The sequence below is a fragment of the Diospyros lotus genome, chromosome 5 (assembly GCF_014633365.1).
Source record: "Diospyros lotus cultivar Yz01 chromosome 5, ASM1463336v1, whole genome shotgun sequence".
NCBI classification, from domain to species: Eukaryota; Viridiplantae; Streptophyta; class Magnoliopsida; order Ericales; family Ebenaceae; genus Diospyros; species Diospyros lotus.
In genome coordinates this window covers 17,063,225-17,135,313 of record NC_068342.1, presented here as the reverse complement: position 1 = coordinate 17,135,313, position 72,089 = coordinate 17,063,225, and the positions used below count along the sequence as shown (strand labels likewise).

The 72,089-nt window shown below is 34.7% G+C and overlaps 5 protein-coding genes across 8 annotated transcripts; 3 read left to right on the top strand and 2 right to left on the bottom strand.

Annotated features, from left to right (window-relative positions):
* Positions 1-611: 611 nt before the first annotated feature.
* Positions 612-7,834, top strand: LOC127801224 (mitogen-activated protein kinase homolog MMK2). Of its 2 annotated transcripts, XM_052336151.1 has the most exons (7): positions 612-1,010; positions 1,752-1,881; positions 3,505-3,558; positions 4,412-4,549; positions 5,851-6,183; positions 6,651-6,834; positions 7,306-7,834. In XM_052336151.1, exons 1-7 carry the CDS (start codon positions 835-837, stop codon positions 7,479-7,481), a joined length of 1,191 nt encoding a protein of 396 aa, XP_052192111.1. In that variant the 5' UTR covers positions 612-834; the 3' UTR covers positions 7,482-7,834. The 2 variants fall into 2 exon arrangements, with proteins under 2 accessions (XP_052192111.1, XP_052192112.1); XM_052336152.1 differs by lacking the exon at positions 3,505-3,558 and having other exon boundaries at positions 616-1,010.
* A 2,008-nt stretch (positions 7,835-9,842) lies between these two features.
* On the bottom strand, positions 9,843-12,598 carry LOC127801223 (probable polygalacturonase). Of its 2 annotated transcripts, none has more exons than XM_052336148.1 (6): positions 12,404-12,598; positions 11,985-12,326; positions 11,740-11,860; positions 10,978-11,152; positions 10,813-10,883; positions 9,843-10,693 (listed from the first exon to the last, which is right to left on the bottom strand). In XM_052336148.1, exons 1-6 carry the CDS (start codon positions 12,455-12,457, stop codon positions 9,975-9,977), a joined length of 1,482 nt encoding a protein of 493 aa, XP_052192108.1. In that variant the 5' UTR covers positions 12,458-12,598; the 3' UTR covers positions 9,843-9,974. The 2 variants fall into 2 exon arrangements, with proteins under 2 accessions (XP_052192108.1, XP_052192109.1); XM_052336149.1 differs by having other exon boundaries at positions 12,413-12,591.
* An 8,451-nt stretch (positions 12,599-21,049) lies between these two features.
* On the top strand, positions 21,050-22,912 carry LOC127802145 (putative UDP-rhamnose:rhamnosyltransferase 1). The gene is made up of 2 exons (XM_052337842.1): positions 21,050-22,146; positions 22,236-22,912. Exons 1-2 carry the CDS (start codon positions 21,138-21,140, stop codon positions 22,646-22,648), a joined length of 1,422 nt encoding a protein of 473 aa, XP_052193802.1. The 5' UTR covers positions 21,050-21,137; the 3' UTR covers positions 22,649-22,912.
* Positions 22,913-36,229: 13,317 nt separating this feature from the next.
* Positions 36,230-41,166, top strand: LOC127802802 (syntaxin-71-like). 2 transcript variants are annotated; one of them, XM_052338833.1, is made up of 9 exons: positions 36,230-36,490; positions 36,587-36,712; positions 39,083-39,248; positions 39,337-39,422; positions 39,913-39,981; positions 40,060-40,104; positions 40,475-40,537; positions 40,615-40,691; positions 40,877-41,166. In XM_052338833.1, the coding sequence occupies exons 1-9, from the start codon at positions 36,368-36,370 to the stop codon at positions 40,887-40,889; spliced, it is 768 nt and encodes a 255-aa protein (XP_052194793.1). In that variant the 5' UTR covers positions 36,230-36,367; the 3' UTR covers positions 40,890-41,166. The 2 variants fall into 2 exon arrangements, with proteins under 2 accessions (XP_052194793.1, XP_052194792.1); XM_052338832.1 differs by having other exon boundaries at positions 36,232-36,485.
* Positions 41,167-53,543: 12,377 nt separating this feature from the next.
* LOC127802345 (uncharacterized) lies at positions 53,544-54,885 on the bottom strand. Its single transcript, XM_052338098.1, has 3 exons — positions 54,721-54,885; positions 54,370-54,437; positions 53,544-54,132 (listed from the first exon to the last, which is right to left on the bottom strand). Exons 1-3 carry the CDS (start codon positions 54,883-54,885, stop codon positions 53,544-53,546), a joined length of 822 nt encoding a protein of 273 aa, XP_052194058.1.
* Between the last annotated feature and the right edge of the window lie 17,204 nt (positions 54,886-72,089).

Sequence of the window (72,089 nt, the reverse complement as noted above, 5' to 3'; positions counted from 1 at the left end):
GAAATGATATTGGTACAATAAAGTGATATAACTGTAATAATTCTATGGTATTACGTACTTATTTATAAATGTACCACTCATATATAGATATATATAAAAAAGATATTTAAACAAATCCATATACTAATAAGAAGTTGAGTTACGAAAAAAATAAATATTTAATTGTAGATGTACCGTCAAATTTAAATTTTGTGTCACAATTATAATGCTTTCCCTTTCTTTTCCTTATATAACAACTTAGCCAAATTTAATTATCTATTAATCTTTCTCTCTAGTCTAAGTAATGGTTTGACCATCCGTTTAATCATTACCAAGTCAAAGAGGGAAATAAAAAGATTGATAAGTTGTCAAATTCTAGTTAAACAAGAAGGAGAATAAAGAAAATAGAATTAAAAATATAAGGATATTTTTATAATATTATAAATTTAAAAATAAAAAAATTATAATTAAAATTATAAAGTCTAAAGAAGATTATTATCATTTCTTAAATATAAAAAACTTAATTTACCCATTTTTAAGAATAGGAAGAGTAATTTTAGGACGTCCGAACGCGGCCTTGCCTGCTGCCTGGGAAAAGGTGTCCCCCGTTGTTCACGGGCAACCCACGGCAAATGCAAATCCGGTCCAGAAAAATGCCTTTCCCTAAAGTCCACACGCGTTGGTACACGCACTCTCTTTCTCTCTCCAAAAAGCCAACTCCCAGTTCACAAGCATTCTCTTCCAATTTACCAACAATCTTCTCTTCTCTTCTCCTCTTCTCCACCCCCAATTTGTTCTTCCCATTCTCGTTGCCTACCAGAAACTAGAAAGAAAGAGTTGGTGTTGATCTTGGATATGTCTGTGGAGTCGAGCTCTGCTCCTTCTTCAGCCGAGGGAGGCAACATCCGAGGCATACCCACCCACGGCGGCCGCTACGTCCAATACAATGTCTACGGCAACCATTTCGAAGTCTCCAGAAAGTACGTCCCGCCCATTCGTCCTGTGGGTCGCGGCGCTTACGGCATCGTCTGGTATGCTTTCCATGGCTGTGTGCAAATTGAAGTGGGTTCTCGGTTTTTTTTCAAGTCAGTTACTTGGTTGTGCAGTGATTTGAAATTTCTCCATTTGGTGCTTCTGTTGGCCTTGGATTCTGTATGTTTGTTTCCGAGAGTATAACTACTGAAATTCAATTATATTCATATAACTATTGTTGTCGTTATTGGGATTTCCCCAGGTTATAGAACTTTAGGAAGTGTTCCTGTCTAAGTTATAGTTTCATGTGTGGTCATTTAAGTTTTTTTGGCTTTCTCGAGAGCCGGCTAGGGTGAGAACTTGGGAGTTTTATCTAGTCTATTTCTTCCCGATTTGAGACTGGTAATAGAAAGTAATGGTATTTGATTTGGTTGACTTTTATTCAATTGGATGATACTAGTAATTATTGTATTCATATGATGTTACTGCGTAGTGATCATCAGACTTTCAGTCCATTTCTTTTTCTGCAGATATGACGTGCTTAATGCTTTAATTCATGTTTACTCGCATGTTTCCTTTGTAAATATCATCAAACATTTAGCATGCATTGTCCAATCAAAGTCCTGGACTTGTAAGTTGTAATGACCTTACGAGCCCTAAAATACGTAATGGCTTTGAGTTGTGTTCAATTTGGGTGTACCTTTGAAAGATATTTGATTTCAAGGGCCATATTAGGGTACCATTTCTTATTCTCTCTTATAAGGAAAATGAAATAACGGAAACCTGGTAACTTGCTTCAGTGCTGCTATGAACTCGGAGACACGTGAGGAAGTTGCAATTAAGAAGATTGGTAATGCATTTGACAATAGGATCGATGCAAAAAGGACACTGAGAGAAATTAAGCTCCTTCGGCACATGGGCCATGAAAATGTAAGTTTTGTTACCCATACTGCATTTAGGATATGAAATATACTCTCTATTATATGTTCCTGTTCCTCTTTCCCCTCTCCTACACTATTATTACCTTTACAACTTTCTGGATTTCTGAAGGATACTGCACATTTTTTTAAAATAAATTTTGCATAAGGTTTTAGAAATATGGGGGTGGGGGGGAACAAAGAAAATGGACCTCCCATTAGTTTAGGTACCTGTTATTGTGATCAGTATTATTAAAGGCGCGCCTAGGCGCACCCCTACACCTAGGCGCGCCTTGATACCAGGTGCAAGCCTGACGCCTAGCAACAAATCAGGCGGGCGAGATTTGCCCAGGTGCACCTGGGCGCACCCAGGCCCTCAGGAGCAGCCTTCGGCTTAGGCGTGCCAAGGCTGCACTTGGTTTATTTTAGTTTAATTTTAGTATTAATTTTTTTATTTTAAGAAAATATTAAAATGGAATTGATTTCTTGCTATATTTTAATCAAATCTAATCCTAATTCAAATTATACTTAAATAAACTAGCTACCATTCTTGGTTCCAGCCTCCCCTCTTCTCGGTTCCAACATGTATACATTACACCATATTTACACTTCTTTAGTTTAAGTAAAATGTGGACATTTACTTTAATACATAAATGTAAATAAGAAAGTACCCCCTTATTTGGATTCAATAAAAATATCTAAAAAATCAAAATCCATAACAATAAAAAAATAGAATTTTGGTTTTAGTATAAACTCGGGATTTAGCAATTTTACCACCCCCAAAATACATACCTACTATTTCTTGAAAAATTCATTAAAAATCATTTTAACAATAATGGACATTAACTATCAAAATACCGGGAGATTGTTTTTTAAAATGAAAATATTTTTTTATGTCTCCTTATAATGCGCTAATCTTTTAGACTTAGAAAAATAATATTTTTCAAAATGAAAATATTTTCTTGATTGTGGACTTGTAGTGTTTATTGATTGTGGACTTGTGGTGTTTATGTGTTTATTTAGAACTTTGCATGATGATTGGTACTTGTTTAAGTTTGAGTATTATCTCTTTGTTTTTCTTAAGATGGTCTTTAGAGTGGTATTGTTGTTGACATGTTGTGAATCTTAGAGAAATCAAAAATTTAAAATGTCATCCAACACTATTGATCATAATCCTGATAGTAGCTCTGCTTGTAGAAGAAGAGATCCAGCATGGAAATATCATAGTTAGCATATGTTGAATTTTATATTTTTTTAATAACATGCTTGTTAAAATATTATTAGAAGTTATAACCTATTTTATACCTTTTTCTTCAATTAGGACATATATTTTTATTTTATTTTTCTTTATTAATTTGCACCTAGTTCCACCAGGCTCGCGCCTTGCGCCTCAGGCTCCAAGACCCTCGTGCGCCTTAGTGCGTCTTGGGCCTTTAATAACACTGATTGTGATTGTGTGAGAAATAGGCATATCTGGTTAAATGGTTTTGTATTGGGGAAAGCTCATTGTGCAGAACTTGTTCCTCGTCCCTTTTTCTCCTTCAGTGGCATGTTTGTGATCAAGAAATGTTGATTGAGTGCTCATGATGTTGTAAGCAGTCAGCTATCTTTGGTTTATTGAAGACTTCTGATACAGGAAAGTCTCAAATTGATGAACTTTCAAAGAGTTGATGCTTGGGCAACTTGGAGGGTATTTTCGAAAGGGAGTATTTGCTCTTAGTTGTAAAAATATTCTGGTAGAGACTAGAGCTAATACTGAGTGTAGGACTTGGCACAATGGTAAGTTTGCTTGACTTCAGCTCGGGTATGCAGGTTTGTTTGGTTTCTTTAATCAATTAAGGTTAGCTTATTAGACAATATTATTGACTTAATTACATTTCTCCAATTTCTCTATTCAGTTAATTGATATCCATGGCTAAGATAATCCAAGCTTTCATACACTGAACAACATCAGGGATAAGCTTAGAATTTTAAGTTTTTATGAATAGATACACACATTGCTTGAAATTTGTGGCAAAATTGTGGTAAACTCTCTCATGATATACAACTACTAAATCTATACCAGACACCTGAAGATGATCTGCTTGTACAATTAAAAATTGATAGAGAAAATTGCGGTCAGAACATGAAGATGTATATGCCTGGGTTCAGACTGGTGTTACATAGCGTATCTGCAACTGTTACTCTTTTTTTGGTAGATATTTTATTTATTTATTTTAGCAATTGTAGCCCTTGATTGATTTCTAGACAAAGAGATGGACAAGCTAGAATTCATGTAGCTGACCTCTCCTGGTGGAGCTAGGACTTGACATGTTGTTGTGTTATAGCCCTTGATTGAGCAGAGTAGCAAAACATGATTATGTAGGTGAACCCAATTAATTTGGAAAGGGTTTGATGCATTAAAGTTGGTTTGTGTTCTTCCGCTTTTAAAGTGTTTTTAGGTATCTTGGTGATATTCTTAGCTAGCTTTGAAAATCTTACATGTTAGGGTTAGTATTCTGGTGCAGCCATAAGCATATTCCTCACTGCTTCTCTTGTTGCAGGTTGTTTCAATCAAAGACATCATAAGGCCTCCACAAAAGGAAAACTTCAACGATGTTTACATTGTTTATGAATTAATGGACACTGATCTTCATCAGATCATTCGCTCCAACCAACCACTGACTGATGATCATTGCCGGGTTTGGCTCTACTTTCTTTTAATATACAACAAGATTTTGTAATTATTGGGTGGCTATAATGAAGAACTTGGAATATTCATAGCCTACTGGATGAAACATGATACTTGAAGAGAAGTTGGATTCAGACTCCAGCAACTTTTTCACAGCCTGACCTTTTAGTCCATTGTTACTCTTTTTTGGCTATGCCATGATCTGATATCGAAATTATCTTTATCAACTGCATTTCTATGCATTCTGTATGACTGTATCTGTGTTTATCATTATCTTTTTGACTTATTCTTTATCATGAAAAGTATAAAGAATTATAGAAATGACAGCTACAAAAAGCGTTGATCTTAGTATTCTTATGCCATATGCTGTTAAATAGCATCCCTTTGTGGTATAACTTAGATTAAGATCTCATTTTTTACCAAAGTACTTAAATAACAATAATAAAAGAATAGCTGAAGTACTTCAATGACTAGGGTAGACATGTTCACGTTGGAGCAGAATCTTGAAGTTTATGTTTATAACTATCCTTGGAAGTTTTAGGAACTCTTACTGGGGCTTCCCCCATCCCACTTATGGCATCAGTTTTAGATAGAATTTTTCAAGAAAAAACTGCAATAAGTTTCTAGATGTCCAGTGCTTTAGAATTTCATACTCACGATGCTGATATTCTTATCATATCTGGGCCTTGTGTATGTAGATAGTTGGAATAAGCTCTCTATCAAAGCTGATTGGGTATGTCAACTGTAATTTAGAACCAATTACTATTTCATGTTCTTCTCACTGATTCCCCTACTAAAGATAGAAAAAAGGCCTCCATGATTGTTTTAATCGAAAGCAATTTTTTCAATATAGTTTTGTTAATGAACATGTTGATTGTGTAAGGTTTCAGAAATAAGTAGAATCATGAGTGAATTCTTGACTCAGATACTATTTGCAAAAATAGTAGATTATACCAATGCCCAACTATCAACACATTAATTTGTTTAGGTTATAACTGAAAATAGAAAATGAATTCTTTAGCCCTCAACACTAGTAGTACATTAGAACATTTTCCTTCGAATGCAGTGGTTTTTATTTTTTTGGGTGGGGGTGGGGGGAATGCTTAGATGAGTGAAATTTGCTGCTTTTTGTACCAAAGTCGTTATCTCCGTGTGTGTCATCTACCCATATAATATGTATTTCCTCAATTTACTATGGGTTTTGATAATGGGAGAAATAAAGAAGTCCAAAACTGTCAGTATGACTTGTTAGGCCAGCTTGCGTTGGTTATGTCCTCCATTTCAATTGATTTTACAATACTTATTATGCAGTACTTTCTCTATCAATTACTACGAGGGCTGAAGTATGTGCATTCTGCAAGTGTATTGCATCGTGATCTAAAACCCAGCAATTTGCTTCTGAATGCAAACTGTGACCTAAAGATTGGAGATTTTGGGCTTGCAAGGACAACATCTGAAACAGATTTCATGACCGAGTATGTGGTTACTCGCTGGTACCGTGCACCAGAATTGCTTCTTAATTGTTCAGAGTACACTGCAGCTATTGATATTTGGTCAGTAGGTTGTATACTTGGTGAAATCGTAACCAGACAACCCCTTTTCCCTGGCAAAGATTATGTTCATCAGCTTAGACTTATCACAGAGGTATGGCTTTAAAGCTTGATGCATTTATTCAGATATCTACTGCAATCTGGTCATGTTTAAGACAATCCATGGTTGGTGAGGAATAATTGGTTAGTACTGGATCTGGGGCACCAAAGGGGAAGGAGAGAAGTTCAGTGAGATAAAAGTTATATACTACTCTTTTCTCTTTTACAATAATTTGCTTCCCTCTTTTTAGTCCAATTAGTCGTTTATTTTTAGCTGCTTCAAAGTTTGGAGACCGTATGTTTGATTTAGCATCAACAGATTCCATTTTCTTATACTTTTGTCTCCTTCAATTGAACGAGTTTCTGATCTGAGAAATGGTTGGTGAATACTACATATCCTAAATCCATTAAAAAAAGGGAAAAAAAAAAAAACATAGCAGACATATTCGCTGTTTGTCCCTTTTGAATTCAGATCAATTTTGATTATGACAAGTGTGCATTGTTTATTTTTGTTTCCAACAGCTTATAGGTTCCCCAGATGACACGAGTCTTGGGTTTCTCCGAAGTGAGAATGCCCGGAGATATGTTAGACAGCTTCCACAATACCCAAGGCAACAATTCTCTGCTAGATTTCCCACTATGTCTCCTGGAGCTATGGATTTACTAGAGAAAATGCTTGTCTTCGACCCTAACAAGCGCATATCAGGTAAGATAGATTTATGTTGCTTTCATACAGAGGAGGTACACTTGCTCTTCAATTTAATCCCCTCAGGGCAAAGTTGAAGAAAAAGACCAAAAAGCCTGGCCTGGTGCATGTTGAATCATCACTTGAAACAGAGTAGTAACAGCTAAATCTGGTGAAGTTTTCTTCTTAAATTTAAGAAATGAGTGTAGGCCTATTTACTGTTTTCACTCAGGCATTCTAGTTGAACTTGCTTATAACAAATTTGGATGTGGAAATCAGTTGTAAGATCAGTAGTATGTGGAAATATGTCAAAACAAAGATGGCTAACTTTTAACTTAGATTTTGTCAGTGCTTGTAATTTTATCAACTAATCATGGGTATTAATTAGCAAGAACGAGTTAATCATTATTATTTTTCCATCCTTGTCATTGATCATCCTCTCTCTCTCTCTCTCTCTCTCTCTCTCTCACTCACTCTCTTCGGTTTTTGCAGTTGTTGAGGCTCTGTGCCACCCATACTTGGCACCTCTTCATGATATCAACGAGGAGCCTGTTTGTCCTAGGCCTTTCAGTTTTGATTTTGAGCAGCCATCGTTTACTGAAGAGAACATCAAGGAGCTCATATGGAGGGAATCAGTAAAATTCAATCCTGACCCCCCGATTCACTAAGGAGCACGGGCTTGTATCGTATCATTTGCATACAGATAGATGTCGGGCCCGATTACCTTGTATACCATATTAAACGCGTAAAGATTCTCATTCCCCTTTCCTCTATCCTTGTGCTCTGTGTACAAAGGAGCTGAAGTAAAACTTGCTAGAAGCTTCCCTCTTGAAATGCATTGCCAATTCATTGTTGGTAGTAGCAGTTGCTTATTAGATCTTTGCCCCCTAGGATTTTCCTTGACTTGTTAAATGGGATGAGAGATGGACAAAATGTGTGGTTAATGGTGTCTTTCTATCGATGTTATAACTTCACCATTGTTGTAGAAATCCATTAATTACATTTGAGAATCCTTTTAGACTGTTTGTTGGTGCTTACGTCTTACCTGTGCCAATCTTATTTCTTTTAGAATATGTTGAATCTTCCAGGCGTCCAACAAGAAGACCAAACCACAAAATAAAAAATCAAGAACAACAATACAAAAAAGAAAAACGAGAAGAAAACGTACAATATAACTTAAGATATTCATGTTTGAATTCGTAAATGAATCTTACTCACGACGGGTTCTTCCCTTAATAAATCCACTCAATATTAAAACACAACTTACAAAATGATACAGGAGGTTTTTCTCCTAGTCAATTCACTTAATATTAAAACACAATTTACAGAATGATATAGGAATGCTAACAAGATCAAGTTGAACTTCTCAAAGTACAAGCTCTTAGCCAAGCAACCTAACACTCAAAAGCTCTTTTTCTCTCTCAATCCTAGTGATCAACACTTGAAGAATTTTAGATACAATGTCTTTCTTATTTTGATTCATCCATATTCTGTTTCTATTTATATGAGATTTGTTAATTACAAGGTTAGGCTTAAACGAGGATAGAGACGAATCGGTGTTGTAGTCTCTAATGACTAAACTTATTCTGTCGGTCGACAGATCACTCCTATCTATTGACTGGCTCTACCCAATGGTCAACAGTTGCCAAACCAATTGTCAAATGACTCAACCAATTTTGAGTCACCCTATTTTAACAAATTCCACCTTGAATCAAAATTGAGTTGGATTAAACCAAGGGACCTACATCACTCCTATTGCTAGGTGGGTAAAACATTGAGCAAGGACAATGCTTGCTCAAACTTAGCCACTGAAAGTGATTTAGTCAGCATATCAGATGGATTCTCTTTAGTGAAAATTCTCCACCTTGACCTGTTCTTTTGTTATGATGTTTCTTACAAAATGTAACCAAACATTTATATGCTTTGTTCTCTCGTGAAAAATACTATTCTTTGACAAGTGTATTGCACTTTGAGAGTCACAAAATACCTTAGGCACAAGTTTTATCATTCCTATCCTTGGGTGATCCCTTGTAGCCAAATTGTTTCTTTAATGGCTTCAGTTAAAGCCACATATTCTGCCTCAGTTGAGGAGAGAGCTACAATGTGCTGGAGATTTGACTTACAACTTACTAAATTTCCTGCAAATGTAAATGCATAGCCTATCAAAGATCTCATTTTATCAATATCCGCAACATAATCTGAATTGCAGTGTCCTTGTATGTAGTTTTCGCATTCTTTATTTGATCAATACACTATCCCAATGTTTATTGAGCCTTTCAAATACCTTAGCAACCATTTAACAGCTTTCCAGTGATATTTGAAAGGCTTACTCATGAATCTGCTAACTAAGCTTATTTCATAAGCTATATCTGATCGAGTTCCAATCATGGCATATATTAGGCTATCTACTACATTTGAGTATGACACTTTTATCATATATGCTTCTTCTTCTTTAGACATATCTCCTTTAACAACACATAGTTTAAAATGAGAGAGTATGGAGGTAGAAACAGGTTTGCAATTACTCATCTCAAATAGTTCAACAACCTTTTTTACATAGTCAGTTTTGGGTTAATGTTAGAATTCCTTCCTTTCTATTTCTCTCAATATCAATACCTAGAATTCTTTTGGCTGCCCCCAAATAATATAAGTGCCTTTGTCAGCTTTCCAATTTCTCCTTTGTCTTTACAAGCAATAAGCATATCATCTACATAAATCAGTAGATATATAAACCGATTTCCTTTTAACTACTTGTCAACTATCTCTACCAATGATCAACAATTACCAAGCCAATTGTCGATTGACTCAACCAATTTTGAGTCACCCCATTTTAATAGAATAATATGCAGCATGTCAAGAGCATAGACTTGGAAGAAAATATGTGATGCCATGTCACATGCCAATTATATCATGTGATAGTCAATGGAGATAAACTCTTTTTTTTTTTTTTCTTTTTTAAAAAATAAAATTTATCAATAACTACCCACTGTAATGTACTTAAAATTTATATACTATGGCAAGGTATAATATTATGTCGTTATGATAACGTGGTATTAATTAGTTGCATTGAATATTTTCTAAGGGCTTTGGTACATCAATAAGATAGCAATATTGATCAGAATGAAACTATTACAAGTAACTAGTCCACATCCAGAGGGAGTTCATACATAGTAGTTCGTTGCAGAGTAAGAGCATTTCTTGATCTCCACTGTGTCTATAGGCAGAGGATCTTCAGGAAAATCACACATCCCAGCAGCTTTCTCTGGACCCTGATCCGCCAATTGCCCGCATGGTGGTGGAGTTACACTGCTTGAGATCCCCTCTATATCAGCACAAGTCCAGGGCACCTTCTTGGCCTTCCTTGCCATGCCTATTGTCACATTGGAGATACAGATTCCGGTGAAGGGATCGCCGGAGATCCCCTCCAGCCGGGCCGCCATGGTCACGTTGTCCGCCACCACGTCCCGGTAGTTGACGCCCTGGATCGCCGGCACGGCTTTGGGATCGTAGTGGGTATCGGGGTGGGAGCCATAGTTTCCGGTCATCCAGAAGGCCCACTTCATGGTGTGCAGGGTCATGCCCCTCACGTATATGTCCTTCACGTATCCTCCCCGGCCGACGGCGGTCTTGATCCTGACGCCCGACTCAGTGCCGACGGCGACGATGTCCTCGGCCCTGACGTCCTGGATCCCGCCTGACATCTCGCTCCCCAGTGCGATGGTCGCGCTGTAGGGGGAAATGCAAGTCAGCCGCCTGATGGCCAGCTGCTTGGTTGGCATTCCGTAGGCTATTCCATACTCATCCCATCCGCTTTTAACGGCCACACAGTCATCTCCGGACACAATGTAACAGTCCTCAATTCTTGTATTTGTGCAAGAATCTACATAAATCAGAGTCAACCCAAAAGGCATTTGTTTGAATGTAATTACAAAATTAAATTATATATACAGACAGATCTTTCATCTCTACGTCATCATCTATTCATCTATTATTACGTACCTGGGTTAATCCCATCAGTGTTTGGAGAGGTAACTGGAGCTAAGATTGTGATGCCTTGTACAATAATGTTGCTGCAATGGCCAATGAGATCCTTTTGTGACACCGACACGTGGACAGATGTGGGTGGGGGGAGGATTGACAGAAGCAATGGTTGGTTGAAATTACCTGCTGTAGACGGGATGAACGTTCCAGGATGGGGAGTTAAGGAGCGTCAGATTAGAGATCTGGATGTTGTTGGAGTGCATGATCTCGATGAGGTAGGGGCGAGTGTATTTTAGCTTTTTCTTGTGAAATTGCTGCCACCATAGATCTCCTTGCCCGTCGATTGTGCCATTCTCCCCTTCATCACATCAAAATCAAACCACCCATCATCTATTATATTTACATATATTCGTCAATTGCTCTGAACTGGGTGGGTTGAGTTGGCAAGAAAGATTGGGCGGGCAGTGGAGAAATTTCTTATACAGGCTTAATCTAGCTAATAGTAGACTAATCTAATCCAATCAAATCAAATAAATTTCAATTTTAGATTTATTTTAATTTTAATAGACTCGATCTACCTTATATAATAGATAAACTAAATCTATCCAAGAATTTCTCGAATTTTCTTGCACACATTCCCATCCGTTAACAATTTATAGTATATAATATTTTAACAGAATGGAGATGGCGAAACCCAGTTTAAACTCTTTTCAATGTTCTAATGAGTGGTGATTAATTGATAAAATTAAAAAATTCAATTTTTTAAGCGATTAAATTAAAATTTTAAAATAATTTGCCAGCCACTCTAAAATTAAGGCTGGGAAAAGGCTATTTCAACATATATAGAGTTTTAATAATTTAAAAATATTAATAATTATTCACCATACAATAAATAACCACTGCAATGTCAAAAATCCAAGTAATATATTTCCAGAGAAGATTTACCTGCGACGACGACGTCAGTGAGGTTGGTTCCAAAAATGAGACTGATGTACCTCCCACCGGCGGCATCCCTTCCCCGACCGTACGACGGCAACGGATCAATCACCGGCCAGTCTGTTATGTCCTGAACCAGTTGAACAAACACGCCATTATTAAACAGAACATGTACACATATAGCTGGCATTGTAAATTAAGTCGTTTACAAACTTGATATCTCGTTCTCGTTAGTACTGTATATCTGGGCGTACCTGGGAAGCGAGAAGAACAGCATCCTTGTGGAGAAAGAGAGTGAAGTGGCTGGTGAGGTTGAAGCTGCCGGTGAGCCATCGGCCGGCCGGAACAAAGAGCTGAGCTCCGCCGTCGGGTCCGTACTGACTCAGCTGATGCACTGCCTCCTGAAAGGCCTTGGTGTTCAACGTCTGCCCATCCCCCACCCCTCCAAAATCTGTGATCGATGCTGTGTGAGCTCTGCAACTTATGGCCGAATACTCAAACGAGTCCGAAATCCTTCCTCTCCGGCACTCTGCAGCTCTTCCCAGAAAACAAATCACTCCCAACACTGTCCATAGCATCATCTTTCTCAGTCTCGCCTGCAATAAAATTAAAGAAGCGTTTGGTTGGTGAGAAAAAAAAAAAAAAAGGATGGAAAGTGATAAATGGGCTTAACTGGGGTTACCGGAAGCAGGGTTGATGTTGCAGAGCTCGTGCACGGCTGAGCCATTTCTTGGAATGTGTTTGGTAGTGGTATTGCCCAAGACAAATGCAGTACGTATTTATAGGCTTTTAAGTCAGTGTTAATTATATGTCTGGTTTTGGAGGATTAATTAGTGATTCCTTGGATATGTTTGTGGAGATTGATGATGATGATGATGATGAATAAATCAAAATGTATGTTTTTCTGTTTTTTTGCTTTTGTTTTGAATTGTCATTTGTCAAAAGATTGCTTGTTCAACGCAAGCCCGACCCGACAGGTTCTGTGTCTTTTGTCTTACAATCTAATTCACGTTAACAACAGTAATGGGGGCTTGCTGCTTGATTGAAGTAAAAGCATCAAAAATCATGCTTCCAAATTTCCCAAACAACTAAAATAAATAAATAAATATATATATATAGTAAAGATAATAACTAAAAAAAAAAAAAAAACGTTCATTCAAAATTAATTATAACATACACGTTACGTTACCATATAATTCATTTCATTAGTAGTTAATGAATGATATTATTATTGCAGTTAAGTAACGTAAAATATGACTAGTACCGTTAGGAATATATAAACCCACAGAGACAGAGTTGAGATTGCTTTTTATCAATTATTATCGTCTCTGGACTGAGGCCGCCGGCCGGTATGGAGAAGTGTTTCTTTGTTAGGAACAAAAGCTATTCAAATACTTACTTGTAACGATCCAAGAAAGCAGGGCATATGTAGAAAATATTAAATTTGATTGTGCCACAAGCCAATTATTTTTATTTTTATTTTTATTTTTAAATCTGTGGAAAACTATCCTTATCATATGCTAGGTACCTATATATATATAAACATAATTAAACTATTATTATTATTATTATTGATAATAAAATAAGATAGTAGTGCATGCATTAACATGATATCACAATTCAACCATAACAAATACATAAATAATAGTTAATAAAAATAAAATTTATTTAAAATTTGTATAATATAAACCACTAATTATCATGTGATTGTGATTATGATTTGATTGGGGGCGTGATGGCAATTATTTTCTTAATTAGGAGAAAAAAACAGAGTGGAAATGGGGCGGCGGCCGAGGAAGGAAAACTGTGGGCTTGAGGATAAGCTGGGCCCAGCTTGGTAGTTTCGGTTGGTTGGTTAGCGAGGGAGGGAGGGAGGGATGGCTCATTCTCAATTTCCCTCATTGGTTTGTACTTTTTGTGTTGTTTCCTCTTCCCTGGGGCAACAAAAATAAAAAAAATTAAAAGTAAAGAAAGAAGTGAAGACCCGTGAGCTGCTGCCTTTCTGTGGCACCACTGCCGACCCACTTCACGGGTGGCGCTCGTCCATTATTTTGTGTGTCCCCACCTCTACCTCTACCTCTGCCCCTACTCACCTACGCTTCACATCAATAGATTAACTAATAATACCTACAAATTATATGAATTCAAAAGTGTTAAGATGCGTCCTTAATTGTAACTAAGAAAAGAAGATTTTATAAATGATATAATTTATAATAAGGTTAAGAGTTTTTTTTGTTTTTTGTTTTGAAGAAAGCATGGGTGAGATATATTATTAAATGTACTTTAATAAATCTATATTTATAATTTTGTATTATTTTATTTATGCGTATATAATATGTATGACTAATCTAGTATATAAAATTGAGATGAGATATAATTTTAATAAAGTATAATCAAGTGGTCATAATAATAATATTATGAAGTCAGGAAGAAATAAAGAGTTTTTTTTTAAAAGGTAATGCTCTGATGAAGTTCTTTTTTTAAGGCACGCACGCACGCACGCAACACACCACGGAGAGGGAGAGGGAGAGCTCACAAAGTCATTACAAGACACCAACAATTGTCTTCATAGCTCACTTTCTGCCAATGTTCTGCTCTTTAATTTGCGGCCACCACTCACTCTCTCTCTGTCCTTGAACTTCTGCAAACCTTGTCCTTATATGTAATGGAGACATAGTTGCGTAATTAGTGATAGAATGATGATAAAAGCACTTTTCCACAAATATTATCACTCACATGCACTTGCAGTGTCACATTAATCTTCTTTATCTGTCATTAATCAACAAGATTTGGATCGCAGATACATTTTAAAAATGCATTCAGTTTTTAATTATTTTCAACATTTTCATAATCATACCCTCATATGTTCAATTTTTAATGAGAAAGAATCAAACAAACTGAAAACATCAAAAAAACCCCAACTTAATTATTTATTTATAGTGAGTTAGGTATAGTTGAACCCCGAGTCGACCCTCCTACAGTCGTCCAACAATTCAATATTCTCCACTCATTTTAACACCTCAAATCAAACAAAATAGCTACATGCATGCATGTATGGTGGTCATGGCTAGCAAAGCAAAACTAGAGAGGAGTAGGACATAGAAGATTGGGAGATTTTAGCACTAGAAAAATAAATAAATAAAACTCAAAACTCATAATTAGAAAGTATAAGTTTGCTGTTAATTAGTAGATTAGTAGATGGTCCCCTTTTGATACTTTATGCATAGCCTGCCTGATGACGGCCACTATTTAGATTGGCGATTCTCCCTATTGTCAAAGCCCTACTGCCTAGCCTTGCACTTTCACTTTGATGGGCCTCCTTGTGCCATATGGGCATGCGTTCAACTATCTACACCAAACCCAACCCAACCCAACCCTAAACAATTAACGGAGTCCCAATCCCAACATCCTAATATGTTTGTTAAATTGAGCCGAAACAACTTTTTCAGAGCTCACTCATAAATACTCTAAAAATTCAAACCACCCGAGTAAAGTTCAAAAATGCTGAGCCTTACTCTCAATTAGTATGTAATCCTACTACAGACAACTAGATCGATTTTCCATCCCACTTCCTTTGGTTGGATAGGAGTAATCTTAGACACACTTTCAACAATCTCAATTAAGGACACACGAAAAGAGATTTGTCTATTATTATTTGAATACTTTTTAACTTCATTCCTCTGAATAATTTCAATACCCTTCCCCTTATTATTCGTAGGAGCAGATTGGTCCCCTTAGGCTTTACCTTTCTCATTCTGAACCAGACAAAGATTCTTAGGACATCTTGATAAGCAATGACCAAAAACATGACAATGGGTTCACAAAGAAGACATTCATTAATATTCTATTGGTAAATGTGCAACCTTTGGATCACTCATGAATTCATCCAATCTCTGATCTAATTCAATATATTTGAAAAAAGATGAAATATGCATCTCCACACATACATAAGCGTATCCCAACTTGGTTATGTCCTCAATCAATGGGCTAGCATGGAGTGACTTTCCCAACTCACTAGCAATAATTGAGATATCCTTGACTGACCATTTCTCCAAAGGACCATCATAAATTTACCCACATTAAAATAGATGTATGAGAATTTTATGTATAAATCATCGCAAGTTTCCAACATTTCAAAATTAAAGGCCTATCAACAGAGTGCTATAATTCCACATCAAACACACCCAACATGTGGTCTTACATATCAAAGTGAAATAAATAAATAGCTACAATTGTTAAAGATTACCTCAATGAGCCCATAGCGCTTCCAAAGCTTCATAGCAATAGACTAAACCATTTGAAACGACAATCTTTTTTCTTTTTTTAAGTAACCAACCAGCGTATTCATCCAGTAAATCGTATTCTCTTCAATAATATCCAGCAACAACTTGAATTCCTTTCTCCAAACTTTGAGGGGAGAATACTCAAGTTTGGTTGGAATATGAAGAGATAAATATAAACTGCCATTCCCAATCAATATTCCTGATATTGATCATCATAGAAAGCCAGTTAAAAATTGTACTGTGAGATCAACTTCGCCCTACTGCCTGATGCAATACAAAAACATAAACATAATCTGCCATTCCCAATCAATATTCCTGATATTGATCATCATAGGAACTCGATTAAAAATTGTCCAGTGAGATCAACTTCGCCCTACTACTTGATGCCATCTCCTCATCATCGTCGAAACTTGAAGAAAAATCAAAACCCGGCCTTCTCTCTTATACAGGTTCTGTCATATTCAACTAATCCCTCTCCCTCAAGGATATGTGATTTCACTGCCTGAACGCATTCGAACTCTACCAAATCATCGAATAAACATATTGCCTTTCATTTGGCAATAACTCCATTTTCAATCTCAAAGAGATTAGCTTATTTAATAGTGGGAGCGGGGATGGATTCATTTTATCCCGCAATTATGGGATTACCTTATTCTAGGATTAAATCATCCTACGTTACATTTAGGACTCAAACAAGGAATTACCCACTAGTGTATTTATTGTTCCTTAATATATGTATTTAATAATCCTTAATTACTCTTAAATTTTTTATTTTTGGCATGACCCTTCAAGAGTTTTGAGCAGGGTTGTTGGAATTATATTATTATATGGAAATAACCAGTTGAATCCAAGATCAACATGCCTAGTTCGGTCTTCAATGTGGAATTTGGAGTGTTTGGATTGAAATCTAGGCCAAAAATAGTAAGAAATTAGGATAAAACATAATAATTATTATATAATATACGAAGGGACAAAAGGGATCCGGTTGGTGGAATCATTTTTCTACCAATTACTTCCAATGTCATCTGTCCCAACTCATTTTCTATCCAATCTGTGCTTTCCCATGCCGCTGTCCTTCGTGCTTCTCCGTTATGTTGCGGGTCGTCCTTCTCCGTTTGGCCGCTGGATTACAGCACAAACTAATTTTTTTTTATTATATAATACTTTTGTATATAAAATGAGCAGAGCCAGAGCTCTGCTCAGTGCTCGTCATCACCTCTCATTGGGTGGTGACTCCGAGCCACCGCCATCTCCCATCGTCAACGATCCGATCGATGCCACCCATCTCGCTGTTACTAGTGTTGTCACGCCGACCACCGTTGCTGCCGAAGCGCGTCGTCTCCTCTCCTCTCGCTTGCCCTCTGTCCATCTCCCCCCCATCCGTCCCTGAACGTCACCACTTGCTCCTCTCTTTCATAATTCACGGCATGTTCTCTTTATTATTTTTAATTTTTTAAAATTTTTAATTTTTAAAATATTAAAAATACATTTTTTTATCTATTTTCAAAAACATATTTTTAAAAATAAAAAAATATAAAATAATATTTTATTATTTTAAATATTTTCTATAAAAACACACAAATTAAAAACACGAAAAACGCACACACTGACATAGCCTCCCCCTACCCCTCTATTCTCGCATCTCTTTTTTGTCTTTCTCTCTCAAGCCTCGCCCAAACACCGCTCCAGCCATCTTCTTCACTGCCTAAGCCGCCGTTGACCTTGCCCACCACCATCAAAAGCCGCCGTCGATCGCTCTCCTCTCCCTGCCATTTGATCTTCTCTCATATCTCCTTTGCTCTTTCGATTGCCCCCGGCATCTCCGTCACCCCTACGAGCCGCCATCGACCGTGCCCGCCATCTCCATCACTACCACGAGCAACCATTGACCTTGCCCGTCGTCGCCGAAAAGTCTTCGTCGATCGCCCCTGCCATTAGATATTGCTGGTTCTATTCTCTCTTAACCGCCTTCTTCCATTAGATCTAAGGAGATTTGACTATTGGATCTTATTGATTTTTGGTTATGTTGGTCGATGGGATCTTGGGTGTCGAGTGGTTGATTTTGATCATCGAAAACCACCGGCCACGGTGACCGGTGGCGATTGGCAATGTCGAAGATGTAGGGTGCTAGAGAAAAAAAAAATTGAAGAAAAGAAAAAAAAAAAAGAAAAGGGAAAAATCAAAGAAGAGAAAAAAAGAATTAAAAAATTTATTATTAAATTTTAAAAATAAAATTATATATTTATTTAAAATTTAAAATATAAAATATATCTATATTATAAGTAAAAATATAAGATAGGATATATTATATTATTAAGTGTATAATTTAATATAAATTATTGTTAAGATGTATGTTAATAATTTATTAATTAAATTTATTATTTTATTTTAATAATAAAATTTTATTCAAAAGAGTTAATTTTATTATTTAATAATTAAATATATTGAATAAAATATCATAATAACAAAACAGAAACAATTTTTCAAAAGTTCACCGCAAACGCTTTTTTTAGTTTTCTATTTTGTGAAGCAGTTTTTCAAAATGATAAAAAAAATGTATTTTTAAAAATCTCAAAAGAGAAACTCAAAACATAAAATTAAAAATAAATTAAAAACTCAAAACTTAAAACTGAAATACAAAAGAGCACCATATCAATCCTTCATTAAATTGACCGAATAGGATTTAAATTAGTGGAGTCGCAAAATTTGATTGATTCAATTTTTATAATAAATTTAATTTTGATTGGATTGAGCATTTTTAGTATGTTTTATTTATTTATTAATAAATAAATAAATAAATAATAAGTATTAATAAATATATTTTATATTTTAAATAAAGTGCAGGCTTAACGATGAATATGTTAAGCATACACATACGACCCCCCCCCCCCCTTTCCCCACCCCACCAAAGAATGGGTGGAGATGTTCGAGGTAGCGACAAGAAAGAGAGTGTGTGTGACAGAGAGAGAGAATGAATGAGGAAGAATGAATATGTATTCAAATTATTGGTTGTCTGAAATAATTTATCATGATATTTTGATATCAAAATATCACGATAAATTAAATTATTCAATCGATTATCAAAATGATTGTGCAAATAACATTATCCATCAAACTAACCAAACTTTTATATCTCACAAGATTTATCTACATTTTACTTTTGGAATCTCAATATTTAGTACTCCTTTACCAAAACTAAAAAGAGAAAAAAAAATTAGTTCAAATCCTTGTTAATTTGTATAGTGATAAATTAAAATAACTTTTAAAAGAACTATATATATATATGTATTTAGTTTATGTATAAAGTTAAGAAAATATATTTTTTAGTAAGAAAATGTTTTTTCTATATATTTTTAAAAATATTTAGAAATGTGTAGTTCTCTATATTTTTAAAATATAATATATATTTAGTTTCGGGTTAATTATACCAATAATAACTCAACTTTGGATTTCATTACTGTTTGGTCAATGAACTTTGAAATGTTACCTGTTAGTCATTGATATTTTAAAACGGTTACCGTTCAGTCACTGAACTTTGAAATATTACCTGTTAGTCACTGATATTACCTGTTAGTTACTAATTAATTACTGAACTTTAAAATGTTACCTATTAGTCACTAATATTTTAAAACTATTACTGTTTAGTCACTGAACTTTAAAATATTACCTACTAATAATTGATATTTCAAAATTATTTTTCACCTGTCACTCAATAGTCACTGAATTTTAAGTTCACAAGTGACGAATGAGGAACAGTTTTGAAATATTAGTGACTAATAGGTAATATTTTAAAGTTCAGTTTAACAGTTTTGAAATATCAGTGACTAATAGGTAACATTTTAAAGTTCAGTAACTAAGCAGTTACAGTTTTGAAATATCAGTGACTAACAGGTAACATTTCAAAGTTCAGTGACTAAGCAGTAAACGTTTTGAAATATCAATGACTAACAGGTAACATTTTAAAGTTCAATGACCAAACAGTAATAGAATGTAAAGTTAAGTTATTATTAGAGATGGCAAATGGGCGGGCCGGGTCGGCCTGGCCTGCCTCCCGCTTGGCCCACCCATTTGGTGGGCCGGGCCAAATTTGGCCCATAAGAGAGGTGGGCCGGGCCGAGGCAATGGAAACTAGGGCCCGACATGGCCCTATGGCCCTTAATAAATGGGCCAAACCAGGCCGGGCTGGGCTGGGGCTTACTAGGCCGGCCTGTGGGCCTGCTGAGCTGGGTCGGCCCGTGGGCCATTTATATTTAATTTATATTTATTTTTTATTTTTCTTAAATGCAACAAATATTTTTTAAAATACATTTATAATTTATATGTTTGTATTACATAATTTTGTATTGTTTACGGTAAACATTATGTCTGTAAAGACATAATGTTATAATTTTATGTTTATTGTAAAATTTAATGTAAAATATAAACATAATTTTATAATTTAATGTAAAATGTAAATATTGTTTACTATAAAATGTAAACATAACTTTATAATTTAATGTTTACAGTAAACATAATTATAATTACATAATTTTTAATTATTATATTTAAAATATGTTTATAATTACTAATTATAAATATTTTTTAATTTTTTTATTTTTTAATGGACCGGACTAGGCCATTTTAACGGGCCAAGAGATGGCCACGTATTGCTGGCCTAGCACGGCCCTCATTTTGCTAGGCGGGCCAGCCCGGCCCATTTTCTATAGTAACGGGTCGGGTCGGGTATGAGGCGGACCGGCCCATTTCCCATCTCTAGTTATTATTAATGTAATTAACCCATTTAGTTTTTATCAAGTTTAAAATATATATTTTTAGTAATTAGAATATATGTATATTTTTTAGAAATGTGTGTTCCGGGGGGGGGGGGGGGTTTGGTTCCGTACATGTGGGGGGGGGGGGGGGGCGTGGTACGCCGTCTGTATATTATAGCTTGACACGTCCGCGTCGTCAAGACTGACTAACAACAATGGCTACCCAATTAATTAGGGCGTAGGTCCTTTATATTGTAATATATATTGTCTTTGTGTTGAAAAGAGTATGCATTACTTCATTGCACTGCAGTCTATATATGGAGGAGCGCATACTCCTTCCCGGCCGGTGCTTGATTGAGCTCAAAAAGAATTAATGGAGAAGGAAAGGACCAAAACACGTCGCATGGACGTGGTGCTGGTCCCTTTCGTGGCCTTTGGACACATGATGCCCTTTCACCAGCTCGCCGTCGCCTTGGCCAAAGCCGGCGTTCGAGTCTCCTACATCTCCACCCCCGCCAACATCCGCCGATTGCCGGAACCGCCGTCCAACCTCGCGTCCCTGATCAGCTTCGTCGCTTTCCCAATGCCGGTCTTGCCAGGCTCAAATTCATTGCCTGAGAGCGCCGAGGCCACCGTCGACGTCCCATTGGAGAAGACCTCCGACCTCACCATGGCTTTCGATCTCCTACGACAACCCTTGAAGGAATTCGTCGCCACCCATTCGCCGGATTGGATTATAACCGATTTTCTTCCACACTGGACGGCCGATGTAGCTAGAGAATGCGGCGTCCCTCTAGCGACCTTCTCGGCGTTCTCTTCCGCAGCTAAGGTGTACTTCGGCCCGCCGGAGTTCCTCACCGGTGAGGGACTTAAGAGGGTCCGCGCGACCTCGGAAAGCCTGACCTCGCCGCCGCACTGGGTCACCTTCCCTTCTTCCGTGGCTTACCGCAGATTCGAAGCCACCGGTGCGCTTCACGGGTTCTTCGGACCAAATCCGTCGGGCATGGCGGTGGCCGAACGAGTGGCCAAAACTCTTAGCGCATCCAAAGTGGTGGCGATACGCGGCTGCAGAGAGCTCGACGGCGAGTATTTGAGCTTGTATTCGAAGCTTCTCGGGAAGCCGGTGATTCCGGTGGGGCTGCTCTCGCCGGAGCCGCCGAAACAAAGAGAAATCTCGGACGACAAGTGGAGTGAAACCTTCAAATGGTTGGACGTGCAGAGACCGAAATCAGTCGTGTTTGTTGGGTTTGGAAGTGAGTGCAAGCTCAACAAAGAAGATGTTTTCAAGATAGCTGAAGGGCTCGAGATTTCGGAGCTTCCATTTATCTGGGCACTGGGAAAACCCAGCTGGGCCATTGATGATTCCGAAGCTTTGCCAAAAGGTTTTAAATTTATTATAAATGTGCAAAAATCACTAATTATATATGTACAAAAATCATATTGATCTGAATCCTCTATTGTCGAACTGCAGGTTTCGCTGAAAGAACCGGTGAGAGAGGCAAAGTGTGCATCGGCTGGGCGCCACAGATTCAGATTCTGGCGCACCCATCGCTGGGCGGCTCGCTGTTTCACGCCGGCTGGGGATCCGTCATCGAAACCCTGCAATTCGGGCATGCAATGGTAGTGTTGCCTCTGATCATCGACCAGGGTTTGAACGCGAGGTTTCTGGTGGAAAAGGGTTTGGCCATAGAAGTAGAGAGAGGAGAAGACGGGAGCTTCAACGGCGGCGACATAGCCAAGGCTCTGAGACAAGCCATGGTGGGAAAGGACGGAGAAGAGATGAGGGCTCGCCTGAAAGAAGCTGCCGCCATTGCCGGAGACAAGGAGCTGCAGGATCAGTACGTCGATGAGTTCGTTCAGATTCTCAAAGGTGGGGTTAATTAACGCTCGTCAAAATTAATTGATCGCTATTAATGGTTCGTTCCAGCTTCTAGTTGAATTAGCTTTGCGAGTGCCAGTGAAGGGCTTAATAATTAAAATGGGATTGGAGGAGTTGTTCGTTTCATATTTAATGCCGAGAGTCTGAGACTAAACGGCATTATTATTTATTATTGTCGTCAACGTGGAGTTCAATATTTCTCAAAATGTGTGTTTTATTTTTATTTTTTTTATTGGGTAAGGTTAATTATTGTTGGTAAGGTAATGACTAAATATTAACAAATATATATTATTTTTAAAGATTTTGCTAACAGGTGTCTGATTATTCCTTAACGTGCATCAAATGCATTTGTTTTCAGCAATTAAACATTTCTATTTTGCTATTTACATCTATAAAAAGAGAGAAGATAGATTGAGCTTACAATTTTTTATTCTTTTATCTCCCTCTAAATCCAAAAGAAGAGTATGTAATTTTGTTCCTCTTATACCTCCTTTTATATTCTTTATTCACATTTCATTTGTGGTATTATAAAGGTTAAGCCTTACCCACATTAATTGTGGTTAATTCTATTTAAAAGTCATTTGTTGTAAATATTTGTAATTGAGTCTATTTTAAAAGCTATCTAAATAAATTAATCGGACAAAATTCTTGATAAAGAACTAAGGTAGTGAAGTAAACATAGCTGAACCCTCTATATTTTGTGTATTATATTTTTTCAATTTACTTTTACTTTTTACTTGGAAAAATGACTACACTTCCGAAGCTTAGTAAAATTACACGAATGTCTTTTAAAAAAAACAAATTCAATAATAAACCTTCACTTTTCCTTGCTACCTTAGGAGTATTTGGCCGGTATTGTTGAATATGTCGAATTAAATTTTAAATTATTTAGTAAAAGTTAAAAAATAAATGATTTTTCATGTATGAAAGATGTCGCGGGTACTAATAAAATACATAGCTATATAGAGGCAGGTTAATGCCAAAAATTCAAATTATCCTTTCCTAACATTTCATGCTCGAGTCCAAATGAATAACACCAAATTCATCTAGATTAGATAAAATAACAATCAGCATTATGTGTGTCACCCACAATCAAATGCATGAAAAGGGTTAATTATGTGAACATAAATAATTACCACATTACAATGCCATATATGTAATTTTTATATCATGAGCATTTCGGCACTTATGTAAACAACATGAAAGAAATTAAATGGTTCAACGGAAGAACCACTCACTTTAATGCTTGTTCAATTTAGTGTCATGTTATGCCTCCTTTTGCGTATCAAAATGTCTCTTGGATCTTGAATTTGATTTCTATGGGTCTCAAGTCTCAAAATATTTTTTTAGAATTTTTATATTAAGAATAAAATATTCTTAATTATACACCAAATCACTACATTTTTATCTAATTGAACCCTTTTGCCCCGAAAAAGAACAATCCCTCTATCAACTCCTCACATAAACCTTTATAACCTCTTCAATTGAGCAAGAATTTGATTTGATTTTATGTCCAAAACCTTCGGTCCAGAACATATTTTTTATTAGTACTTAAGATACAGATCAAGTGATTGGATTACGATAAATTGAGATTCGCACCAATAAGTTGTGGGTTCGATTTTTTGTCCTGTGCAGTGAGACAAAACTTGTACCTGCGATTTACCTCATCTGTTAAAATCAAGAGTACGAGCGACGAAAAATCGCGCAAGGATGATAATTCAAAAAACACATTTTTTATAGCCAAAATTGACCAAGTCATTCAATCCCTACTTTTTTTTTCATTCCTTCTTTATCCCTAGGTTGGATCCTAGGGATTTGGCATTGGTGATGGCAGTGCAACAAGTTGCAATTTTTAAAAAATTACACTTTACCCCTTAGTTTTGGTTAATTTTAGTTTAACTTTTTGTTTCTAGTCTTGGGCTTTTACTACAAGAAAAACAGAGTTTAGTGACGAAAATTTTTGTCACCAAATCTTGAAATTACGTCGCCAAGGTAGGTTTGTAACAAATTAATGACAAAACTATTCAATCACTAAAATGGTTGTTGTTATTTGACTTAGTGATGGAACTGAATATTCCGTTGCTGATCAATGATAGAATTGCAACCATTATCCTGTCGCTAATCAGCGACAAAATTGCAACGTAATATTTCGTCGCTAACCATTCGTAACTGATTAATGACGGAATTGCAACTAAACATCTGTTGCTAATCAGTGACGGATTTGTAACTGAACGTCCATCAATAATCAACAACAAAATTGCAACTGAATATTCCGTCCCTGATCTGTGACGGAATTGCACCACTATATATATTTCGTTGCTGATCAACAACGCAACATAGTGTCGCAATTTCGTCTCCGATCAACAATGGATATTCCTTTGCAAATCTGTCGTTATTTTTAATGATGAATTTTTTTATTAAATATTTTCATCCTCATTTCGTTGTTGTTGTGGTTGTGAAAGTTTTTTTTTTAATAATATTTTTCACGTTGAAACTAATAAATTACTTTTGAAAAGTTTTACACATTGAGAGATAAAAGATAAATATATTAATACCTAATTGTACAAAGATACAGAAATTTGTATTTTCAAATTTATAAAAAAACTAATTGTAATGTAGTTTGTAAATACTTAAAAACGTAAACCCTAAACTGTAGAAATCTAATGGTAGGTATGGTCGGGTTTCTAGTTCTCTTAAGTTGTATTATATGGATAAGTCTCTCTGTATGGACATTCTGTTGTCACAGTTGGTGCATAAGTGCCTACATTTTTTGCAAACCATTGTTGCCACTGTTGCTAGGCCTACTCTTAAGTTCCTTAAGTTTCAAAAAGTGAAATCCCCCACCTTAAGGATCCTTATAGTTCAGCCTCAAGATTTCTACACGAGGAGTTAATCACGGAACCTAGCGGCGAGACTTGAACATGAGACCCCAACCGGCTATATAGCAACTACAGTCTAAGGGCTCCTTAAGTTTCAACTCATGTACCACCTCAACCGCTAAACTATGCCCGTGGGGGCTTGCTAGGCCTACTCTTGTGCTTGCCATAGGTGATGCATTTGCTTTTCCATCTGATGCTAAAACTACTCCTGCATATGTTGGACCTTCTGCTCTAGCTTAGCACCTATCTGCTCACCCAAACGGTCATTTATCTCTCTATTAGGCAACTTGCGAGATATGGCTATAGAGGAACTATCGACTGATTGGGTGTAGAACCTCAATGCTTGAGAGCCGAGACCGTACACTCGTCGCTTTTTCTCCCCATCCAGAGTCTCCAAATATATCTGCCTGATGTCCCATTTCTTGCAACTCTGTGCTCTTCTTCTTCGGCTAAGAAGCTGAGGTAGCAAATGATGCAACCCGATCCTACATATGAAGGCATTATATATATAAAGACAAGTTCATTAATTTATTATAATAATTTTGATATATTGCTCTATAACTTTTGTAAATTAAACCACGACCCATTACAACTTAAGTTTTCTCTTAAGCCTAGAATTTTTTTAAGAATTACGTTAAAAAAAACAACAATCTTTAAAAAATTACAATGGGACCCCCACACTTTGGAAAATTACTTCAAATGAAATATCTTGATAAATTATCAAAATACCCATGTCTCAAAATAAAAGGGTCTAAAGTCCTTGCAGTATTTTCAAAATACCCATAAATCAGAAGAAATCACCATTTAAGCCCATTTTTGTTTCTTTGAAAAATAATAATTCTTATTTCCCTATTTACCTTAAAAATTCCTGAGTATAACATGACTACCCCCTTTTTGTTACTGTTGGATGTTGCCTTGGTTCTTACTTATCATAAAAACCTTCATGACATTACGTAACTCTTTGATTTTAAGACTTGAGAGCCTCAATTACTAGGGTTTTTGTTCACATGCTTTTGACTACCTCTTTCTTTGTGTCACAAGTGTTTTTGTTACTTGATGATATTATTATTACAAGTGTTTTCTGGTGCGCGCACGCGCGGGCGCGTGTTTCTTGTCTCAACAACCAGATATTGATCTAATAGTTCTTCTTTTCCATTAGACAATTCCAATTGATATGGTGAAAATGTCACTGATAATTAATAACATTGACCTAGATATATAACCAGTGAAGGTCTTTGGTATCAATTGGTTGAGTTCCCAACTAGATGCTTATTGACTAGATGGATCTTGGACGAATGATTTGCAGCCACAACGAAAAACTATCTTGAGGTTGTCCCAATAGAACCCTTAATGCTTGCGTCAATTGAAAAAAATATGAGAATAACAAGGAATAGTTATATAGTAGAAGGAGAAATTAGAGAGGATTTAGAGTTATGTCAACATGTGATTATGGATGGCAATTTGTACCTTCTCTGCAGGTCTTTACTGGAAATAGCTCTAATTAAAGCAAGTTTTCCCTAATCAATTTAATTTTGGTTTGGTTTAGTTTGGTTTTGAGTTAAAGGAAAACTCGAAATGTATAAACAAAGTTTAGGCATGAATGGGGATAATAGGCCCACCTTGACCCTAAATTTGAAAGTGTTAGGTTTGTATCATATAATGATACCACACACTAAAGAAGATGGTAAATTGGGTGTTTAATATTTTTTCAAAGATTTGTAAAAGTTTGCAAGAGAAATGTAAAAACAGTGAGTCATTCAGCTTAACCTAGCCTATATCCATTGTTTTAGCTCTTCACTAGAGATTTTCAAGTTCACAATATAATTTTAGGTTGCAAACCACAACATTTCATAGAAACTAACTCCTAAGTTAATTCTTCTAGTACAACCCACTAGAAGACAACCCACTAGGAACGATAAATATAAGAAATTTCAAATCTCACACCACTTTCTCTTAAATCTATCTAGAACAAGGCTTGAATAAATTTTTACAATGAATAAATACAACCTTGATAGAAAAATGAGACTAAAAAACAATAAAACACAAAAGGATAAAGAGTATATAAGCTTGAAAACTTGAAATCCAAGTTTTCGCACCCCCTCTTAATAAATATAACCGGGAGCCAAAGGATTGAGAAATCCCATATGTAGAAATCAATTACAATTAGTTGTTGGAATTTTTGTGATAAGATCAATCGACTAATTTGAGTAATCGGTTGACTACTTTTCAAAAATTTAACTAGGTGGGTCGACATTTTATAAAAGATGGTTGATAGTTCCTAGAACTTTTTGACTAGAAATGATGGTCGACAGCAAGAGACTGAGAGCATACAAAACAAACAGTTAATAGTTTATAAAAAACGGTCGACAATTTTTACAAACTGGTCAATAGTTTGTAAAAAATGGTCAACAATTTGTACAAATTGATCAACAATTGGTAAAAAACACTCAATAATTTTTAAAAAAGCTTTGTTAAGCAGATAATACAATAATCGGTCAATAAGTAACATTACCTAGTCGACAACTTTGACATTTGACATCAAAATGAGTATTGCATGACTATTTATTTAAAGTTTTGTGAAATTGATGTTTATCATCAAAATTAATACAACAAAAACCTAAACCCATATATATACATATATATTATTTGCATTATTTATATTAAAATTTCAAGTTAGTATTTATATTTCAACTCATATATAAGTTATTAACTTTTCAAAGGATCAAAATACATTGTAAATATTAGTTTGATTTTAAATTTTAATTCTTACAATTTTAATTTTATTGGATGTTGTGATCTTAATTATAGATATTTTAATTTAGATGTTTCAATTTGTTATTATTTTAATATTATTTTTTATTATAATTGATATGCCATGCAAACTTGGAGAGTCACAAGACCCAAAAGAGTCGTGAGACATGGACATGAAATCCAAAGGCTCAACAAGTTATAGAAGATCAATGAAACAAGCCCAAGGAGCAAGAGGTCGAGCCGAGACCAAGTTGAGAGGACCCACTCGGTCATGACCGAGTGGGTGTGACACTACTTTGGTTTTTCAAGCATAACTCTCTTATCCGAGTTTCGATTGAGGTAATTCAAAATCCTATAGAAAGATAAGAGAATTATCTACAACTTTTGTGTTTTGAGTTTTGAGAGATCCCAACCGAATCAAGATTGAAATTGGGCTCTAAGTTGATGTACCTGCACTATTAAGACTTAGAGTCAAGTATTGAGCGAAGATGGATCCGAACCAAGACAAAAGGCAAAAGAGGCCCTCAAATCCAAGGCAATGAAGACCTATTCGGTCATGATCGAGTGGGTGGGAGACCAATCTCCCCTTACTTTTCATGACCCACTCGGTTATGCTGAGTGGATATGACACTACTTTGGTTTTTCAGATATAACTCTCTCATACGAGCTCCGATTGAGGTGATTCAAGATTCTATGGAAATATAAGAGAATTATCTACAACTTTCATGTTTTAAGTTTTGAGATATTCAAGTTGAATCAAGGTGTAAATCAGGCATGAAGTTGAGGTACGGGGACCACTCAATACTGAACCAAGGAAAATGGTAAAAGAAAGCATCAAAGCTAAGGGGAAGTAAAAGAAAGCATCAAAGACCCACTCGATCATGACCGAGTGGGCTTGGGCTAATCTCTCATATTTTTCCTCTCGGATGGGCTTCGAAATCAACGAAACGGGCCGCGATATTATCGCCCCAATTGTCGCACGTCTCCCCTTTGTCCTCCATTATAACTAGGAGCTCACGTCCCCAACATAAGGTACGCACTCTTGGGCCCCTCAACACAATTTTGCACTTTTACTCTCGAGAACTGACTTAGGCATCGGAGGGTTTGCGCGGGGATCCCCACCCGCGCCCTAACGGTGCTCTCGTCTTGCAGGCCACTCAGTTATCAAGGCCACTCGATTATCAAGGGCCACTCGATTATCCTTGGCCACTCGGTTATCTAGGGCCACTTGGTTATCAAGGCCACTCAGTTATCTTGGGCCATTGGATTATCTTGGGCCACTTGATCATCAAACCCATCAGATCACAAGACCCACTCGTTCATCAGACTCTCAACACACGGTGATGAGACTCACAACGTGTGTTGGTGACAAGACTCTCAAAATGCTCACGAGGTCTGAGCGAGACTACCGTGATCAACCACGCACCAATTGTATTCTCCCACGAAAAAAAATAGATTGTTGTATTTTGCCAACAACAATTGGCGTTGTCTGTGAGAAACACAAGACAAAAAGTCAACTTAAGAATGGCAAACACTTGGGGATATCGACAAACTTTCCCTCAAGGCTTAGAAACACGTTTACCACCACAGAACTCTCAACAACAGCGAGCGCCTCTCATTATTCCAGATGCTCACCCATAGGGAGCACCTCTACCTTCTCCTAATTCTCATCCCCAGGGCGGTGATCGCTCCGTTTCCTCGAACTAACATGTGGGGAACCAGCCATCCCCATCTCCACTTAACACCAGTTCGGGGCCATCTCCCACTGATCGAGCTGGGACTTCATGACAACCATCGCATATGGTCCCGTGGGAAGAGTACGAAGCATTAAGAAAATAACATGTTGAGGGCATGCAGGCACTTCAAGACATGTCTGGTATACTCCAAGGTATGATGCCTGGAGGGAAGTTGCTCGATACCTTGAAAAAGTTTATGCCATTGCCTGAGCCTCAGCCCAAGGTGGGAGCTAATTCCTATCAAGAGGCTACTCTCAATTCTCATTCTGATCCACCCCTCGTCGGGAGGATAGATCACCACCACCAAGGAAGAATCCTCGCGCCACGTCTCGAAGAAATGAGAGCCCACGAAAGGAAAACAGGGTTAGAAACACCCAAAGACGGAGATACCATGAAACTGGGGCTAGCACGCCAACAAAACATGATAACCAAATAACAAGTATACAAGATGACATGAAAATGGTAGTTGAAGAAGTACTTGAACGAAAGAAATTAATCCCAGCAACGGTAGAGCAACAACGTAGAAAATGTCCATTTACTACAGATATATTGGAAAAGCTACTGCCAAAAAATTCAAGATGCCCCAAATCACCCCCTATTCTGGCAAGGATGATCCTTATGATCACATTCAAAACTATCATTCGTTGATGATATTGCACGGATGGGACGATGACATAATGTGCCGAAGTTTCTCCTTAACTCTGTCAAGGCATACCCGAACATGATTCAATAGTTTACCTGAGGCCTCTATATCTTCATTCGGTCAGCTCAGAACGGAATTTGTTAAGGTATTTATGATTAATAGTCGAAGAAAAAAGGACGCCACATACTTACTCAGTATTCAACAGGGGAACAAAGAAACTCTGTGTCTGTATGTAGATAGATTTTGGAACGCCATCTTCGAAGTTCACGATTTACCAATTGCAATGGCAGTGTCTGCTATATTACACGGAACACGGTTAACTCCCTTATAAGAATCATTATCTTTGGACCCACCAACATCCCTAGTAGATTTGTTTGCTAAAGTAAATAAATACGTGCTTCATACGGAAGTTATGAGAGCTATAGATGTGAATGAGGACAGAGAGCGAAAAAGGAAGGAACGCGATGTTGAAGAAGACTCCAGACGTGTTAGGGAATCAGATATACCTCGACCCCTAGTTTCACCATTACACAAAACTTTTCCAACCTCGGTCGGCCATACTTGCAGCCATCGAAGGGCTAGGTCTCATTAGACTCTCGAAAAAGGCTAACTATCCCTTGGAAAAAATAAGGAAGAATATTGTAGATATCACAGGACACATGATCATTCCATTGACTAATGCCGAGAATTGAAAAATCAGATTGAGATACTCGTTCAAGAAGAGCATCTGCAAAGATATGTATGGAATGAAGAAGAAGGAGGTAGGGATCCCGACGAAGAGAAGACAAGTATAAGGGGTAAGAAAGGCAAAACCCAAGACAACAAGAGAAGGGGAGGTATCGCAAGCAAAACCCTTTTCTATATAACGAACCAACCTACCAAGCCATCCAGGTTATTTTAGTAGATGAAACCCTGGCTGGAGACACTTCGACCTCACGAAAGGCATATGCTCGATAAGCTTGTTAGGTTAATTCAGTGATGGAGGTTAGAGGTAACGAGGAGCCAATTACATTCACTCTTCCCGATAGAGGTGATATAATTCTCCCGCATGATGATCCAATGGTAATTTTTGCAGTTGTTGCCAAACACCCCATCAGTAGAATCTTGGTAGATAACAACAGTTCTGTTAATCTGATTTACTCGAACTACTTTGAGAAAATGCATATATCTCATGACTGATTAAGGAAAGTATATCTCATGACTGATTTACTCGAACTATTCTTTCACCCGAAGCTCCTAGCTAAAAGAGTAGGGAGCAATTGATATGCCCTGCAAACATGGAGAGTCATAAGATCTAAAAGAGTTGCGAGACATGGACATGAAGCCCAAAGTTCCAACGGGTTGTAGGAGATCAAGGAAACAAGCAGAAGGAGCAAGAGGTCGAGCTAAGACCAAGTGGGGAGGACCTACTTAGTGATGACAGAGTGAGTGTGACACTACTTCACTTTTTTTAGCATAACTCTATTATACAAGCTCCGATTGAGGTGATTCAAAATCATATAGAAAGAAAAGAGAATTATCTACAACTTTTGTATTTTGAGTTTTGAGAGATCCAGGCCGCATCAAGGCTAAAATTGGGCTCTAAGTTGATGCACATGCACTATCAAGGCTCAGAGTCAAGTATTGGAGCGAAGATAGATCCGAACCAAGATAAAAGGTACAAGAGGCCCTCAAATCCAAGGGAATGAAGACCTACTCGGTCATGACTGAGTGGGTGGGAGACAATCTCCCATCACTTTTCATGACCCACTCGGTTATGTCGAGTGGGTACGACACTGTTTTGGTTTTTCAGACATAACTCTCTCATATGAGATCCAATTGAGGTGATTCAAAGTCCTATGGAAATATAAGAGAATTATCTACAATTTTTATATTTTGAGTTTTGAGATATTCAAGCTGAATCAAGATATAAATCGGGCATGAAATTGAGGTATGAGAACCACTCAAGACAGAACCAAGGAAAAGGGCAAAAGAAGGCATCAAAGCTAAGGGGAAGAGGACCCACTCGGTCATGACCGAGTGGGATTGGGCCAATCTTTCCTCTTTTCCCTCTCAGATGGGCCGCGAAATCATCGAAACGGCCTGTGAGATTCTCACCCCAATTGTTGCATGTCTCCCATCTCTCCTTCGCTATAAATAGGAGGCCACATCCCCGACACAAGGTACTCACTCTTGGGCCCCTCAACAAAATTTCACATTTTTGCTCTCGAGAACTAACTTAGGCATCGGAGGGTTTGCGCGGGGACCCTCGCCCGCGCCCTAACGGTGCTCTCGTCTTGCAGGCCACTCGGTTATCAAGGGCCACTCGGTTATCAAGGCCACTCGGTTATCAAGGGCCACTCAGTTCTCAAGGCCACTTGATTATCAAGGGCCACTCGGTTATCTTGGGCCACCTGATCATCAGACTCACCAGATCATCAGACCTATCAGATCACCAGACCCACCAAATCTCCAGAGCCGCCAGATCACCAGAGCCGCCAGATCACCAGACCCACTCATTCATCAGACTCTTAGCACACGGTGATGAGACTCTCAGCTCGTGTTGGTGACAAGACTTTCAAAACGCTCACGAGGCCTGAGCGAGACTACCACAATCAACTACACACCAATTGTATTCTCTCACAAAAAAAAAAAAAAAAAAAAAGAGATTGTTGTATTTTGTCAATAACAATAACCAATATTTAGGTAGGATTTAAAGTAGATTTATGATTGATTTGATGTGATTTGAATAGGTGATTTGGGAAATGAGTTCTCCACGAGAATCCATAAATCCCATGGGGACAAAGTTGGAATTAACTTTTGATACTCAATTAAATTTGAATTTGGGATGAGTTTAAGGTTAAGAAATTAGATACTTTTCGCACTTGACTTGTCAGACTTCCATTCATAAGCATGATAAGAGAGTGATGATGACTGATCTGTTGCCCAATACAAGCCCTGCCAAGGGGTTGCATGGGGGTGGGGTGAAGGGGGTCGGGCGACGAGCACAAGAAGGAGGACTATTGGAGTATAGATGGGGTCCTTATTATGTTACCTGACACTAATAATATGTCAATTCCGTGAAAGGAGGTACTTATAATTATTAATTCCCAATTTGTGTAGGACGAATCTCCTCCACAACTTAAAGAGTAGAAATCTTAGAAAAGATAGCCCCTTATCTTTTATCACCGATTTTGAGTTTGAAAGTGCACTGTCCTTGTCGTGCTTGATTTGTCTTGACGACCTCAGTGAGAAAGTGTCATGTGTCATTATATACTATAAGGTGAAGGATTTATGACAAAGCTAGTTTTCACCTCTAGGTAATTAAATATATAATGGCCTTTGAAAAATTTTAAAAATTAAACAAAATGTTGGATAAAAAAAAATAGTATGTATTTTTATCATGTAATTAAATATATGTAAAAAAAATATTTTAGATTGACAAAGTAACACTACCTAAACAAAAAGGTTATTTATTTATCCAAAACTAAAATATTGTAAATGAAAATATCATTTTAGCGCTTTTGTTTTAATAAATGTTTTTTTCTAAACTTATGCAAATTGTTATAGAAACAAAAATAATTGCATTAAATGCTATTTTCTTTTTTTTTTCAAAAGTTAAGAACGAAACTACAAAACTCATATTAACTTGAGTTGGCTCTATAAAGATTTCAAGTTGGGCCAGCGCATGAGGCCCAAGCCGGTATGATAAGCCAATCTGCTAACTAGGCCCATAAATATCTTGTTTCTTCGGCCCGGAGGTTCTTGACCACAACCACAGTTTTGAGTGAGTTGGGCTTAAAAATTCAGAGAAGCCCAACCAAAGATTCCATTCATGGCTGTGAGTATTCATAATATTATCATGATTAATAATGTTATCATCAATTATGAATTATATTTTTATTGAAAGAGATATTAAATAAAAAAAATAATAACATATTATCTTCTCAGTCTCTTTTAATGAGAATATATCATATAACTGATAATATCGTTATTAATCATGATTTTTAATATTTTTATTATCAAATTAGTTATATTTAATGAACCAAATGGAATTTTAAATGTCTATCAAATTTTTAAAAAAATAAGAATGAAAATATATACCCATCAAAATGATTTGAAATGAAACAAGTTTTCAAGTAAAAGATTTTTTTTTTTTTTTCAAGATGGATATATGAATAGGAAAAAATTATTGGCTGAAAGGTTGAGAAGGGGTGTGACATCCCTAAGCCTAACCTATCCTTCAACCCCACATAATTTTAAATAATTTTTTTAAAAAAAAATTAATGCGAACCCAACAATAGAAAATGAGATAAAGATTTTGCCACATTGATATGGATGTTTTGTATGAGTTATATTAGCAGTGTGACTTTTAAGTTTTAACATTATGAATGAATAATAATGAGTCACTTTGGTACTAATTTTTGACGTTTTACATAAATTCTATTAATAATGTAATATTTAAAATTTAACATTAAGTGACTTGTGTACTAATTTAATTAGGATAATAATATGAATTTGATTAAATAAAATCCCGAAATTTTAATTGTCAATTAGAGAAAAACAATCTGAACATTACATGGATTTTTAATTTTAAGTTAAAATAATAATAATAATATCATATTTTTATTTAATTTTTATTTCTAGTCTGTCGGATGTCATTAAATATTATGGGGTAAAGTTAATATGAAATGAAGTGGGAGACGATACATCATCCCTTGATTTGATTGACTCGATGTTTTTTATTTTTTATATTATTATTATTATTTAATTTTTTAACTTTTTTAACGTATTTATTAAATTATATGAGCATTTTTGAAAAATTCTTCACGTGACCTCTTATTTCATTCTTTCAAAATAAATTTATCTGATCTCCCTCCTCAAATAAATTTATCTGATATTTTGTAGATAAGTCTCAATTATCTATATATCCCTTGTAACATAGTTAATATCATTTAATACATTTTAAAAATTTAAATTTATTAAAAGAACTTATTCATTTAACTCTTATAATTAATATTATTTAATAAATTTTTAAATTTTTCATATATTTTGATAATTTTTAAAATTTAAATTTCTCTCTCTATATATATTTTATTAACTAATACAATTCCTTTCACTAATTTTTAAATTATTTTATTCAATTTTATATTTTATTATTTATTATAAAAATATGTTTTAGCTATTTTTAATTATGTAGGTAAAATTATTGTAATTTCAACAATAATTATTAATCTACTTTTCAACTCTTTTTAAATCTATTTTTAAATATAGATTCAAAAAATAAAATATTATTTTTATTTTTTTGACAATTCATATTAATCATAAAATATTATTTTAATAATAAATTTATTGTTAATATTAACAATAAATTTTGAATAAATTTGGTAATAAGAATATTTTAATAATTTTTTTTATTTTAATGCTTATCATATGCATTAACAAACAAGAAAAAATATAATTCTCAATAAATTTTAAAAAATTTAATAAGATAGAAATGATATAAAAAATATTTTAAATATATTTTAATGCCTCGTTGGACTTTTTTTTTTTTTTTTTTTCTGCTTTGACGTTTCTTCTTGTTTCCTTCGTCCCAGCGATCAACCAACCTTTACTGAAAAAACCAGCCAGAGAGAGAGAGAGAGAGGAAGAAATTACAGTTAGTAGCTCAGGAGAAATAGAACAGTAGAGAGAAGAGATGAGCGTGATCGATCTCATAACGCGAGTGGACGCCATATGCAAGAAGTACGACAAGTACGATGTCGACAAGCACCGCGAATCCAACGCCTCGGCCGGCGACGCCTTCGCCCGCCTCTACGACGCCGTTCGGGCCGACGTCGATCAAGCCCTGGAGGTGCGGTAATGTTAATTGTCGTTGCCTTTTCTCGTTCCTGTTATTTGCCTTTCTCTTGGCGTTCTGCTTTGAAAATCTTTGTGGTGTTTGTTTCTCCGAAGAAATCGAGGGCTGCTTCGGCTGAGACGAATAGGGCAACCGCTGTGGCCGTGAACGCCGAGGTTCGACGTAGCAAAGCTCGTCTGCTCGAGGAATTCCCCAAATTGCAGCGACTTGCTCTCAAAAAGGTCGTCGTATCTTTGTTTCTTTTCGATGATCACTCTTTTAATTTCTTCTGATATTCGTTTGTTGCTGGGAAGAAGAGAATTTTATTATGTATGCATATGTTTATATATGGTGATTACATGGTGAAGAGTAGGGTCTAATTTTCGGTTCATCTCGAGGTCTTCGGAAGCAAGATGCATCTGATTTTCCATCAACAGGAATAGTTTTATTAGGCTTTTTCCCTTGTTTTTTGCTGAGAATAGTTCTATTTAGGCTTTAGTGAATAGTGATTGTATAAGCTTTTTATGGATAATAATCAGTACTAGAACTAATATCAGTTCAGTTGCTTCTCATTTTTCAATCCCACAGGAAAAAAAAAAAAAAAAAAGGGATGAATTACATGGGTTCCTTGAGGTTCTTGTTCCCTACAGAAAACGCAGAGACTTATGGGAAATTACAGTACATACCCGTGCTGATGTCAATAAACTGGTAAAATGAAATGCCAGTAATACCCTTTACAATACACTTCTCTTATTCTTGCAACCTTGTTAACAGTCTTAAGACCAATATCACCCACTATAAGTCTATAATACCAATTTAAGGCATAATTCTTTTATAACCAAATTAATAGTTAATTGGTATCATTTCTTTCTCTTCAAGCTATAACACTAATAATGATATACCAGCAAAAAATCTGTCCTAATTTTCAAAAACTAAGAGTTCCAAAATTTTAATGACCATAAGTTGAAATGTAGAACACCTACCACAGTGACAAATAATTTTGTTGGAAGGAGGCTCACTATCAAACCCATATGACAAACCTATGTGAAAGTAGTTGGTTTGGTTCATAGTAGGCCTCAGTCTAGTAACTCTCAGATGTCGTTTTGCAAAATGGCTAAGAAGAAAGCAAGGGGAAGAAGGAATGGGTAAAGGAGTTATCATTGGGGGGGAGTTGCTGAAATGTTTTTCCATATTAAGGCTAAAATGAACCTTTAATCAAAATGATTATTTTTAGATTTAAATTTTTATAAATATAAGTTAAAATAATTGACCTTCAATCAAAGTTATTATTTCTAGATTTGAAATTAGTTATTGATACTAGTTAAAATTGTATGTTAATGACATCAATTAACTCATGAAAGGATAAACTAAGATAGAGGAGGTCAGTTTAATTTTGGGATAATTACAGAAACATACTTGAGGCTTGTTGTAATATGCTCTTTTTATTTAACTTCTTGTTGGTCTTACAGTTTCATACTTGAATAATTTTTAACCTAACAAAAACATATCTAAGGTCTAAATCTTTATGGAGAAAAATTTTGCAAAAAATAGTCAATACACTTTTCAAAGGTAACGTAAAAAGTGTTTGTAAAGTTGCAAGTCCAAAAAAAAAAAAAAAAAAAAATTCATGTGAGAGGTTTTAGCTTTCTAAAATTCTTTCTCATTATTGACTTTTTGATACCTAAAATCCCTTAAATGAGTTTTTTTGGGACTTACCACTTTATCACCACTTTTGTTAACTTTTGGAAGTGTATTGACTATTTTTGCATAATTTTTCTTCACAAAAATTTAGACCTTAGATAGATTTCTATTAGGTTAAAAAAAAGTTCAGGTATGTTTCTGTAAGGTTAAGAGCAAATTTAATGAGAAGTGTAAGCATATCTTGGGCATGCTTCTGTATTATCCCTTTAATTTTTAGTAGGCGAGGGGCATTTTGTGTAATAACCATAATTGCCAGAGATACTTAGTGTAATTTATCCTAAAAAATTCTAATTATGGGGCATAATTATTTTAAAAAAAAACGTGATTTAAGTCATTTTATATATTCTTTACTAAAAGTTCCTTCTAAAATTAAATGGAGGGGCTTAGCTTAAAAAAATTAACTGGAGGGATGTTGGATACTTGTTCCTTTTCTTTCTTTCATTTTTTTTTTTTTTTTTTGGGGGGGGGTGGGGTGGGGTTGGTCAAATTCTATGATTTACAAGTCAGTCTGCCACCACAGAATTCAAGCACTGAAATTAAAACTGAAGGCCATCTCATTTGAATGTTTCAAGTGAAATATTATCTATTTCTCGATCAAACACTTGGTTTAAGTCCTGCCCCTGCCAGCTTAAGATTATCTGCAATGTTGGTGTTTGTACTACATTGAATAATATATCAATTCAACAGTAAACTTGTTATCATATATTGCAGTTTTACTGTTCTTTGTCTTCCTGAATGCTATCCTGCACAGTAAGCTTCTCCTCAGCTATAAGCAATATGTAGCTGCTTCCCAAACGTTCAAATCCAGAATTATCTTTTATGCGCCATTTGTTTCATGTAATGTAGTTGAGGATGTTAATTTACTTCCTTTCACTGGTTATGATGATCGCAGTAGTAAATATTGTTTGCAGGTCAAAGGGCTTTCAGAGGAGGAGCTTCAAGGTCGAAGTGATTTGGTTTCTGCTTTGAAAGAGAGGATTGAAGCAATACCTGATGGATCTACTGTTGCGGCTAAACAAACTAGTGGATGGGCAGCTTCGGCCTCATATACTGGAATTAAATTTGACTCAAGTTCAGGTATTAAAAATCAAATATGTGGAAGTTTATTCAAGATTATCCCCTTTCTTTTTTAGTATTTTAACTCTGTTCACAATATTAATATCAGACAGAAGATTTGATAGCGAATACTTTCAGACAACGGAGGAATCAAACAATTTTAGGCAGGAATATGAAATGCGGAAGATGAAACAGGCCAGTGTTCTCATTTTGCTTGTGAATTGTCCTGTTATTTGTAGAAGAGATGGTCAGATAAGATGAGTGGTGGGCTAAAACCCATGTAGCCAACTCCATCTAGTGGGATAAAGACCTGATATGTTGTCATTTTTCTCTTTTCTTTTTTTGCTAGGAGATATTTTGTCATTATTGTCCTGTTATTGTATCCCATTTAATTAGCATTCATATTGGTTTGCCTGTGGTTATCTCTGTGGCCAGGCATGATTGCATGTGTACATGTGTGTCACTCTCAGGAGAGCTACTCTTTTTCAAAATCTAGTTTTAAATTGGAAACCATTTTGCAAAATTCTAGATTTAACGAGAGGAAATTTCTAGAATGGCATGAGGCTGCTCTGGGCCTCTGCATGTTTAACTCCTCATGTGTTGATGCTATTAGTTCTTTCTTCTAGCTGTGAGTATCAAAACTGAATTGAAAATCCAGATGTATGGATAATCTGACTGGATGCAGGATGAAGGATTAGAGGTTATTGCTGAGGGGCTGGGTACATTGAAAAGCATGGCACAAGACATGAATGAGGTACGCTTGTTCAATAGAATTATCTGTTCTTTGTTCTTTATACTCAATTTCTCTTCTTTTCATCCTTTTAATGCACAGGAGATGGATAGGCAAGCGCCATTAATGGATGAAATAGATGACAAGGTAGTTCTTTTCTTCTTATGAGTTTATATTCTCGTTGTTGTTATATTACCCTTTTAGGACCAGTAGCTCTCTAAGTTTGTGGTGGACGTTGTGGTAATATGTAGGCAAAGTAGGCAACTTTTAAAAAACTGTCAGAGCTACGTACTTGACTGGAGTATGTGAAACAAGGTTGTCAATAATATTAAAACCATGGCTGTTGCCGAAGGAAACGAGACTAATGCTAAACCAACCGATCCATTTGCAAGTTGTACAGAACGACAGATTGAATCAATTTACTGTTGTGGCCAAAGTTTCTCCTCTTTCAGTTTGCTATGGTCATTGAGGATTGTTGCCTATTCTAAATTAAACTGGCCACTCAACGTGATTACAGGTTGACAGGGCCACGGCAGACCTAAAAAACACGAATGTGAGACTCAAGGATACGCTAACACAGGTATACGCGTTATACACAAACCAACTCCAATTTCACTTTGCCATTGTCTAAAAAATACATGCATATTGACATTTCAGCTGAGATCCAGTCGCAACTTCTGCATCGACATCATACTGCTGTGTATAATCCTAGGAATTGCTGCATATTTATACAAGTAAGTCCTCTATCTCATCTTAAATTCAACACAAAGAGAAATTACAGCAGGCCGGTGTTCCCTGTACAGCAGCATGCTTGTCTAGCGGGGCCATTTTTCAAAGTACGGCTGGAGCTATAATCCTTGTGATTAATTGCAAATCTAGAGCATGATCTGAACTCTCATTCCTTCTCCTTCATTTACAGTGTACTAAAGTGAAACCTGTGTTGGGGCAACCATTTCGGCAATCCAGGAGGAGAAGAGAGTGCTGGGTCGTGTCCTTATTATCCTGTAAATTCTTGCCCTGTTTCTTGTTGTTATGGTAGAAAGTAGTAGCTTTCTTGGGATTGATCTTCGGATCTATGTAGAAACTGTTGGATTAGTTAACCTTGATCCAAGATGGGATGTTCGCTGTATCAATAATTGCTGATTTGCAGCTGCTTCTTGATTGCCTCCCAATACACAACAGCTCCAATCCAACGGGCAATAACCTCAAGTTTTGACGCCCCCAGAGCGAACCCAAAGTAAATAAATAAGAAGCAAAACAGAACTAATACATGGGGAAAAAGAATGACCAAAGCATCGATGGGATTTTGAATATATCATCAGTGAAAGGAGAGTTACTCGACAGACCACCACTTCCAGACAACTGGTGATTAGAGTCTGGCGACCTCTTATTTATTTCCTTGGCTAATGTGGGATGATGGTACACGGGTAACAATCTGTATTTTTGTCCTTTTTATTTTATTTTATATTTTACCAAGTAAATTAACGGGATAAAGGGAAAATATTGCATGCACTAGTGGAGCTGTGGGAAAGACCACATCAGTATTGAAAGAAAAGCTCATTGGGTTGTCCCTAGTGCTCTGATTGGAAAGGAGTGGCTGTGGCTCGGTACCTTTTATTAATAGAGTTGAATCCCAATTTCCTTTTCTTCTATTTCTTGTTAATTTACCTGGTAAAGTCACTGTTTTTATAATTTGAATTTATTACCTTTTAATTATAAAAGAGTAATTTTACTGTGACAAGATCTTAAATTACAAAACATTAATTACAATAAAAAAAAAAAACTTAAAATGAGCTTAGTACTTCAAAAAATGAGGTTCATGGACTAGTGCCATGGCGCACACATTCTAGGCAAAACAACCTAAGTCGGAGCATTTTCTCACTTAGACCAAACGAAACATTCAAAAGTACATATATCTTTACCCAAGACAAAGTAGAGATTATTTTACTCTAAAATAGGTATGGTGTATAAATAAAAGTTCAGTTAGAATTCTTAAGGTTGCTTTTGAAAACAGTTATTTAACGCTTTTATTGGTCATTTAATTTTTTTTTTTCTGTATAATCTATCATTTGGTTATGTCATTATTGAAAGCATTTGAAATTATAAAATCTATTATTTGGTTATATAATTATTGGAAGCATTTGAATTTTTATCTAAATTCATAGAATATGGTATTTTTTTTTAAATTTTAATCAATTGCATACAAATAAAATTTCTAATTTCAAGCGGGTCTCTGTCCAATCAATATCGTGATGATTTCTAGGTTAAATTTTTAATAGATTTGTATTTTTGCTATGTGATATTGGTGTGTGTTTGAGTAAACTCCTCAAATATTGTTAGGTTAGAATTTTAAATAAAATCTTACGAAAAATTATTTTCTTGATTGAACAATAAAGTAAATTATAAACAGAATTACAATAATTATTATATCAAGTATGTACAGTTGTCTCTAAAGGAAACTGAGTTGTAACTAGTTAGTTTGTTAAATTCCACATGAGCTATAATTTATTAAACTAGTTAGATGGTTGATACAGCTTCTTAGTTGGTCAGTTACACTTGTTAGATAGTTAATAAGTAAAGTTGGAAGACTTGTCTCCTTGTATATATATATCTTTGTATCTTTCTTTTCCAAATCTTTTTTAATGAGAAGTTATAATCTTTATCTGAATTCTAGTTTTCTCTCTTTGATCCTTCATCATGGTATCAGGAGCTTCTGAAAAACTAGGGTTCCAAATCATTGATCTTCTCTCAATTTCTTCATTCCTTCTTGAGTATCTTCAATGACCACTTTGAAACAAGGTTCTGTTTTCCTCACTCTTCATATTTTCTTTACCACTCAGACAATCATAATACTGTGGTGGTTTCTCCAGAACTTACGATGAGCTACTATGCATCTTGAAGCAAGTTATTCTTGTTGGCCTTTTCCATTCGCAACAAATATGGCTTCATTAATGGCTTGATATTGATACTTGAGTTTGCTGATCCTTTCTATATGGCCTGGACAAGATGTAATAGTCTGATTGTGGCATGGTTATTGAAATCCATATCTCCATATCAATAGGTTCAATAATGTTCTATATGAACACAACTTCTCAAAATTGGGACACTTTGAAGAGAAGGTTTTTTCAACTTGATAATGTGAGAATTTGTCACTTGCGGCATCAACTTTATTCTGTAACACAAGCTACTAGATCTATTGATACATACTTTATAGAATTGAATGGGATTTGGGAGTTCAGAAGTTTTAGACTACCACCTCACTGTACTTGTGGAGATTATAATTCACAATGTTTTTAGCCCTATATTGACCTTCAACAGAAGGATTATGTGTTCAGATTCCTTAATGGGTTGAATGAATCTGATTCTGCAACTAGGTCACATATTATTATGATGAAACCCTTCCCCACTCTTGATAAAGCATATAAGCTAGTTATTAGAGAGTAATCACAAAGATCTTTTTAGTTGATGACTCAACCATTTACTGAATCCTTTGTTATGGATGTTTCTTGGTCTGATAAGAAGAAGAAGAAGATGAAGAATGATGCTACCTGTACTTACTGTGGGAAATGGACGTGGCTAGAAAAATTGTTACAGGCTTACTAGATTCCCATCTAATTTCAAATTTACCAAATCCAAGGGTAAATTCCAGAAGTCTTTATCAAGTGTTAACAGTGTTACTGTTCGACCAAGTACAGAGTCAGAGGAACTATCACCAACACTCTATCTCAATTGAGTTTATCCAAGACTCAAATTCAATGCCTTATGGCTATTATCAATGAACAATATACTTCTTTACCAGCTTCTTCTTCTAATCAACCCTCTTCCAATTCTAAAGATGTCTCTTATTCTAATGCTACAAGTATATCTGTTTTTTCTTTCTTGATTTGTTCCATTATTTCTATAAATCATTCTACCATCATATCTGCCATACTTGATCATAATTCATGGATTATAGACACAAGAGCATCTGATCATATCATTTGTTCACATAATTTGTCTCATTCTTATCGTGCCGTCACAAACTTGTCTGTTCAATTGCCAAATGGTAGCAAATCTCTTGCAACTCATGTTGATTTAGCTGTTTTATCTTCTTGTTTAACACTTAAGAATGTGCTGTTTGTTCTTTTCTTCACATTCAATCTTCTATTTGTTAGTCAGTTCAAAAAGTCTTAAGTGTTTTTGTCCATCTTTTCTAGTAATGCATGTTTCATCATGGAGTTGTCTTCATAGACAATGGCTGGGCAGTAAGATTGTATATCATGCAATTTCTGAATGCAAGTATGTCCATGAGAGAGCCTATTTCTTTTGTCAGTGCTAATGTTACTTGTAATGTGTCTTCTTCTTCTTCTTCTTCTTTTTATTTTTTTTATCTTTGGCATTGTCATTTAGATCATGTTTCTAATAGTAGAATAAAGAAAATTCAATAGTTTTGTTCTAATGTCAAATGTGATTTTAATCATCTTTGTGAAGTCTACCCTCTGGTTAAACAAAAGAGGTTTTCCTTTCTTATTCACGAACAAAGCACCTATATTCTTTTTGAGCTTGTACACGTAGATATATGAGGTCCTTATTCTGTTTCTACTAGTGCATATCAGTACTTTCTTACCATTGTTGATGATTACGTTATAATGACTTGAGTCTATCTTATGAGATCAAAATCAGATGTTGCTTTTATCATTCTTACCTTTTACAATATGGTTCACACAGTTTAATTCTTCCATCAAACAAATTCATTCTGATAATGATCCTAAGTTTACCCTTTTGGATTTCTTTTGTTGGGATTTTCAGTGAAAAATCTTAATTAATCTTGAAGATTTCCTAATAAGTTCATTTCTTATTCCTAATTGGTTTCTTGTTTAGTTTGTAATTCTATTTCCTAGTCAGTTTTCACTACTTGTTAATTAGGTAAGAAAATCTTATTCTTGGTGAACAAGGAAAATAATCTATAAATAGGATGATTGACTTGTTATTCAAGATGTGCAAATTACTTGCAAGAGACTAATGAGAGCTAGAAATTGGGTGTAATTGAGATTTGGGTTTAGAGATAATATTGAGTTTTGTAATTGTAAACTTTATTATATAATGATAATTTTTTCTTTGTCGGCCTGATGGTTGTGGTTTTTTTCTTTTAAGGTTGTTGCTCAGAAAAATACCCAAGAAGGGAGTGAATTGGGTTTTTAAAAAATTTTTAATAATTTTAACTCTTTTAAAAACTTTTAAATTTGTGATCTTAATATGTGGTGATTGCAGTAGATTAATAACAATAAAATCATACAATCACAAGAAACAAGAGAAATTTATAAAGGTTTGGCTTTAAAGAACCTAATCCTCTCTCTCAAGACTTAGCTTGAGGTTCTACTAGGGAGAATTAACACTATCTTTTAATTGGAGGTAGAACCAACATACAATCTCTTGCCTAAACAAGAACCACTAACATACTACTAACAAATATAATTCCCTCATACAACAAGTGAGTAAAATAATCATCTCACACAACAAGTAAGTAAAAATAACAAACTTATAACTAGAGACAATTGAAAAGAAGTCACAAACGGTTGAGACTTGAGAATTCCACCAGCCAACACACTTCTAGCACTTCGAATCTTCTCACTTTTGTTTGAATGCTCTATCAAGTTTATTCTACACCTTGAGTTTTCATACTTACACTATATATATACATCTTCCAAACACATTAGCCATTAAAGAAAAAGTTAATATGAAGTTTGAAATTCAAAAAATGTTTAGGCTTTCTCAAATAATAAGAAAATATGTCTCACATTTAATTCAAAATAAATTTACTTTTTGCATGAGAAATTAAGATTTGAAAATTCAAATGTAAAATTTTGAGACATAAATGATTAAAACAGAAAATATGTCTAAAAGTAATTCTATTTTTAATTCAAAATAAATTTACTTTTTACACGAGTAAAAGAAAATATGTTTAAAAAAAATTCTCCTTTAATTCAAAATTTGAAAATTCAAATATAAGCTTTTGAGACATAAATGATTAAAACAAGAAAACATGTCTAAAAGCAATTCTCCTTTAATTCAAAATAAATTTACTTTTTGCATGAGTAAGAAAAAACATGTCTCAAAATAATTATCCTTTAATTCAAAATAAATTTATTTTATGCATGAGTAAGAAATGCATTTATCAAGATATGAAAATTTAAACATAAACTTTTGAGACATAAATGATTAAAACAAAGAAACATGTTTAAAGACAATCCACCTTTAATTCAAAATAAATTCACTCTTTGTACCAACTTTTAATTCAAAATAAATTTACATTTTGCATGAATAAAAAATACATTTATATCATAAAAATATTTTTCTTATCATCAAAATCATATTTACTTACCTTTGAGCTTAACAAAGGTTTTTCATGTAAAAATCTCTTGTGCTTGAGTGTGATTGGATCTTTTATCTTTCATCTTATTTTTCAACAAGTAGAGCTTTGGTTTTCGGTCGCTTAGTATGCCAAAAGATATGTTAAGCATGATGAAGTTTGATTTTGAAAAGTTCGATGGGAAAATCAATTTTGTTGTGGCAAATACAAGTCGAGGATATCTTGATCCAATATTGGTTACACAAGGTCTTAAAGGTCAAATAAACTCTTGAAGACTCTAAAAAATCTGGCAAAGTGATATGTTAGAAGTACAAACAATCCGGTTGTGTGAAAAGGAATTGTTGCGTTGATAGACCAAGTCTGGCAAAGGGCTCCAAAGATTGTGACGCTGGAAATTTGTCTCTCAATTTTGTGGGAGATGAGTATGTCCTCTAAAGAGATGGATACATCCTCATGGCATGCCGTTAGACCACCAAAGTTGCCATGAAAGAATATGTGATACTTCTAGGAGGTCCACAAGTTTGCACACAAGCATTGGCTTGGCGATGATGCAAGGTGTGTGGTGGAAAGGATGTCGATGGTTGAAGAGCTCCCAAGGAAGCCAAGCATGGGGGTTGCACCATAATTTTTCAACAAGGTATTTTTTGACATTATGCTGTGAAAAACTTAGGATGTGCCTAAGTAGTTGTACATTTTATGGTGAGATACAATGATCTTAGTGATTGAGGTCGTGGTGATTATCGGTAATAGATAGTCATGGTTGTCGTTGGAGAATGGACGAATGTTTTTAGGAATTATTGTTAAGGTGGTGGTTTGTTGGGATTTTCAGCGAGAAATCTTAATTAGTTTTGAAGATTTCCTAATAAGTTCATTTCCTATTCCTAATTAGTTTCTTATTTAGTTTGTGATTCTATTTCCTAGTTAGTTTCCACTACTTGTTAATTAGGCAAAGAAACCTTAGCCTTGGTGAACAAAGAAAACAATCTATAAATAGGATGCTTGATTTGTTATTCAAGGTGTGCAAATTACTTGTGAGAGATTAGTAAGAGTTAGGAGTTTGGTGTAATTGGGATTTGGGTTTAGAGAGAGAATATTGAATTTTGTAGTTGTGAACTTTATTACATAGTGATATTTTTTTTCTATCGGCCTAACAACTGTGGTTTTTCCCTTTTAGAGTTTTTCACGTAAAAATTTCTTGCGTTTGAGTGTGATTAGATCTTTTGTCTTTCATCTTATTTTTCAACATCTTTAATTCTCATGGGATTTTTCATCACCTGAGTTGTGTGGATGCTCCACGATAGAATTGTGATGTGGAAAGGAAATATCAACACTTTCTTGTAGTTTCCAAGTCTCTCTTGTTTTAGGCTCCACTTCTTGTTAAATTTTGGGGTGATGTTCTTAGAGCAACTTATATCATAAATAGAATTCCAACTCTTATTTTTAGAAATAACTCCTTATGATTTTTTTTAGAAATTGCCTTCTTATTCTAATTTTTGTGTTTTTAGTTCACTTTGTTTTGCTTGTACTCTTGGTCATAATAGAAAGAAATTTGAACCGAGGTCTAAAAAATGTGTCTTTCTCAGACATCCTCCAAGTGTTAAATGGTACAAATTGTATGATCTTGCTAGTCATATAGTGTTAATCTCTTGACATCATTTTTTATGAGCATGTATTTCCTTTTGCTCAATCTTCTATTTATGTTCCTCTTCATCCTCTAAATCTTCTATTTTTTGCTTCCTTCTTTTCTAGAGTTTTCCTTTGATGTCTCTTCTCTTTCTATTTCCCCTAATTCTCCTATTTCTCCCAATCTAGTGTCTTGTGATTAAACTCCTATTGATTCCACCAATCCAATGTCTTGCGGTCAAGTTCCCTCATCTTCTGTTCATACTTCCAGTCCTTTTTCTTCACCTTCTAATCCTCTACCTAGGAGGAGTGACATAATTTCTAAGCTTCTAAACCATTCAAAAGCTTACCAACAGTCTTTGCGACCTTCTTATTCTTCTATTCATTGCACATTCCATCATATTTCATAGTTTCTTTCTACTACACAACTCTCCCATTCTCATAAAGCATTCACTCTTACTCTTTTACAACTCTCAAATCCTAAAACCTATACCCAAGCTACCCGATCTCCTCATTGGAAAGAAACTATACAGGCAAAACTTGTAGCTCTGGAAAACAATCACACTTGGTTTGTTGTTCCATTACCTCTTGATTGTCACACTATTGGTTATAAGTGGGCCTATAAATTGAAGTTTAATGCGGATAGTAGTTTTTAAGGCTGTAAGGCTAAGTTTATGTCTAAAGGGTATACATAAATTGTAGGTTATTAGGAAACTTTTAGTCCTGTGGCCAAACAAACCACAATTAGAGTGTTTCTTTCTCTTGCAGTCATTCATGGTTGGTTTCTCTATCAATAAGTGTGGATAATGCCTTCTTAAATGGTGACTTGGATGAGATTATTTTCATGGATATTCCACCAGGTTGTGAGGTTAAGGGGAGAGCATCCACTTGGTCAGGTTGTGAGGTTAAGGGGGGGAACATCCACTTGGTTCCAAATTGGTTTGCAAGTTAAACAAATCTTTGTATGGGTTAAAGCAAAGTTCAAGTCAATGGAATGTCAAGTTCACCAATGATTTGTTGTCTTATGTTTTCAATAAATCTAAGGCAAATTACTCACTTTTCCACATGTCAGCTAAATTTGATTTTTGAGCCTTGCTTGTGCATGTAGATGATATAGTTATTATAGGATCATCATCATAAGATATCTCCCATGTAAAGACTTCTTTGAGTTCACATTTTAAGTTGAAATATTTGGGTAATCTTAAGTATTTCTTGGGTATAGATGTGGTAAGATCATGTAAGGGAATTGCTCTTTCTCAACGAAAATAAACCTTAGATCTTCTTAAAGAGTATGGTCAACTTGGTGCTAAGCCTATCTTTACTCTTATGGGCCCTAATCACAGGTTATCACAAGTTACAGAAGGTGTTTTAATTGATCCTCCATACTACAGATGTTTGGTTGGTATTTTTCTTTCCCTTGCTTTAGTCGATTAGATATTGTGTATGTTGTTCAAGTGTTATCCCAATTTAGGGATAAGCCAACTAATATTCACTTGAGAACAACTTATAAAGTTCTTAGATATTTGAAGAATGTACTATAACAAGGTTTTCTATTGTTAGTTCAATCTTTTATTTAGCCGAGAGCTTATTTAGACAGTGACTGGACTAGTTGTCTAGATACTAGGAGATCCATTAGTGACTATTACATATTTCTTGGGGATTCCTTTCCTTAGTTATGTGGAGATCTAAGAAGTAGATTTTGGTTGCTAGAAGCTCAACTGAGGCCGAGTATAAAGCCATAGCTATTATATGTTATGAGCTTATTTGGATTTTATCTTTGTTGAAGGACATGAATGTGGCTCAATTACTTCTTGCAAATATGTATAGTGACTACCAATTTGCTTTCCATATTTGCAAGAATCTAGTGTTTTATGAAAGAATAAAATACATAGAAATTAATTATCATTTTATTAGAAAAAATGTGTTAACAATAGTAATTCTACCTCAGTATGTTTCGATTACTCAACAAATAACAAACATCTATGCTAAAGCATTGTAGGCCGAACAATTTCATTTGTTATTATCCAAGACAAGCATTCTTAATAGAATCACGCTAGATGTACAACTATTTTGTACATCTTGGGCTACATAAGGGAGTATTATGACCAAAATACCTTGCGCCTCACATGCGCCTCACTCGCCTCTATGCACTTCATGAGGGACTTTTTTGTAATTGGTACACCTTTATGTAGCCCAAAGAGTACACAAAGGTGTACCAATAGCATTTTCTTTCTTAATATACATACTCCCCTTGAGGGGGAGTATCAAGAATGTACAATTGTCGGTAAAGGAAAGTCAGTTACAACTAATTAGTTTGTTAAATTCTATTAGCTATAATTTGTGAAGTAGTTAGATGGTTGATATAGTTAATTTCTTAGTTAGTTAGTTAGTTAGTTACACCCATTAGATAGTTAACAAGTACAGTTGGATTGAACACTTTTCTTCTTGTGTATATATATATATATATATAAATTCTATCTTCCTTTTTCAGATTTTGTTTTTCAATGAAAAGTTATTATCTTTATCTAAATTCTAGTTTTTTCTCTTGGATCCTACGTCACGTTACTCAAATAGAAATTGAAAAAGTTTAATTTCCCAACAACAATCATTTAAGCACATTCAATTGCGCCAAAAAATAAAAAAACCACAAAGATAATGAAGGAGTCCTAATATTTTGGTTTGAATTATTTTGCTATATGGATTTGTACCTTTTTTAAAGTGTCAATTAATAACAAATTTTATAGGCTTTAGTATTTTTTTTATGCATTACAGATTTTGGAGCATGGACCTTTACTTTAACATGATTGTACAAGTTGTGGGACCAAGTGTCCATTTGGCCGTACTTTAGGACCAACTTGTGTGATTCTACCTAATAAATTTTTAAGAACGGGTAACTCTCATTTTTAATATATTTTTGAATAAATTTAAATATAATTACAATCTATATATATTTAGAGTTCATCTTTATTCCTGCCTTTCAATTAAATATTATATTTTAATAATAATTTTATCTTTTAATTCATCACACTGATTCGAATCCTGTACGACATATATGTAAGAACTCGAATTAGTGTAAGTTGATCCTTGATGGGTGGTTAACTCCAAACTCATGTCAACTCGAAAATAAATTGGGCTTATATTTTATTATTAAAAAAAAAAAAGGGATAAATGATGTGAGCCGGTGGAGTCGGGGCCTAACTTAACTGTGTCACGCTCAAGTTAAAAAGAGTAGTTGTTCCAGTTGCTGTCATGATTGATCATAGGCGGCTGAGTTAATTAAATATTGGGTTAGGTTAGGTAACCAGAGAGAGTTATTTGCATAATAATAATAATAATAATAAACTTATGAAGTGAAGGAAAATGGAAAATGTTGCTTTATTGTTATTATTATTATACCTTTTAGCTATTTTGGGTTATGGCATGATTACATCTCTCTCTCTCTCTCTCTCTCTCTCTCTCTCTTAATTTCCTTGTTTAAACCAATATTCTTTTCAACATTAATTAATTATTACTGATGTAGTAGTAGGATAGCACAAGTAGTCAAATTAATTAAGGCTTTGTATATATAATGTATTCCCATTCTAATTAGACCTTATAATAAACAACAATTATGCATGGTGTTTAATCCCAACACTGCTGGTGCTAGCAGCCTATATATTATAGCTAATTAAGGCTGGCTCCTCAAGAAGATTCTAGGGGCCGAGGATTCCTCTATTTTGCTGCTACCACTTAGTCCCCACCAAAATGCACTTTTCAAGAGACCAAAGACGAAGAAGTAGAAAAGGAAAATCGAGACCACCAACAAAATGGGCATGCTATTTTTACGCTTATTTTTAATAATATTCTTTTATATTGTATCAATATAAATATATAATATATAAATATTATTAAAAGTGTCGCAGTGAGAATTTAAATAACATTTTCATAAGTAAAAGATCCAAAAATTGCTATAATAATTCTATTTAAAATGAATAATTTATGAATAGAACTTTTATAAAATTTATATTTATGAAGATTATTTATCAAATTTATTTGTGGTGCTACAAAATCTATAAGGTTATAATAACAATTAACTAGCAGGCGCAGTTACTTAATCTACAAAATTCTTTATTAAAAGAGATGATAAGTCGATAAAGTTTGAAGAATTCAGTAAATTCTCAAATCTAAATCTATCTATAAGTTAGATTTACCTTTTAATATTTATTAGGTTAACCAAATTAAAGATTAATTATTCTCTTTCCATGAGATTTAGAAATCTTGGAGATAACAAGAGTTATATAGAAATATGTATTAAGTCATTTTAGACACTTTTGTGCAATCGCATGCAGTCTAAACTTGTGATTATTATATTTCTTGGATTTATCGTTTTTGTGCGATCTCTCATTACTCGTGTCATCGATTTCAACAGAAGAAGTAAAATCATAGATAAAAACTTTGACTCACTGCATAAAATAAATAATCAAACTTATGACCTATTAATACGAATATTAAGTTATGATGGCCCAACCCGCCTTGTGTCCCAAGGGCTGTAGCTATCATATCCCTTTGCTTTGCCTTGCTTTTGTCCCACACCACCACTATTCATTCAACATTACTGTTTTTAAAATTTATGTCTTTGGCTCCTGAAAGCTGAAATCAATGTATCCTCATCACATGGAATTGGATCCTAACGATAAAAATAATAATAATAAATAAATGCCGCATTACACCTTTTGGGGATTATTTAAATTATATGAATATAAAATAATTTCATTTTCCCTATTCTAAAACAGGTTTAAGAGTCATATCTGGTGGTAAAGTCTTAACAGGACCGCTAGCTAATTCTACAAATTAAGCTCGTAAACTTTACTCACAATTTGATGTGACCCTTCAATAAGATTAAATATATTACTAACTCACGATCTTATATTATTATTATTATTATTATTATTGATATATCTATTAATTTAAGTGATTTTTTATTAATGATTAAAATAAAAAATATAATATTTTTTATATTTAATAATAATCTTCACATTATTAATAATATAACATCTCAAATTAATGATATACGTATTAAATAATTTTATTATAATATCAAATTAAATTCTAAGCAAAATTTGTGAACCAATTTATGGGCTTATTATTCTCAAAAAAAGAAATAGTTTATATATATATATATATCGAGAGAGAGAGAGAGAGAGGGGGGGGGGGGGGGCGCATTAACAAAGGTTATGAAATTACAAAATTAACCTTTTACATCAACTGTTTGACCAACCCCACAAAGAACAACCAGCAGGCCTACATATGTATAATGGCTTTCCATCCAATCCAATCCAATCCAACCTAGATATGTAAGATATATATATATATCCTCGTCTTCAGATTTGGCACCGCCAAACACACCCAAATCTAAAAGTAAATAAATCATCCTAATTCAACACTTACCCCAAGAAACCAAAAACTAAATAAGCATGTCATTCTTTAACCCTAAATGAGCATCAACTTAATTAACGAACAAATTAAGCAAGGACAAACATGAACTACGCATATTAATTAATAATTTTATCTCACACAGAACCCGGGATATATTTATATATATATATAGTCATTCCCAAGCTCATATCTTGATTAATCACATCAAGGACTTGAGTGATCTAGCCTTGATGGGCTTCCGAACCCTCTTCTTCCCAGATTCATTGCTCCCCTCTCCATTAATCTCATTGTCATCACTCTCGTCATCTTCAACATAATCAATCTCCGGATGATCATTATCAATTTTGAGTTCTGGCGCGGCGACGGCGGCAGCGGAGCTGTTTCCGCCCTCCTCACCCCGGCTGCCTCTCCTCTTCCCCCACCGCGGCCCAAACCCGGAATAGTAGTAGAATTCATTCGGATTGGCGGCGGCAGTGGGTTTCCGGGCCCGGGGGCGGCGCCGGATCTCGGCCTCCTTGTCCGATTTCTTGCCGGCGGGGTGTGACATGCTGTTGTAGGCTCTCAGCTGAGCCAGATGATGCTCGCAGAGTGAATGGCCAGCCGCCGCCGCTTTCTTGCACTGCCACCCTTTCCCATCGCTCTTGCAGCACAAAGCAGGTTCGTCTTTCTTCTCTTCTATTGCCTCTACCTTCTCCATTTCCTCACCAATGGAGAAGATATGATGCATCTTAGGGTTTTTTTTTAGAGTGTTTTCGTCTCTATCGGTGGATATCTTCAATGAAGCCACACTGCAGGAAGAATTAATTTTATACCCACAACTAATGCCCTGATGCTATCGCGGTATGTATATGCAGCAAGCTAAGCTCAAATTTCGAACAATTTGAAGTCTATAACATGCGGTATCAGAAAGGAGATAATCGGGAAATGGGTATTAGATAATGGAAACCCTAATCTTATTATCGGAGAGAAAAGACGAGAGAAAAGCGTGGTACTGATCGAAATCGAAGAATCAGGTTCGGGGTTACCTCTCGCCAGCTCCGATAGAGTCTCCCAAGCTCCCATTCGCGGTCAAGCTGTCGTCTCCATCCACGACCTGCATAAACAACGAACCAAGCAAGAAACCGAGGTTAAAGAGCCTGCAGATTGGAAAATAGAGGGAAACGAAGACGACCAATTGGAAGAATCGAGCATCCGGGCACGAATGCACGAGGGAAACGAGGGGATTTAGGGTTTTGGGCAAACCCTAACAGTGGGTCGCCCTGAAAAACCCTAAGAAATGCAGGAGGCGGGGCGGGGAAGTTCCCTGCGAGGCGAGAGAGTGGGGTTTCCACAGATCGCTCGCGCGGCGGCGGAGGAGAGGAGGGAGGCGGCGGTACCTGGTATGGCGAGGAGGCTGAATCACGAGGGAAGATCATGGCGTCCCAAGGCGACTGGTTGAGGCGGCACTGCAGGCCAATGGGCTGGGAGAGATCGGCAGAGGAGCTCGACCCATTTCCGCCGAACATGCGCCCCATGAGCTTCGCCTGCTTCCGGATTCGCATGGTGATTCTGGCCGGTTTCAGAGAGAGAGTCTAGGGACGACGAGAGGCCAAAGAGATCGGCCTTTTTTCCTTTTCTTTTGCTTTCTTTTGTGTTTTGCCACATATTTTCTCGCCCTTTCCATATATATATATATATATTTATATTGTGTGTGTGTGCGTATTATTATTATTATTTTTTACGACTGTTTGCAGATCTCACAGAAGTCGATGACGAGGGGTCTTAACTTTCCGTTGCTTTCTCCCTCCTCCGGCTGGCTGCTATTTACAATTTCACCCCTCTCGCGCTCTCCCTTCTCATCGGCCACGTCGGACCGCCCGTCTCGTCTAAATCCACAAGACGACGTGATATCCTGCAAGGGTATATATGTCATTTCATCTAAATCTGATTCATGGGCATTTAAATACCGGGGATTTAATCCCCCCACCTGTTAGCCCCCACGTGGAGAAATGGACGGCCAGGATTTACCCAATTCTTGCAAGTGAAACAGTGGAATCCAGAACTGTAAATGGGCAAATTTATCAATGGACATACACGTGGCAGAGGCCGAGGCCAATTAGAAGGAAGAAAGTTTTGTTCATCTGTGTTACGGTCGGTGACTCTGCGAAGACCCACCATTTTTGGGCGCAATCCCATGATATAACCAAGTTTGTTATTCTTTTAATTAAGTTTGATTGTAATAAAAGCCTTTCCTTCTTTACAAATTTCAACTACTACCTTTTTTTTATACATAAAAAATTATAGAAGAAATGTTTATTTTAAAAATATAAAAAAATTTAAATTTACAACCCTATATTTACAATCATTAGTAAATCATTACCTAAACCATCTTTGCACGATAGAACATTCAAATTTTGATTCAGATTAAAATATTGAACCGAATTAATTGATTTAATCTAAGAGTGAGTGGACCATATTTTTGGAATAGAAATTAATCCGTTTTCAATTCGATTTGGTTTGATACTAATCCACAACAAAAAATTGATTTAGTATATTTTTATAATAATTATTTACAATAAAAAATAATATTACATATTAATAAATAATCTATTTTCAATTTTCCTTTTTTTTTTTTTTCGTCTTATCCTTTTGGCACCAAAATGCCCAAAAAAATCGTAACCGCTGTGGCCTTGCCTTTCTCAATCTCTTGTCCTTATTTTCTTCCGTCTTTCCTTTAGTATTCAGATTTAGATGGGTTGACAACTAGTGCCATATTGTAACATTTTAATTTGTTAACTAATCACATCATGGCAAACACATAAGATAATACATACCCTCAAGACTTATACTTTGTATGCATTGTTTACAACTTGAACTTAGTTTACAATACAACTAGCCTTCGGCTAGAATCAAACAATTTAAGCTTATATACACAATCCAACATGAATAAATGCTAATGATCTATTTGCAAAAACTCGATAATGTCCATAAACTAACCTACTAGCTTTGTAACATCTCGATCGAGCGATAGAAAGGATTGGAACAACTTACCCTGATGGGCCTATACGAACTTCCCAGGAGAGTCACCCATCTCTGGATTACTCCAGGTCAAGCACGCTTAATTTGGGAGTTCTTTGCCAACATTCAGCCCAAAAGGTATCCAGCTAGTGTTGTTTCCTTTCTTACACTATCCTCAATATATACTAATCTCTCTAGGCTCTCGGGGTATTACAAGCTTAGTTAATAACCATTTCATTTCCTTTCAATATCCTTCCGTCTCCTATTCAAGATAGAACAAAAGATTAGAGTAAAAATAGACACAAGTGCATTGAGCTCAATAAGACCTGTCACTTGGGGACGAATGTAAGGGGTGCCATTGGATTGGATTATATTAATATTTAGTTGGGATTTTGCCTAGATTTTTACATATATATATATTTATATAATATATATTATTGCTCTTCCGTCCATGCCTGTCATGTGCACAAGTGCAAAGAATGTGCGACATGAATACTAAATTTTCATAATTTTCATTCATGGGACTTTCTCAATAAAGCATTTAGATTCATTCGTGGGACTTGCTCAATTTAGGAAAGGCATTGTTTAAAACGAATTGTTGAACTTCCAATCATTTTTATTAGACCAAAATTCGTTACGCCAAATTGTGACTAACTCTCTCTGTTTGGTATTAGAAATTTTTCACAAAAGCTCAATATCAAATTTACGTGATCAATGCAATTGAAAAACCAACACATCTACGTCATCGTCCTAGATGTCCATGGATCCATTTCAAATCAACATTTATACAACACAATATTATGTATGTAGGTCAAATAATTTTCATGCACATATGCACCATACTAACTAATGCCTGTCTTGAAATAGTTTTTATTTGTCTCCTTTATCTTTTGTCGCTCAGGCTCCTTCGTCCTAGTGGTCAAAACTACACATGACATACATGTAAATTTCTAACAAATTAGGTCTCATCTCAATTATCCATCTCACCATGTGAACATAGTTCTTTGTCTAAATATTCTATGATTTCAAAACTAGGCAATAACAATTTCTCGACCCAAGATATTCTAATTTGACAACAATGGTCCCACATTTAAAAATTTTCATATCAATTACCTCAACTAGTCAAATTTTTATAGTTTCCTAAATCTTTCAACAATTTACCCTCTATTCCCACTAGTTTTCAAAAATTGCACAATGCCCTAACCTTTTAAGAAATTACAATTTTAATCATGTAATTTCACCAAGTCCCCTAGGGATAAGTTGTATTTCAATTTAACCCCAAAAATATATCTTATTGTAGCCAAACCCAAAACTTTCAAAAATAGTTTAACCCTTCAGTCATGCATATTTAATCATTAAACCTGGATTTCTAACCCATTTTAGCTTGATCAGCATATGCAAAACATCACCGGGATGTTAGCGGTTCCATGCAAACATCAACAAATGCAAAACCTCACTGGCATACTAGAATTTCCATGCAAACATACTATAACCTCAAATTGATGAAACAACTATGTAAGGCTTACCAAAATTGGCCTTAAAGATGTTGGTGTGTTGTCCGAACAAGCTATCTTCTTTTACTTTGATCTTCTACAACATCTCTTACTTCTTCTACACATACAATGTCAGTTCAATAGTCTTAGAGGTGTAAAGAAAAATATTATAACTTCAAATTAAAGGAAAAATAAAAGAAAATTGGAAACCCAACAAGTTAAACTTATCGATCAAACTATCGTACACACAACGTTTTTTGATAACTCTCCAACAACTTTTTCTAAGAGTTTCCTCTTTCTTCTTTTTTTCTTTTCTTCATTCTTGTTAGAAATTGGAAACACTGGCAACCTTTAAATCATCCAAGAAACCACTCAAACACCTCACAACACACTCACAGCTCACCCGACCAACATACCACAACACAACCATATACTAAAGAACAGAAATTTAACGCAAGAACAGAACAAGAAATGAAAACATCAAACCACACAAGGAGACAAAGATTATCCTGGTTCAGACCGACTTGAATCAACCCTACATCTAGTCTTCAAACCCGAGCACAGCCTTTTTATTTGATAGATGATCAATACAACAACTCCCCTCTTTCTCTCTCACAATACAAGCCTCTCCCAAGAATATACAAAGACTACTTACACACACATATAGCCTTCCACTCTCAAAGCTCTCATGAAAAACAGAAAGAGAACATGTGGCCTCTTAACCCCTAGCCCTCACTGCCCTATTTATAGACAACAGTGAAATTTTCTAGGCACATAATTGATATTTACAATTTGAGCCCCAAACTTTGAACTAATTACACTTGAGGCCCAACGTCTATCAACTAATCATTTAACCGCATATAAACAACTGCACAAAATACTATCACTAACTCAGACAATCTTCAACAATTCTTTTTTTTTTTCTTCCTTCATCTTATCGAAAATGGCTGAGAATAGGTTTGTGTATATATATACCAACTTTTGGGTTTATTACATATTTACCCTACATTTCTAACTTATTTCATCAAGTTCCCATAAATCTCACATATACCCCCTTGGTTCTTCATATTTCACTTGGACCCTACTTTATTTCTATTCCATAAATATTGTTGTCACATGCCTTGATTTTTATTAATTTATAATTTTGGCCCAAAATTTATGAAAGATCATCCAAGAGGGTGGTGAATTAGATGCTTTAAGAATTTTTGTAATATTATAAAATATAATGCTTAAACAAGTTAAGAGAAATACTCTTTATAACATACAAGGTTGCAACAAATTTATATTTACCAAAACTTATTTTATAAAGACAATTTTGAGATATTTTAATCATTTGATATATGAATATATTCATATAAAGATGAATGTATTTAAAGAAGAGATTCAAGAAAGATTTTTGCATCAATAATTAGTTTGAAACATACGAAATTAGTTTAAGCAATCAATGAGAACCTTTACATAAATGCTTGATGATGATTGAAATAAATAAGAATCATTGTATAGAATAAAAGGAATGTTTTATGAAAAAACAAATTTAAACTTTCAATTATAGAGAATATATGTAATGATGAACTAAAATATTTGAAAATAAGAATAAGAAAACTGTTATTATCGTACCAATAAGATTCTGATTGTTTTTCTAAACTTAGACCTTTAGATCTCATTAAAAATATATTCATTCTAAAAAGAATAAATGCTAGTAGAGATATTAAAGACTCTTATGGATGCAATACAGATAGAACCTAATATGTATTGAAAACCATGTGTTGAATGAAAACATTTTCATGTCATATGAAAAATAAAACTATCAAAACCATAAGAAATCAAACCACATGAACATAGTCATTTTAGAGTGGTTCGACCAACATGCTTAGTCTACTACTTTAGCTCCTCACTAAGAATTTGAAAATATCCAGTATGAGATTTTAGTTTTTAGGGCTCAACTATAACCCATACATAGTTTTTACAGGTTCAACTATAACCTCCACTTTTAATGGGCTAAGTGATATTTTACTCTTAGTATTTAAGTTTTGATGATGAAAATGTTTCCGAGAATGTTTCTCTCATATTTCTCATGTTCTTAGTTTTCAATCTAAAATCAATTTCAAAATAATGATACAAATACTCAAAGTCTCAATAAATGATCTTAAGGAGATTGGAAAAACAAAGTAAAAATCATATCAAATCTCATGAAAGAAATTGGAAATTTTCTTTTAAAGAAAAACAAGCCATTTGTCGACTACATTAATTTTTCTTCTTTGATCTATTGACTAAGCTAGACCCATCCGTCGACTAATAAAATGAAAATGTTACAATCTGTCGACTAACCTATATGCATCTGTTGACTAACAATATGATGGTTTTCTTGGAAATTCTTCTAAGCTTAATTTTGTCAACTAAACCATAGGATCTGTCAACTAACTGTATGTAGTTCCAAATACTTTTAATGGTTTGTCTCATTCTGTCAACTAACTCCTTTAGTTTTCCAATTAACAGAATATATAAATTGTTTCTATTGATTAACTCCTTTATTTTGTCGCCTAAGTATTGTTTTATTGCTTGATTTTGTCGACTATTTGTATCGCAGAAACTTGTAACGATTAGTTTTTGGGCGCATTAAATGCGCTGCAACTACCACCAACGGTCTGATTTTTGGATGCATTCTCCCACACTATAATTACATGGATAGTGACCCATTTGAAGCTCTTAGATCATTTATTGCCCAACTACCAAGTGCTCCATATTTACAAGTGCTTCAATTTTTCTCTTATTCTCTTTATTGTTTATATGTAAAGACTTCATATTTATTTGCTTATATTCTTTCAAGCCTTTTAATTCTTTGTTGAGAGAATTTGTTACTGAGAGTGTTAACTCTTAGATTCTCTATTTCAATTTACATTGTATCATTTCCTAACTTGTGAGCTAGATGGCCTACTTGTGCATAAGTAGGAGGTTTGTACTTTCCTAGTGTTGGACTAGAGGGCCTACTTGGTTTCAAGTAGGAAGTTTTAATGAAGTGGTTTAAAATCTATAGTGGGAGTTAAGGTAGTGGATTAGGCTTGGTGTAAGCCAAACCACTATAATTCTCTTGTGTTCTTTATCTTCCTTGTTTTATAATTCTCTTGTGTTCTTTATCTTTCTTGTTTCATATTTTTAAGCTTTCCATTCATCATTTTATATGTTCTATGCTCTAACTCACTAAAACCATATTAGCATTGAAAGATTTTATTTTTTAAGTTATATCATAATATATTTTTTATTTACCTAATTCACCCCCCTCTTAGGTGTGTGCCAAAGTATTTCATATCTATCAATAGTATGAATCCCATCTTTTACAAGAGTATCTATAACCTTTACATGGGGCTATTTCATTCTAGATTGAGCCACAACCACTATCTTTTGAAGAATCAAGCATAACCTTTATAAGAGTTTCACAGAATGTGTGAAAAGACTTTTCAAGAGAAAGATATATGATAATACAATGATACAGAATATTATCTTCAACAAAAGAGAGTTACAAGAATGAATGAATGAAGCACTCAACTCTCTTAATCATATCTCGTTTAAGAAGATTTACGAGAAACCTTATTAGATGATAGCTTGGTGTGAAAAAGAATGCACATGAAGAACACTTACTCTCAAGCACTTGAAAATGGCCTGAAAAGAATTGGGCTTGTTGTGTTTAGAATTGCTCTATGTCGCTCGAACATAAGCTTAGGTTCATTGGTATTTGTCTTGATTCCTGCACGTACTCACAATTTCTTTGATTTGACTATAACAATCAAATTTGTTAGGAAACAAATGCATATTATAAAGATATGCATTTAGCACACTATGTATAATCATATTTACCAATCTTTTATATGAGAACATAGTTAAACTTCTTAGAATAAAGAATTAAAGCTTTAACGGTCAAAACTGTTCTCTTTTTGTTTCTAAGTAACGACTATATTTTTCAAAATCAGATGTCAATTACTTAACTAACTTATAGGCATACTTGACTAATATATGAGCATACTTGATTGGATATCTTAAGTAATTGATTATATAGAAGCCTCACTTGATTATGACCAAGTCATTACTCAACTAGTTCAGAAGCCACAAAGACTTTGCATTAAGCACTCGACTAACAGAAGCATTTACTTGAGTACTAACATTGGTTACTCGATTACATTTAAGACCAGAGACTTAACCAGATTCAATCAAATATTTACTTGAATAATACATATAGATACTTGATTAACAAAATACATTAGTTGATTGATGAGAAAGATATAATCGATTAAGAAGATACTTAGAATTTTGAAACCAAAAGGATACTCGATTAATAATAGTCCTTACTCGATTGATTTTAGAAATGCAGAGAGTTTCTATAAATAACTCGAGTAGGAAATCTTAATAGTCGATTGACAAAGATTTTGCTAAAACAATAATCGACTAATTTGAAGAAAAACACAAATCATTACTTGATTGAAAATATGCTCAAATTTTAATAGCTATAAAGACACTCAATTTTTTCAAAAACTTACTCGAGTGGTGAATGATCAATACTTGATTATAGAAGGTACCATTCTCGATTATAGCTTTAAGAAACATAGCTTCTATAGGAACATACTCAAGTAGGTTTTTATGATAGCCGATTGAAACATATCAATACTTTATTATTTTGAAAATAAACTGAGCAATACTCGATTGACTGAAATGCTATTTTAGAAAGAAATTTTCTAAAGTTTTATAGAATACTCAAATACTTTGCTTTTAAAATCTTTATAAATATTCAACTAATGTGAGCATATACTTGATCAAAAAGATTTTTCATACTTAGCCGATTTTCAAAGATTTTTTCTCACAAGCATTATACTATACTAAGAAAAACCATACTCGGCTATTTTGAAAAATATATGTATATAAGCCTGAAGTTCTCCAATTTAAAAGAATTTCTAAAAAAATATTTTGAAAATTATCAGTAAACCAAATTTACTGATACAAATTATTTTCTCCATAAATCAAAATACAAATTTCTTAAGAATTTACGTATTCAAGTTCCTCATTCCCTTAGGAATTCTCAAAATATTCCCACATTCACTTATGCCCATTCGAGCTCCTCGAATTTCACATTTTAATTTTCATCCCTCCTCAATCAAAAGAAACATGTAATATTAGGCATTACACTACTCACTACCACAAAAATGAGATTAGACTATTTAGTACCAAGTTGGCCTGGTGTAAAACCTAGCTTTCTTGATAAGTTCGATCCTAATTTGGTATAGTCTAGGGCTGATTCGATCCAATTTAGACTAAATAAACACATATTGTGGACTACAAGTTACAATAACTAGTTGATATATGTGTAGAACATTTTTGCCTAATTGGTAACTTAATAAAAACTGTTGAGTTAATATATTAATGATGTTTTGATGATGATGTTGATGATAAAATATTAATGTAAAACTTTAATTAATTATGTAGCAAATAATCAAGTGAGCCCTTATGCATAATTCAAGGGAATTCAAATCTACTTAAGTGGGAGCCTTCTAGGTATTCAAGTGAATGCATTATGAAAGATAGCGTTAACCATCTTTCAAATCACCACTCAAGTGAATTTATGTTAGTTTTCGAGTAGAAAATTATTTGGACTTACTTAAGTCTAGTATCCAAACAAGTTTAGTAGGGATCAATCGAGTGTCAGCTTGTTAATCTCAAATATCTCTTTGAAATATTGCAATCGAGTGTTCAAATCATTCTTGAGTATCTATATAAGCAAATGAGTAAATCATATTCCATAATTGATTGGAAACAATGTGCTTAAATATCAAGGCTTTGTGCTTATATCTCAAATCGATTAAAAGATTCATCCAATCAAGTGTTAAATTGGTTGTAAATGTCAAGACTTTGGACCATGGCAACAATCGACTGAGGTATATGTCAAATCGAGTATCTTGATTCATTTAGTTGAGTAGGTTAAAGTACCATAGTCGAACACTTTGAAAAGAATAGAGAGTAGGTTTCTGTATCTTTTTTTCAAATTGACTATTAGAAATTTTATACTCAAGTGATAAAATGTCAAATTAAATATCAAAATTTGTTCAATCTAATGTTCTTTTTAAAGCATATAGGCAAACCGATTGTAAGCTATTTAGTGTTTGAATAGCGTTATCCATCCAATCGAGTATGTTGTATAACCCAATTGAGTAAATTAGCTTGGACAGAAAGTTCATCTCTGTAGTATAAAAAGTAATTGATTGAGTATTCACACAATTGAGTGAAGCTCATGCTCAATCGATTGCCTATTATGTCCACTCAAGTATGTGCTAAATTCAATAACATATCATTATGTTTCACTCGAGTATCTATGTGACAATTGAAAAATATAGCCATTAACTGGCTGTTACACAAAACAATCAAAGATGATAGTTTCGATAATTTGAGCTTTCTTTCTTTATTTTTTGTGGTCTGATTGCTATCTCTTTTAACAAAAACTAAAATATGCTTTTATGTTGTGCAAAATGCTTTCTCTTTGAATATATGCATATTTTGTAAAACTAATTTGACTGTTATCAGTCAAATCAAAAAAATTGTTCAGATGTGCAAGTAATAGATATTCAAGTTTCTTAAAACTTCTATATAAGGCAATGACCTGCACAAGATCAAGTGGTTGATTTCCCAGCTATCTTAAGATATTGTTGAGCCAAACTAAGCTAAAGTCTAGCCAAGCTGAGCTTGTTTCAGGCCAAACTATATTGCTTGAGTGATTACCTTCTCATGTTCACTTTTTTCTTTCACCTTAAGCCTTTATTTGGTTAAGCTTGAAGAAAGATCATTTGAACCAAAATTTGACAAGAGAGTGGAGTGTCTTATCTTTTATTCCTTACACTTCTCTTGAATATACACTCGTGAGCTATAATTTTTATACTTTGAGGGTTATCCTTATTGTGAGCTTGTCTTTCATTTTTCTTTCAACAAGTGATTGTAAGGGTTCTACCTTAGCCCATAAAAGGTACGTAAGGTTGTTGCATTATCCATAAAAATAGAGGTTACTACTGAACCTGTAAAAGTGGAGGTTCCAACTTAAACTTAAAAAGTTGAGATTCTAACTTAGCCTTTAAAAGTTGAGGTTTCAATTTAGCCTTTAAAAAATTGAGGTTCTAGCTAAGCTTGTAAAAGTTGTGCATAGGTTGTAGTTGATCCCTTGAAAAGATATCATTTTAGCAGAATGTTTAAAATCCTTGATAAGGAATCAAGGTAGTGGATGTAGGTCTTTTTGCTAAACCATTATAAATGTTGTGTCTTGAGTTTGCTTCTTGCTTCCTTTGCTTTTGGTTTTTACTTGTTGCATACTTTTAAATCATGACATAAGCTTTGACTTTACATTTCAAGCATAAAGATTTTCTCATGAAATATGGAATTTGAAATCACAATTGTCTATCACTGTTAATCTTTGTTCTCATCAATTGTTTATGTTTGGATATAAACCCACTAAAAACCAGTGTTTGTTCATGAATTTCAAAACTAGAAATTTTTTTAAAAATACCCAATTCACCCCCCACCTCTTCGGCGCACACTTTGAAAGATAACTTACAAGTGGTATCACAATAAATGCTTTAAATGTTTAGCTTAATATCCAGGAGTGATTCTAAGCCATCTTAGATCTTTAATCTCAAAGAATGCGTATCTTATGGATACTACTTCTTGTCTTCATAGACTTATTTATGATCAATGTGGATTGGGTTCTAAATTAATCCATTTTGGTTAAGTCATATTTCTCTGCAACATATTTCCTTATGTAAGTATGTTTTTCATTCATTTGTTTCAATCACAAGATTTGCTAGTGATGTGTTTTTTAACAACTTATTGATCAAACCTATAGCATAATAATAGCCCCTTTGAAAGTATTATAGTTGTATTTGTCTCTACAAGAAAGGGAAGGTAAGTGGTATCTGAAAAACATCTAGATGTGGATGATAGATTACAACACATGGACCACACACCCACCTATGATAATAATGTCATGCATAGCACACAGGAAAGTCGGTAAACACATAATTGGCCAACGACTTCACATAACAATATAAAATGCATCATAATACATACAGGCCTGTAACTGATACTTATAACCAGAGAAACCGTGATAATCTGGGGACCATAGGTCTTATCTCATATACTCGGCTATAGCCATACATATATATATATATAATCTCGCCCAGGGTTGTCACCTCTGGGTGCGCCCCTCAGTTGTCACCGCAGGAGCATAACCCCAGTTAGGCTAGTGCCTACTGGTTTTGGGGATATATCCCGGCAGTACACAACCGTAGCGCTTATCAACTGTCCATTGCTTCCATGCAAATGCAATGCAACAACTTGGTGGCTACACAAAATGCTAATGTAACAGTAATTATACGTGCTTCATGAGAACGTATGTAATGGGAAGTTAAATGTTCACACATAACAGCATGCCCATGATGCACAATTACCACACCAACAAAACATGTCATGACAAGGAGTATCATTCTCAGGTATAATTATTCTCATCTCATAATCATAACCATCACAGTTATTGAATAACACCAGAAATAGGGAAATTTCATACTTAACTCATAGAAACATGACAAGTACAAGGGAATATCTTTGGGCATGTAAAGTAGTAACGAAGCTCAAAACACACACATATATATATGCCATGGCTGGGAGTAATATCTAAATTTAAAATTATCTCCATTTCATGTTGTGACAATCGATGACAATAATAACACTAAGGATATAGAAGACTTTACTCTTAGGCTTCAAGAGTAAATTGTTAAATATTAGAAATGTTGGCAGGGCATAGAGAAGGGACAAGCTTCCCATGAAAAATCTTAACAAATTCACCATTCCTTAAGGAAAGTGGGGAAGAACAAGCCCCACATAGCTGTCGAAACATTCCCCAAGTTGTAATCCATTAATGCATAAGAACCAACCGTATAAAACTCACACCTATGTTTATATAGTAGCTTTTGTTTATTTCCCCTGCATTCAACCTCAACAACACCCTTAAGTTCCTAAACCACTCTCGCAGTTCTCCTTTTGTCACCCCCAAGTGCATATATCAAAGTTCCTAGAACTTAATATCACGTTTACAGTGAATTATAATTCAAAGAATGGGAAGGAAGGAAGAGAACTTGCCTTCTTAAGCTTCCTATGATGCTCGTTAGCAACTAGAGACCTCTTGGATGGTAATATTCGACTTAAGGTTGGAGAGGAGAAAAGGGTTTGAAAAGTTACAGAGGAGCTTACGAGAGAGAGAGAGAGAGAGAGAGAGCTCGAGTTTATCTCCTCTGTTTTTGTGATATTTTCCTCACAATTTCCCTCTTTTATATTTTCTCTATATGTCATGTTTATCAATTCTTTTATTTTCTTAAATCCCTTTATTATTTCCCAATCTAGAATCTTCTATATGTTTCTTGAGTCAATGGCAGTTCAGGTGATATATATATGTATATATTTGTAAATCACTGGGGGAGGCATTCGAATATAGCTTAAGACATTCGTATGATATATATATATATATAGGCTGCTCATAGAAGGTATTCGAATGAACTGGCCACATTCGAATGAGTTCTAAGACATTTAATAAAGGAATTGAGAAAATGCAAAAGACATTCAAATGGGATGACTCATATTCGAATGAATTAGGGAGAAATTTCAAGTTATGAGAGTAACATTCGAATGATGCAGTGGGGCATTCGAATGAATTTTAAATAGTTGGGTGAATTGCTGAAGAAATTGGAAGGTCATTAGAATGAAACAGTGGCCTCATAAGGATGAATTTCTCAATTTTCGCTTGGCTTATTCGAATGGAAGGCTAGTCATTCGAATGTGAGGGTTTAATTTACAAAATCGGATTCTGGACAACTCCAACACCTGTTTGAACTTTGGGCATAACTCTTTCGTCCGAAATCTAATTAAGGTGATTCAAAATGATATGGAGCGACAAGAATGCCATCTACAACTTTCATGTTTTGAGTTTTGAGAGATTCAGACTGCATCATAGTCAAAATCGGGTTGAAAAGACAATATGCACACAGGAACATAGGTCATTCGAATTGCTTGGCTCCCCATTCGAATGCTCCACACCCCATTTGAATTGCTCCCTATAGCATTTAAATTACTTCACTAAAACTCACAAAACTCATCCGAATAAAATCCAAGACTCACACATCCAAATGCCTAAGCTCTCATTTGAATATCCTAGCTTACATTCGGATATCTAAGCTACAATTTTCACATAAATTCAGTTACAACACCAAAAATCTAGCTTAATCCCTTAGCTTACACACTTAACCCTTATTAAACACTTAGAAAATTATCACCCAAACAACATTTTAAATATCAAGGCTAACCAACTCAATCCTCCAGGCATGACACAAGATTAACTAAATTCGGGTCATTACATCTATCATGATTAAAGTCTTCAAATTAGCTACATTATTTATCAAGAATTATTTTAAAAATAATTTTATATAAAAATCTTTTCTCTTCTTCTGAAAATCAAAAGAAAGCTTAAGCATATTGGACACAATTTGGGCTTATAATGTCAAAATTCATATTCTTGAATGTTTTAAATTAGGTCACAATGTGTTTAACTAACTGACTAAAGAAAAGACCTTATGTGGTCCTAAGATGTAGTGGACTTTTAAGGGAGAAAAGACCATATGTGGTCCTAAGATGTAGTGGACTTTTAAGGGCGATTCTCATGTGATGATCATTATACTAACCCTTGAGGGTCTAAAGAAAATGGGTACCAAAAGGAGATGTAAAAGAAAGTATTAAAGAAAATAGAAAGCATTGACAAGAACTTGAGAAGGTAGAGAAGAATCAACAACTTGTGTCCTATCAAGATTCAGGAAACCAAGGACCAAAGCATAGAAGAGCCAACACATAGTGGACCTCAAATTAGACAAAGAAGAAGAGGAATAAGGAGATGATCATTGAAAAAGTAGGTGAAGATAAAGAAAGATATTTGTAGAGTCTAGGAATTTAAGTGATGTAACCTTATATTCCCAAGAACTTTTCATATTTTGAATGTATCTATGGTGGTTCTTCATTCATACAATTTTTTTCTTTTGTCCTTAGAAACATATTCTCTTGATTGACATTCTAAATAATGAACTTCATAAATTCATTAAAAAATATAAGTTGAGAAATGAGTAAAAAAGCTCTTGAAATGCAAGTAAAAGAGTAGAAATAAAGGTCAAGTATTAAATCAAATGACATTACATACGAAAACTGATAAATCTAGTAAATATGAAAGAAAATCGAGTGAACTAAAGACTATGCAAGTAAAACACTCAAATCAAGTCACAATATACTTGAATAATATCTTAAGTATAAAACAACAACAACATATTCAAGCTTTATCCCACTATATGGGGTCGGCTACATGAATTCTAGACTTCCACGTATTTTTGTCTTTTGTCATAACTTCATTTAGACCCATACACTTCATATCAAATTTTAATGTCTCTCCCAAAGTCTTATTGGGTTTGCCTCTACCTTTTTTTTTGACTAATTGTTCCATTTCATCAACTCTCCTCATATAAGCGTCTCTTGGTCTTCTTCTCACATGACCAAACCATCTTAGTCTAGCTCTCTCATCTTCTCCTCGATTGGCACTACTCTTATCTTATTACGAATAACCTCATTTCTAATTTTATCTTTTCTTGTATGGGAGTACATCCATCTTAGTATCATCATCTCCGCTATGCTTGTCTTTTGCTCATGCTGGTATTTAACTATCCAACATTCTGAGTTATACAACAAAACTGGTCTTATAGTTGTCCTATAAAATTTTTCTTTCAGTTTTAATGGGATTTTACCATCACATAACATCTTTGATGCATTTCTCCATTTTAGCCAACCTGCCTTAATTCTATGCATGACATCCTCATGAATTTCTTCGTCTTTTTGAATCACTAATCCCAAATATCAAAAATGGTATTTTCTTTGTATGATTTGTTCTTCCAATTTTATTATAACATCCCCCACTCTTGCATTCTGACTAAATTTATATTCCATATATTCTGTTTTCCTTCTACTTAATTTAAATCTCTTAGATTCTAAATTGTTTCCCCATAACTCAAGCTCAGTGTTCATTCCCTCTTTTGTTTCATCCACCAACACTATGTTATCTGTAAATAACATACACCATGGAACCTCTTTTGAAATATGAAAATAAATCAAAGAAACATGCAATCAAGTGAAGAGAAAAGAAATCAAGTGAAAACCTCAAATATTCAAATACTTTAGGAATCGGAAAAGGCAATTCTCTAATGTAGCAAAAACATCATACGAGTGAGTCTAAGCACCACCACTCTATTGTCAATAGGCTCTAGTCAATTGAACACTTTCAATACAAAAGAAATTGAAATCTCTTCCAACGACACTGAGCATAATCCCAATAGTCTGTTATTATGTTTTTTATATTATTTTGAAGATGAAAATTTTCATTATTTTTGTTTATGGAAAATATTTTCATATTATTTTGATTTTCAAATTGTATTAACATATATGCTTGAAAATTAAAAATGAAACATTTTGTATATCTTTGAAAGTTCATGGCCTAGGAATGTTGATTTTTCTAAACATTTTTGTCAAGCCTTGTAAAATTCTTATTGGCAAATATTTTATTTGGAAAGTATTATCACTTTACCATTTAAGAAATATGTTTTTGAAATTAAATGAATATGTGTATGAAATGTGTCAAAAATATTTTTGAGAATCATACACATCTTTTAAAAGATCAAGGCAAAACTGTTAATTTTTTTGAGTTATCTGTTGATCGTATTGTGCCTTTGATATTTGGGCTTACTTAAGATAAAAAAAATGTCGACTTTCGTAAAGAAAAGTTGACAATTCCCATGATCTGTCGATAGGGAAATTTCATACTCTAGGTCCAAATGTTTTTAGTTCAATTTCAGTCAATAGTGGCTGTATAATGTTGACTCTTCTTCAAAACTGTCGATTTTGTGTTTAAATTGTCGACCGTTTGTTTGAATAAGTCGACTTCTCTTCTAAAATTTTAAAAGTTTTTCTAAAGCGAAATTGAAATTTCAAATGTTTCGGTAGAAACAGTTGATCGATTTCATATTTGCCGATAGTTTCTTGTTTGCCAAATTAAAACAGCTAGTTTTTCAGGCATTAAATGTAGCCCAATGGTCCATTAAACAACTATTCAATGCTTGGATGACTAGAAAAGCTATAAATGGAGATTGAAGCTGGAAGAGATCAAGCTAATGAAGAAGTGCAAGTGCTCAAGTGGTTGATTCTAATATTCAAGTGTTCTAAGCTTATTTTTTCCTAAGACAATTATATCTTTGTAAATCTTATTGATAGGCCTTTGATGTTATATTATTGAGTTTCATTGTAACTAAGAGAGTTATCTCTTAGATTCAGCTCAATTGCAACTTACTATTGTATTGTCTAGCTTGTAAGCTAGAGGGCCTATTGATTTTTGGATGAGGCTTTGTAATTCCTAGCATTGAGACTAGAGGGCCTACAAATTTTTGGTAGAAAGATTTAGTGGATATAATATACTTTAACGTGATTTTTGGGAGAGTGGATGTAGGTTGATGCCAAACCACTATAAATCTTATGCCTCAATTATTGTGATGTTATTTCCTCTAGTATTATTTACCTATTTGATAATAGGGTTAATAGCATGTTTTATCCTAAACTTAATGCCATTATACAATTTTATCCTATTTTGAACTTTGCTTCAATTTGGTTATCGAACTTTAACATTGGTCTCAATTTTATCCTCAATCGGCTAGGCGCTTGCTCCATCATACGTCGCGGCTGGGGTGGCATGCTAGTGTGTCCATTTTTTTCCCGACTCTTGCTACAAACCATAAGGCAAAACGACGTTGTTTTGATGAAATATCTTGAAACCAATAATCAATAATCAAATACAAAAAATTAATAACCAAATACATAAATCAATAGTTAAATACACAAAATAATCAGATACACATATACAAAATCAATAATTAAATACACAATCAATAACCAAAATCACAAAATATAAAACTGTTTGCCTCTGTCCTCTCTCTTCAACAGTAAGGGAGTGGGAAAAATGGCGGTCTGGGTCAACCCAGATTTGGGTTGGCTGAAGCTTGTTGTTAATGGTAGAAAAGATGACAAACAAGGGAGCTTCAACGAAGGCCAGCAAAGGGCCATGACTGACGATGGTGTAGTGGCTGATGAAGATGAGAAGGCAAGTT

What these genes read in the sequence shown, in the direction of transcription:
- LOC127802145 (XM_052337842.1), top strand. Translation starts at nt 21,138, where the DNA reads ATGGAGAAGGAAAGGACCAAAACACGTCGCATGGACGTGGTGCTGGTC. An exon ending in TTCCGAAGCTTTGCCAAAAG is followed by an intron (nt 22,147 to 22,235) that starts GTTTTAAATTTA and finishes GTCGAACTGCAG; the next exon opens with GTTTCGCTGAAAGAACCGGT.
- LOC127801223 (XM_052336148.1), bottom strand. Translation starts at nt 12,457, where the DNA reads ATGGCTCAGCCGTGCACGAGCTCTGCAACATCAACCCTGCTTCCGGTA. An exon ending in CTGTTCTTCTCGCTTCCCAG is followed by an intron (nt 11,861 to 11,984) that starts GTACGCCCAGAT and finishes CAACTGGTTCAG; the next exon opens with GACATAACAGACTGGCCGGT. An exon ending in CACTGACGTCGTCGTCGCAG is followed by an intron (nt 11,153 to 11,739) that starts GTAAATCTTCTC and finishes GATGTGATGAAG; the next exon opens with GGGAGAATGGCACAATCGAC.
- LOC127802345 (XM_052338098.1), bottom strand. Translation starts at nt 54,885, where the DNA reads ATGCGAATCCGGAAGCAGGCGAAGCTCATGGGGCGCATGTTCGGCGGA. An exon ending in CAGCCTCCTCGCCATACCAG is followed by an intron (nt 54,438 to 54,720) that starts GTACCGCCGCCT and finishes TTGTTTATGCAG; the next exon opens with GTCGTGGATGGAGACGACAG. An exon ending in TCTATCGGAGCTGGCGAGAG is followed by an intron (nt 54,133 to 54,369) that starts GTAACCCCGAAC and finishes TTCTTCCTGCAG; the next exon opens with TGTGGCTTCATTGAAGATAT.
- LOC127802802 (XM_052338832.1), top strand. Translation starts at nt 36,330, where the DNA reads ATGAGCGTGATCGATCTCATAACGCGAGTGGACGCCATATGCAAGAAG. An exon ending in AGCGACTTGCTCTCAAAAAG is followed by an intron (nt 36,713 to 39,082) that starts GTCGTCGTATCT and finishes TATTGTTTGCAG; the next exon opens with GTCAAAGGGCTTTCAGAGGA. An exon ending in TCAAGGATACGCTAACACAG is followed by an intron (nt 40,538 to 40,614) that starts GTATACGCGTTA and finishes TTGACATTTCAG; the next exon opens with CTGAGATCCAGTCGCAACTT.
- LOC127801224 (XM_052336151.1), top strand. Translation starts at nt 835, where the DNA reads ATGTCTGTGGAGTCGAGCTCTGCTCCTTCTTCAGCCGAGGGAGGCAAC. An exon ending in GGCACATGGGCCATGAAAAT is followed by an intron (nt 1,882 to 3,504) that starts GTAAGTTTTGTT and finishes CTTCTGATACAG; the next exon opens with GAAAGTCTCAAATTGATGAA. An exon ending in ATGCTTGGGCAACTTGGAGG is followed by an intron (nt 3,559 to 4,411) that starts GTATTTTCGAAA and finishes CTCTTGTTGCAG; the next exon opens with GTTGTTTCAATCAAAGACAT.